At 41.5% G+C, this 72089-nt stretch overlaps 1 protein-coding gene and 2 long non-coding RNA genes across 3 annotated transcripts; all 3 read left to right on the plus strand.

The window, feature by feature from the left end:
* Window positions 1-4339: 4339 nt before the first annotated feature.
* Window positions 4340-8536, plus strand: slitrk2 (SLIT and NTRK-like family, member 2). Its single transcript, XM_056439409.1, has one exon. The coding sequence runs from the start codon at window positions 4995-4997 to the stop codon at window positions 7653-7655; it is 2661 nt and encodes an 886-aa protein (XP_056295384.1). The 5' UTR covers window positions 4340-4994; the 3' UTR covers window positions 7656-8536.
* A 23429-nt stretch (window positions 8537-31965) lies between these two features.
* Window positions 31966-38624, plus strand: LOC130209483 (uncharacterized). The gene is made up of 4 exons (XR_008834622.1): window positions 31966-32020; window positions 37959-37983; window positions 38226-38388; window positions 38517-38624. It is a non-coding gene; the product is annotated as an uncharacterized LOC130209483 (long non-coding RNA).
* Window positions 38625-61071: 22447 nt separating this feature from the next.
* Window positions 61072-63515, plus strand: LOC130209486 (uncharacterized). Its single transcript, XR_008834628.1, has 3 exons — window positions 61072-61159; window positions 61815-61886; window positions 63406-63515. It is a non-coding gene; the product is annotated as an uncharacterized LOC130209486 (long non-coding RNA).
* Window positions 63516-72089: the final 8574 nt, after the last annotated feature.

The following is a 72089-nucleotide window of genomic DNA, read 5'->3' on the forward strand; positions in this document are numbered from 1 at the left end:
ATCACGCTCCACTCCCTGGTTCACACATGAGCTGAGGGTGTCCTTAAACAACGCAGCAGAAATTCTGGGCTCACTGTCCATAAACTGGACTCCTGTGAGCATCAAAGGGCCTACTCCAACTCCCGTAAAGATGCTCGCTTACAGTTCTATTCTAGCCTAATCAATAAAAACTCTGGAAACTCTAAGCAGCTTTTTTCCTCCATGAACCATTTTCTGAAGCCACAACCATCCTGCTTAACATAGGCTACAGAGGAGCAATGCAACAGCTTCATTGACTTTTTCAGATCCAAGGTCAACAACATTCGCTCTCTGATGCCCAGCTTCCCATCTCTGCTTCTCTCTGAACCCAATGACCCCAACACCTTATCTGCGAGTGTGCTGTCTCTTCTACATCTTGCTGAGGTTCAGGAGAGTCATGTTGAGGAAATCCTCAAAAATGAAATCCTGTACCTGTACCTCGGACCCCATTCCCACTGCACTGCTCGAGTCACATATCACCACTCTCAGTCCTCTTATTACCAAAATTGATAACCTTTCCGTTTAGTCTGGCTATGTCCCACCTGCTCTCAAGGTTGCTGCCCTTCTCAAAAAGCACAACCTGGACCCGGAGGTTCTAGCCAATGACAGGCCTATCTCCAACCTTGCCTTCCTGTCCAAGGTGTTAGAAAGTAGTTGCTTCTCAACTTCAGGACCAACTCAAACACAACAATGTTTTGAATGTAAAGTGCTTTACAAACAAAATACATTACTTATTGTTATTATTATTTTTCTAGCAAAAGATTGCGTCTGTTTTTGTATACATTTATAATGCTGGTGTTGTAAAATAATGTGCTGTAATCTGTAGACATCCCATGAAATTATTTGTAATGTTATCCACGTAATTATGAAAGGGGAAGTATAAATACCGCTGAAGTACACACAAAGCGGGTGGGAGGCGTGAAGGATGGATAATGAATAGAGGCTGCAGAGTCATCTAATGCTCCCCTGTCCAATGTAGAGTTATGTTTAAAAAGAAAAAGTGCTCCCACTGTGAACTGTTTTATACCATATAGCCTAAACTATTTTTATAATTGCCAAAGCAGCGAGTAATGAAAAGTACCGGTACATGTATTAAGCAGTGGCGGGCCGTGCATTTTCTATCTAGGCCTTCAATGCCGTCTTACTACAGCTGAACAACCTAATGTAAGATATGAGTTCACCAGTGTTCCGGTGCGGGGCTTTTATTGTGAAGGAGCAGACGGAAAAAGATAAAGTTGTCGTGTTTCTTGTGTTATTAAGTAACGTAAAACCCTCAGTTACACTGAGAATTCAGAGAATCGTATCGTACATGTATATGTATATTTATATCGATGTATGTGTGTGTATTTATACACACACATACATCGATATAAATATGATGAAGATGAAAGTTCCTGTTTACCCAAACACATGACACAATTAATGAGTCTTTTCAATATGTCCCTCTTGTTCTTCACCTGTTCATTGTGCAGCTCCGTTGCCGCTTGTTCGTTGATCTGTAGATCCGCTCCGTGTCCCCAAAAGTTGTCAAAGCACCGATGCTTGTAGGTGCCGAGTCGTACTCTAGTGTCTCGTTGCTGCCTCGGTTAGACAACTCAAGTTTGCAAAGCCAGTGTGGCTCCCAACACCAAATCGATCACTTGCAACAGGCATCCCCAGCAGTCCGGTGTGCAGAGCTTCTCGGAGCCTGTGAGCCATCGGTAGCGCTCGTAGTTGGAACTTTGAAAGTGGCGAACGAACCCCTGTCCCGCCTGAGACAGGCTTTGTAGCGTCGGCGTCGGTCTTAAAGTTCGTTGAGAATGGCCTTATAATTATATCCTCGACCAAATCGATATCTTCTCCTCCTTCCGCCATTGTGGGTTGAACAAACAGCTTAGTAGTACGCGAATTATTTCGTTTATCAAATTCAGTTTCCTAGTTCTGAGGTTCTGCATCTACCTGCCCATAGACCCCGCCTCTCAATATTGGTAATCCAATCAAAAGACGTGCAGCACTCCGCCTGCTCGCTGCTCCTGTGCCGGTTCCGGGGCCTTCTGCCTGGCCTAGAGGAGCCAACTCTAAAGCTGATTGGTTGACACAACATTGTCATTCCCATTCACTTGAAGCTACCAGCGCCCGCAATGTTGATTCTGAAGGCCTAAGGGCAGATGTTAGCCCCCTGGCAACACACGATGGCTGAATATGATTGGATAAAAGATCTAAGATAAAGACCAGCCCTCCAAATCTCAACCTGGCGCTGGCAGCAGCGCAACCAAGAGGAACGCTATGAAATTAAGAGAAAAACTCTTACTCTGGGAAATAAGTGAATACATATTTGTGGGCAAATATATTTAGAAAAAAATATATATTCTGATGATGTTTAGGCCAGCAGAGAAGGCCTTGCTGGCCCTGACGGCCCGCCACTGGTATTAAGCAATAGCTGCTGCAGTCGCTATGGATGCGGTGCAAAGCGAGGTCGCAGTGAGACATCTGTTGTCGAAGATTTCTATGTTTTTGGGAGAAGAGTTTAAATATTCAATCAATATGGAAAAAAAACAGAGTTCTGGACGGAAATCAAATTTGTCTTTGTTTTTATTAGCTTGCAAGCTGCAAGAAAGTTCCTCAATCACGTATCTGAGTAAGCTGGGGAAGGATCTTCAAAATACAATGTGCCACACTGCAAGGACGGCCTTGAGTCGTGGCCCACAAATGACCTCAGTGATGTGTGTATCTGCATTCACTTCAAGGAAAAGAAACATAGACACAAGTCGCCGCTACGCTATGGACGATAACAGAGAACAATACTCCCTCTGTCTCTCTCTCTCCCCACATTGCCGTGCCTCTGTTCCTTAAATCAATTCACAGACGCAAAAATATTTTTACCATTACACATCACAGCGTCATGAAATACTAAAACTGGAGGACTTCGAAGCAGATATAGAGACGGGATTGTGCGATTTTTCATGAGTTCTTTTGTTGTCGGAGTTGGACAGAGTGCGGCGAAACTCTATTCCACGGGATATTAGTTTTTAAAATTTATATTGTGTGATTAAATGTGTAATTGCTTTCTATTCAAATGAAACTAAATACTATTTTATTTAAACCGCTTTACGTTTTTATTTTTGTTGACGGATTCCTCGTGGGGCCTCGGCTCAGTCGTGTGTCCTGAAGAGACTCTCTTCAAGGACAAAGAAAGTGGTAGTGCAACCTGAATCCGTGAAATGGCCAAGGCCTCTTAACAAAAGCATGAACGCATCATCTCACTCTTCCAGTAAACTATTGCACCTCTTCCGGTTGCCAGCTTAGCAGCTAACGATGGCTTCCTCCACTCCCCCTCCTGCTCCCTCTTGCTCAGTGTGTCTCATGTATAATTATTCCTCTGCCTCCCTTAATGATAACGATACATGCAACAAGTTAATTTTCTTGGTTGGAGGCAGGTCTAAGTGGGTAAGATGCACGGCTCCGCGCCATCGAGCTCAGACAGCTACGTTAATTAACCCGCCCTCTTTCGTCACTGGTGCAAAGCTAATAGAAGTAACTTCTGCTAGCTGTTCCCCGGCAGAGCCCGAGTAGCTGGGTAACTGTTCGCAGGATTAGTAAATCTATACAGAAGCCCGCTGTACACTAACAACTTCACGTTTCGAACCGGTTTTCCCTGCTCAGCGACTCACCCGCTGAGAAATACACTCTGATTATCGGGAGCTCTATCGTCAGGAACGAGAAGATGCCTTTCCTGCCTCCTAGTGGCGTCTTTGGTAACAACAAGACAACAGGAAAGCTCCTGATGACAGCAATACGATTAATATATGAATCCACATCTGTAGCATGTCCGTGATGAAAATAGAGTATTTCCCATCGTAATTTTATGTCTAAGGAGATGTCATTTGTATTCAGATCAGTTCCCATTTTACACTGATGTATTGTACACTGGTACCAAGGAATGCTTTAAAATTATCTGAGTAACACCATTTTCTTCTGACAATTGCAATAAAAACTATTATTATTCACTGCGTTTGAGTAAAAAATGTATATGGATCGCTTCTTCAAAGACCCTGAGTGTGTGCGCACGTATTTGTGTGTGTGTGTGTGTTTATGTGGAGTGTGTCGGTGACGTAAATGCCCCTTGTTTTCTCTCTCTCCCTCTCCCTCCCCCCCTCTCTCTGCCTCTCTCTCTGCTTGCCTCTCTCTCTCTCACACACACACACACACACACACACACACAAACGCAGTGAGGCAGCAGCAGCAGACGCTCAGTGCTGCTGTCAGTGTTAGGAGCGGAGGAGGAGGACGGACGGCATGCCTTAGCTCCGGGAATATATATTTCCCCATAATTTGTCTTTTTCAAGCGCTCTGCTTTGTTCTCCTCTTTTCATGCATTGAGGTCACACCTGTGTCTTTTCTTTCGGGGGAGGCGTTAAGGAAAGCCCGCCGTGCGTCGTGGTGCGTCTTTGCGCATTATTTCTGGATCTTTAAAAAAAGTGATTTATTTTGCCGGACTAATATGAAGTGTTTTTGGCGTGTGGAGGAGAAGAGAGGCAGCATTTCGCAGCCCTGGTCTCTCTGTGAAAAAATCAGCTGCTGGTGATCTGCGTGAAGCCACTGAATGAATCTGTGCTGTCTGAAAGAGAAAAAAGGGTTTTCTCCCCCTGATTCTCCTCCGTCGATGACAATGTGTCAAGTCCATCCACCACACAGGATCCCATTGATTTGCAATGGTTTTTCTTTTTTTCTTTTCCAGGATTGATTTTTTTTTGGGGGGGGGATTCACAGTGAAGGTCAATGGATATATTTCACGGTCCCTTTTTAGCACCAAATAACGCCAGTGCGCCTGGCATGCTTGTGTGCTTGTTTGTGTGTGATTGAGTGTTTACTCCCTTTCCCCTTTCCCTGCTCTGAAAACTCATCCCCTGATTTTCCTTTCTTTTTTTTCATCCAAGGCTCACGCTGCAAAGTTAAATGCTGGATCTATATTCCAGCGACCATTTTTGGCTGTAAAAATGCTGAGCGGCGTCCTCTTACTGAGCTTCCTCACGGTCACCAGCCTTTCACCGTCTGAAACAGAGAGCCGCAAAACTTCAGCCTACAAAGAGATCTGCAAGACCCGCTGCGCCTGTGAGGAGCGGGAGAACATTTTGAACATCAACTGTGAGAATAAAGGATTTACAACAGTCAGCCAGTTCCAGGCACCCCCAAATAAATTCTCTCAGCTTTTTCTAAATGGAAACTTCCTGTCACGGATCAGCGCCAATGAGTTTGTTAATTATGGCAACGTCACCTCACTGCATCTGGGGAATAACGGCTTGCAGGAGATCCGAACCGGTGCTTTCAACGGGCTGCGCTTCCTGAAGCGGCTCCACTTGAACAACAACAACCTGGAGGTGATTAAAGAGGACACCTTTGCAGGACTGGAGAATTTGGAGTATTTACAGGTAGACTATAATTATATCAGCGCCATAGAGCAAGGTGCGTTTAGTAAGCTGAATAAGCTCAAAGTGTTGATCCTAAATGACAACCTGCTGTTGTCTTTGCCTCCCAACATTTTCCGCTTTGTGCTCCTCACCCACTTGGATTTACGCGGCAACCGGCTCAAGATATTGCCGTTTGCCGGGGTTTTAGAGCACATAGGCGGCATCATGGAGATTCAGCTGGAGGAGAATCCGTGGAATTGCACCTGTGATCTGATTTCGCTTAAATCCTGGTTGGATACTATTTCTGTCTTCGTGGGGGACATCGTGTGTGAGACGCCGTTCAGGCTGCATGGTAAAGACATCACGCAGCTCATAAAGCAGGATCTGTGCCCTCGCAGGAATGCTGGGGAGCGCGTTCACCCTGCCTCCGACTCTCACTTTCAAGGGGCCCTCCCTGCAACCTACCACCCTGGCTTGATCACCCCCACCCGTGCCCCCAAAGCTTCCCGCCCGCCCAAAATGCGCTACAGGACCACCCCACGCATAACAAAGGACAAACATGTCTTTGGGCCTATAATGGTTTACCAGACACGCTCCCCTGTGCCAATGATATGTCCCACTGTGTGCGTGTGCACGTCACAAAACCCTGACAGCGGATTGAACATCAATTGCCAAGAGCGAAAGTTGCACAACATCAGTGAGCTGAACCCCAAGCCCTCCTACCCAAAGAAACTGCACCTGACCGGTAACTACCTACAAGTGATTTACACAACTGATCTCACTGAGTACAGTTCACTGGAGCTGCTTCATTTAGGAAATAATAGGATAGCAGTCATTCAGGAAGGTGCATTCGAGGATCTAACCAACCTTAGACGGCTCTATTTGAATGGGAATTACATTGAATCACTTACTCAATCCCTCTTCGCTGGCCTGCAGTCACTCCATTATCTGTATTTGGAATATAACATCATTAAAGACATTTTACCGCAAACATTTAACTCTCTGCATAACCTTCAGCTGCTTTTTCTGAACAACAACCTGTTAAGATCGCTCCCTGACAATGTTTTCGGGGGAACCATGCTAACGCGACTTAACTTGAGGAATAACCATTTCTCCTACCTTGCCGTTCGAGGGGTCCTAGACCAGCTTTCAGCATTTATCCAGATCGACCTGCAGGAGAACCCCTGGGACTGCACCTGTGATATTGTTGCACTCAAGAACTGGATGGAGATGTCCAGTACCAGCGTAGTGGTTAACGAAATCACGTGTGATTCGCCCTCTAAACATGCAGGTCGCCTGCTGCGCTCACTTCGCAATGAGGCCATCTGCCCTGATCCCAGTGAGGTGCCCCCGCCACAACTTGCACCCCCTACGAAAGCCCCCACCTTAATAAGCCCTGGCACCGAAGCCACCACACCTTCCTCTTCTTCGCTTAGCTCAGTTAGCCCCACTGAATCCCGAATCCACACTCCCGAGTTACACCCTGAGGTCCCACTTTCGGTCCTGATTCTTGGACTTCTCGTTGTTTTCATCCTGTCGGTCTGCTTTGGTGCAGGCCTCTTTGTTTTTGTTCTGAAACGGCGCAAAGGAATGGAACATGTCCCCACAGGTGCTAACAACTTAGATCTAAACTCTTTCCAAGTGCAATATGGCTCCTACACTCCTGAACCAACCCAAGATAAAACCACTGAAAGTCACATTTATAACTATATCCCTCCACCTGTGGGCTCTATGTGCCCAAACCCTATTTACATGCAGAAGGATGGCGAACAGGTGGCGTATTATCGTAACTTGAAGGAGCTCAGTTTTGGGCTCCTCGACGCAAAGAAGGATGTCCTAAGCTGCAGCCCAGGAGCCTACACCATCAGCACAATGGATTTTATGGATACATCTCCAACATCATGTAGTTTAACCACCTCAGAACCTCCTGAGATGTTGTATCAAAATCTAGGGGAGAGGCCCCACAAAGAGCTTCCCATGGCTGCAGGTGGCCCTTTCCATTACAACTTTTGCACTTTACCTAAGAGACCTTGCATCGTGCCCCCCTATGAGGCCGCTACAGCCCAGCGACACATTACCAACCAGGAAAGGTTGAACAAAACTGTACTGTACGGGACCCCCAGGAAATACTACGGGGTTGAACACCCTTCGAAAAACAATGAGCACCCGCTTCTGCTCCCTGGGAAGCTAAAAACAGAACCAGACTACCTGGAGGTTCTGGAGAAACAGACAGCAATGAGTCAACTGTAAGATTGTGCCCCCCCATCTACCGCCCGTCCCCTGCCCATCCCACCTCCCACAGGTTATGTGCAGCATTCATAATAATCATGCAGTTACTGTAATATTAGCCCTCTCTCTATATATATCTTATCTATGTGTTCAAACCTACATGATTAACTGGAGGTGAACCGAATCCTTCGGTGATCGTTTTTCTCTTTTCCTTTTCTTCTCGTTCTTTCTTATCAAGATGTATAAAAGGAGTATAAGAAGTATATTATTCTGCAGTTATATTTTTCTCCTGGAAGGTATACATTATTTCTTCTTTTTTTTAAAATGAGATTCTAAAAGACTTTGATTGAGACAGGTATAGAATAGGGAGGACTGTGTACAATTACAGCTTTGTGCTTTTCATGAATCTGTATTTAATTTTCCCTGTAAAAAACGAAAATGTATGAAATCACTATTCTTTGTATAAGAGTACATGCTACAGATTAACATTCCTGTACATACTTAGCATACACAGATAAATGATGAGTGTTTAACCATAAAAGAAACCTTTTCAAAATCCAACAAGCGGCTAAATCTAACCATACCTACTCCAGAAAGTGCCTTTGCACTCAACTATTTTATCAATACTGCTCCCTGCAAAATAGAAAATGCTCTTTTTTTGGAAAGTGCTGTATTTTAAAGAATCAAATCTTTATGTAAAATATTTTAAAAAGAGAAAAAAAGAACTTGACTGCATCTAAAATGATATTTGATTTCTTGATGGGGAGAATCATGTTATTTTGCTTGGAATATTAAGTGTCTTTTGAGATGTACAATTTATCGATAATATTGTATGCTATAGGGAAGCAATCCAGCGCGTTGAAATTGCGCCATTAAACTTTCACTGAAGCACTTTGTCAACATCCTGAGCTTGAGGTACATTTTGTTTACAGCGTGCTTGATTATGTTGGATGCTGTGGACTGCTCTCGAGTGTGTCTGCTTCTGTGTGTTGGGAGCCAGAGAAAATGAAAATAGTGCTTGCCTGCAGCTCCTCATCTAATGATTGACGAGGTGGGTTTTTGGGGCTCCTTCTGAGTTGAATGATAGCCATTGTTTCCCTCTTTCTTCCTTCACACAATATTTCAAGGTTTTCTCCAAACTCTCTCTCCTCCTCCTGAAATATCCACTCCTTCTATCTGATGGTGCACAGACAACGCTAATGTTTGATGTGGAGGGTCAAAAGGTTTTTTCCAGTGAGGAAGAGGATGTGTCAAAACATCACAAAGTGCTGTAAAGTGAGTGAGATATGTAGTTACAAAAATTGATTATATTGCAGCTTCTCATTGTAGTCTTACAGGAGGGAATACTTGTCATTAGTATAGCAATTAACAGTAATGAATTGCACCTTGTGGATGAGCAGTAAAAGGACATTTTCTGTTGGAGAAGATGGAAGGGAGTCATCAGTCAAGAGTAGAATCCTGTCTCACAAAATGCAGCATTCCATTGCATTCTTCCATTAAAAAATGACAGTTATGTCGATGGAAAAAAAGTCCGCATTTTTTAACGGCTGCTGCTTCTCTGACATTGAGACCTTACAGGGGAGAATAATTGCAATTAGAATGATGAAAGTCGTTGATTATGGAGAAGCAGTAAAGGGAAATGTATTCTGCAGCATAAAGAGCAGACTGCTGGATATCATTTTTACGGGAATACAGCACTTCTCTGCAACCTGCCGTTCAAAAAACAGTTGCAAGTTTGTGCACGTGTGTGTATTATCAACCTTTGTGTATTCAAAGGCCTGTCCTCTCCTCCCCAGCCCTGTGACATGAATGAACTGTGCTAACCGCTCTAATGCTAATTCTGTTTTCTGTCCCTCAAGTCAAGTTGACATTGGCTCTTTTATATCCTCTGTGAATGGCCTCCCAGTGGCCAAATCCCCCCTCCCCCATCTCCCTTTTGTACGCCCAACGTCCTCCTCCTCCACCTCCTCCTTTGTCTTTTGTCCTTTTGTACCCCCGATGCTGGATCGCTGCTTGCTATTGTGTAGCTGTCCAAGGTGCTGAAACATTCCCGGCAACAGGGCAACATTCCTGACGGCTGGGACCGGGGAGCCCTGTGTGGAGGGTTAGGTTCCAAAGTGGTGTTATTCGTGGTCGTCTGTGGGTAAAAGATCCTTTTCCCAAAGAATAGTCTCAGCTCGTGGGCATTGTAGGAGTCCCTATTGCTGTTTGTATCTGCTGGTCTTAATCTTTGTGTTGGCCACAATATGGGTCTGCTGAAGGAATACAGTACATTGGAAAGAAGTAAACCTAAACCCTTAGTGGCTTTCTCTGGAACTCTCAACCATCTGTTCTTCCTTCACTTCTACCAGTCTTCCTTTGTTCCCTTTGAAAAATGGTCATCTGAAAACTGTGAATGCAGTTCAAACTCCCAGGATGTATTGGCAGATACAGTTTGGGGGATTTCAATTGTGAGCATTTGCTTTCTAACTGATCCTTGTAAGCTAAATGTTGCTATACACTACTCTCAGGTGTGCAGTGTTCTATGAGTTAATAGTTAAAGGCTATTATGGTGTATTACGAAATTAGCCTTATTTTCCTAATGTTACCTTTTATCCGTTATGGTTATGACTTCATTGTACTCACTAATCTGATCACTGTAATATGGGACATGATGTTGCTTTAAGAAACATGAGCAGATAAATAAATTAGGCCAGATTATATAAACACGGCATTACAATTGGAGCAGAAAGCCACCACCATTAAACTTCTCCAGTTTATTAATTACATTAATACAATTGTATATCGGATTACAAGTTGTATGTTTAAAGACCGAAATGTGGCCAATATGTGCAAATCTGCCCACATCTTTATTACAGAAATATGGAAGTCAGGTTCAACATTTTTGTTGAGTCAAAGGTATTTACAGATGGTATTATAGAAATATCTTTGTATCACTAATCTGACATTTTTCGTGAACATTCTTAATATAAATCAGGTTATGAATGATATATGACACAGCCCTCTGTACAAACCTTCACAATATAGAAATGAATGAAACTGGAAGTTTGGTGAAGTGGTTTTAAACGGCCTTGACGATTCGTAACATTCTAATTAGTTACAATGTGATGACCCTACACGTATAGGCTACAAAATGAATATGTACCAACATGAAACTATCCCAGTTGATTACTTATATAAAAAAAGATTATTATTTTTATTATAAGATTTCTGAAATTCTTTGTTTGAATATGTAAATGAGGCATTATTTATAGTAACTTCTGGTGACTACAGTAGAAATCAACAGATAAAAATAGACAAAAAAGTAAATTAAACAATTTCATGTATATTTTTCCTCTCGTCTAAAAAAAACTCTCCTTTGTTTGAAGTTAAAGCAAATGACACAATGTCGATAATGTCTCATTGGTATTATCTAATGAAACGTCACAGAATTAGTCAGTGATGACATTCACTCATGTCAATTAAACAGCAAATTCCGATTTCTTCAACAAGTCTTACTATGTTCAAGGCATTGTGGTTAGGTAATACATTCAAGAATATCTCCTTTATTTGAGTATACTGCATTTTGTCATTTCATCTATTTGAACATACTACATACTTAAAATCTGCCCTTTATTCATGGGTTTAATTAACTGCTAGACAACCAGGTCAAACATATGTCTGTTAGTTGCAACACTGAAGTTAACAACAAACAGTTTGGGTTGGAATTCCATTGTTTGCTTTAGTTTTGCTGTCAAACAAGATGCAATGTTACTGTATTCCCTGATCCAAGCAATGTTATTATTACATTATGTTGTTTTTTTATCAAATCTGCCGTCCCAGAGTCCTTGCAGAAGTACCATTCTTCCATGGTGTTTCAATAAACTAGTATTACAAAGCAGGAACATCAGTTTCTCTCAGTGACCAGAGTTTTGGATAATATTGTTTGCACCACGATTGTGTTCTAGAGCCAGGGAGCTGCAGCTCTGAACACCTCAACATTCTCCTTTAATGTTGTTTTGCTGTTACTTCTGCATAAAACACCTCATCTACCGCAAATCCGGATATTTTCTCAACCTGTTCCCTTTTTATGATTTTCCCTTCATGCATTTCCTTTTGGCCCCTCGGTGCCTTAACTTCTTTTAGAAGCTGAGTCGAGTAGCTTTCATACATGGCGTCTGGTGCAAAGGCACACAGCGAACAGGGGAGATGCTGCGGTATCAGAGCTGTGAATGCTGTCATGTGGGCTTCCTTTTTAACAAGCTTTACCATTTCAGCTGCTGTATGAATGGAAGGGAAAAGAAAGAGAGTGAGAGTTGGGGAGAGAGAGAGAGAACGAAAGAGAGTGAGAGATGAACGGAAAGAGAGGGAGAGAGAGAGAACCGTTCATTCCTCTCCTTTTCTGAAAATTCCTTCCTTGGGCACAATAGGTCCTCTGTGTCTTTTTAGTCAAGGAAAGAGAGGGAGAGCTTGCACAGAGACACATACACACCACACACACATACACACACACACACACACACACACACACACACACACACAGGGGATATATGGGAGGGTTAGAACATGTGCAGTCTTGCACACCAATGAGGAAGCTTTCTCCCCAGAACACTCTCCTCTCTTATCTTGCAGCCCTGGGACTCAGACATGTGTGTGAGAGTGTGAGAGAGTGAGTGAATGAATGAGTGAGTAAGTGAATGACAGAAGGACTGAGTAACTGTCTGAGTCAGTGAATATATATTCATATACTGTGTGGATCTCAGAAAATCTCTGTTCTTTTTTTTTCTCTCTTCAATGATTGAAATGTAGAAATGGTTATTTTGTGGATAAAGGTCTTCCTCTCTTTCACTCTGTCTACCTCTCTCGGCCATCCCTCTCCTCGCCTCCCTTCTTTCTGTCCCTCTTTTACAACAATATGATAGAGGACTATAATTTAGTATTCCTATCGGGTGGCTCAATATGTGGATAAGTGATTCAGAGATGACTTTGAAGCATAAGGGCTGTTGCTTTGAGTTGATTTATAATAGCAGTTCCCAGGGCATTTTCGGTATGTGGTGTATATGCATGTGTGTGTGTGTGCGTGTGTGTGTAATATGTGTTAGCATTTTCCGACTTTACGTTGTGTGTGACAGTGGCTTGCATACATACAATTGAAATCATTTTTCAACAGATTGATCCAATCTATTGTCCATTTTTCGCTACTGTGTGTGTGTTTGCTTCATTACGTGTGTATCCTTATTTCATTAGTCAATTTAGCCATTCACTTCAATTATGTTGAATTTTGATTTTATTAAATGTAGCCTCTGTGCACATTGCTACTGTATTGAGGCTATTGTTTCATCCAGTTTTGCTTCTGGAACTTGGGTACCATTGTGTAGCAGAGGTGGATGCTGGCGCGTGATTTATTTTACTTCCTGTTTTACCATAAATTAAAATTACATTATTGTTCTATAGTTTCAGAACATTTAAAGCACCGAGAAGACCCAGCTTTGCGCTGTCTCAGTTGTCACAGGTAGGTACAGAGAGGACTCAAATGTCAACAATGGCGCAAAGTAACTGTATTCCTATCAAAAAAGAAGGAGCTCATAAAAGAAAAGGCCTACATAGACATAGGGTTGAAAAACAAAGCCTCCAGAAAACATGGGATATCAACCGGGATCTAGATAGAGATATAAACAAAGATCTAAACAGGGATATCAACTGGGATCTAGATAGAGATATAAACAAAGATGTAAACAGGGATATCAACTGGGATCTAGATCGAGATAAAAGATAAAAGACAAGGCCTACATAGACATGGGGTTGAAAAACAAAGCCTCCAGAAAACATGGGATATCATAAAACAGGAAGCTAGAAACAAAACCGTGAGAGTTGTCTCTGCAAATGATAGGTAGACTGACAGACGGAGATTACTGTTTCTCTGCCTTTCCTTACGAGGTTGTGGAACATCTGTCTCTGTTTGTGGTTTGTGATCGATTAAGAGTACTTTGTGTAGGGTTGTATTTCAGTCTATTTACGTTGTTGAATGTTTATGTTTTTCTTTAGCCTGTACACAGGGTCGGGTTAACCTCCTTTGTTTGTTGAGCACCCTCAAATACAAGTTTAATTTATTGGATCATTGTCTTTTCTGCTTTCGAAAGAAAACTGTTCATACTTTTTCTTTTTTTTACATTGATAAAGTTAGAACTGGGTTCACACATAATACATGTAGGGGAGCAGAGGGTGTTGAATAGGGCCCAACCAAACAAATAGTGTTGGCCATGCCTTAACATACACTACCGTTCAAAAGTTTGGGGTCACTTAGAAATGTCTTTATTTTTCAAAGAAAAGCACTGTTTTTTCATTAAAGATAACATTAAATTAATCAAAAATACACTCTATACATTGTTAATGTGGTAAATTAATATTCAAGGTGGAAGTGTCTGGTTTCTAATGAAATATCTCCATAGGTGTAGAGGCCCATTTACAGCAACGATCACTCCAGTGTTCTAATGGTACATTGTGTTTGCTAATCACCTAAGAAGACTAATGTCTGATTAGAAAACCCGTGCAATTATGCTAGCACAGCTGAAAACAGTTATGCTGGTGATATAAACTATAACTGGCCTTCCTTTGAGCTTGAAGTTTGTAGAACAAAATTAATACTTCAAATATTAATCATTATTTCTAAACTTGTCAATGTCTTGACTATATGTTCTATGAAATGTTCAATTCATTTGATAAATAAAAGTGTGAGTTTTCATGGAAGACACAAAATTGTCTGGGTGACCCCCAAACTTTTGAACGGTAGTGTATATGGTCAGTGACCATGTTAACATGTAACCTGGTAATCGTGAATAGCTGCTACTGATTGAAAATTCAGTGGAAGGACCTAGGTGACTCTTTTAAAACTCTACCATCTGGTGTGTATGAAATGTACAGGTATGTGTCACACTTATGTGATATGATCAGCTATCTACACAAACTATCAGACTGAAATTATCTCAGCGAGCAATGTGGCATATCTGTTGATGGTTTATTGTCTGAAAGAGAAATGGTTCTAAGTATCTCCAACAGACAGTCAATGGCACATGGACTGTGTCAAGTATTCCTCCTGCCCTCAGTCGACTGTGGAGCTGTCAATCAATAAAGCAGAGAGAGACCTCTGTGCTCTGGTTGCAAGGCATACCCCAGTGAGGTGGTTACATTTAATTCAAATACAGTTAACTAATTTGCATACAACTAGCTTCCTCGTTAAATATTAATGTTGCTGTGATTGATAGAATTATTGTTTAGTTTAGTTACTATATTGTTTTACATAGCTTCTTAGCCTGTTGTAATTCATGGTATTTCAACAAACTCAGAACGCTGTGATACACCAACTGTATGCTTTTTGCTGAATACTGAACAGCAAACAGACAAAGTTAGTGACTTTCTGCGACCATCATGGAACATTTAGCAGCTTATGAAAGAGATATCTCCTGCAGAAGTTGGAGGAGACCAACATAGGGATAAACAGAGACACAATCCTACAATGTTTTAGGTGGACATCTCCTCTTACATCTTGCGATGTCACAAGATCACTGTGACTTAGGTGTGTGCAAGACAACACAGAGAAGCAACCGTTCAAAATAACAATGGCAGCTACTGAAAAAGTGAGCATAAATGCTGCAATAACATCCGGAATGTTCGAACTAGAGAGCATATCTTCATTGAAAGATATATATACATATATAGATACCAGTGGCGGCTGGTGATTTTTTTTTGGGGGGGGGCGCAGTTGGGCGACGCGGTTTAAATAGTAATCAACAATGAGAAGAAAAGAGGTTTTGAGTAGAATATTGTTAAAAACAAAGCTTTATTTCAAGAAAACACCGTTCTCAACACTGTCCAATAACAACTATCAACACACTGTAACTTTGGGCATGAGAGGTTCAGAGCAGCTTTAAGGAACATTGGGTTGGGTTTCAGAGGTTTACAGAATAAAAGAGGTTCACCCTCACATGAAAGAGGTTCAGAGCAGAATAGAGTCAGAAAGAGATCACATGTTACATTGGGTGTTTGACAGAGTAGACCCACTACTTAAAATAAAAAGTAGCCCTCCTCTCTTTAAAGTTGGCAAACTTCTCAATAACTCTCTGGTTAAAGTCAATCATGTCTGTGACAAGCCTGTTTCTATTATTCTTGAGGGAATGTGTCTGTTTTTCCGAACTTCTTCGTTGTGTTTTCGATGCCAGTTCGGTTTCCTTCTGCTGCTCTGCTATACTCTTCCAAACAGTGTTAGCTTCATGCTGTTAGCTAGTTAGCTTCATGCTGTTAGCTAGATAACTGTGGCAAGATTCGTGCTTTACACTTGTCTGAAGCTCTTTAGATCCCTGATCCCTGTTGTAGTCCAGAGAGTTTTAGTCCCAGGACTTTGGAACAACAGACAGGGGAAACTAAACAGCGCATTACTCACTGAGCCTCCAGCTAACAGCTCCGGTTAGCAACCTGCCCGCGTAGCTCCGTGGAGCTCTCTGGCTGAGGGAACGATACCGGTCTCTGATTGGCCGAATAGTCCAATCACGTGAAATAAGAAATGATGTCATTGGCCAGGGCGCAAATTTTTGCGCCCCAAGATTCACGTTTCATCCGCCAATGAGAAGCCGTCTTTGCCGAAACGACCATGAAATGTTTTCTCGCTGCCGCACACACACGTTTGGCCGGCTCGCCGAAAAGGGGAGGGGCTTCTCTCAGTGATGATGCATTGCGATATATTATTTATGTCACATTTAACTTAAGTGGTTGTTGACAGGGGCTTACGGTCTCCCACGCACATTTAGCGCGTCAACACGCTATATTTGATATTTAAATGATTTGGTATATAATGTTTTTTGACAGTATATATTATATTTTTTTCATTTTTTTTTTTTCATCTCAAAATTATAAGAGGGGCGGTGCCCTAGCGCCCTCTATGGACGCACCGCCACTGATAGATACATATACAGGTATACTGTATATATATGGGTATATTATTTAAACCCAGGTGGATGGATTTGTAGCAGCAGCAGGCATTTTATAATACTGTTTATACAATGCAATAAAATAAACTAGTAGGGCATATTACATTAAAAAATGTAAATAATAAAGAAAATGAACATTTTAAAAAATAATGCAAAGTGGATATTAAGATCCACATAAGGTGAAGCGATGCAAAGGTTATTGATGTTGTTCAATTTGAGAAGGATCTGGCCAGAGGTGATTACTTGTACCGTCTTATTGCAGTGGGCTTGAATGTTCTCCTGTATAAGGAATGTTCTCCTGTGTCAGGAATGTTCTCCTGTATCAGGAATGTTCTCCTGTATCTGGAATGTTCTCCTGTATCTTTCCTTGTGACAGCAGAGCTGAAGCAGTCTGTTGGAGAACGTGCTTCGCTGTCCCTGCATTAGGTGGTGGAGAGGGTGGTCAGTGTTATCCAATATGCACAATAATTCCTTCAGTGTCCTCCTTTCCACCACCTGTTCCAGATAGTCCTGTTTGCAGCCAATGATGGAGCAGGCCTTCCTCACCAGTTTAGTGAGTCGGTTGGTGTCTCCGGCTCCAATGCTGCTCCCCCAGAAGCATACGGAGAAGTACAGAGCACTGGTACAACAGACTGGTAAAACATAAATATTTTGCTTCACAGATCAAGGGATCCAAGTTTCCTCAAGAAAAAGAGTCGACTCATCCCCTTCTTGAACACAGCATTGATGTTGGCCTTCCAGTTCAATCTGTTGTCGATGGAGACATGCAGGAACTTGTACTCCTCCACCATATCCACATCCTCTCCCAGAACTCTCAGCGGTGTTGTGGAGCCGTCGTCTTCCTCCTGAAGTCCACCACCATCTCTCTGATCATGGCCACTGTGGTAGCTGGGGCGTGGTTAGGCTCAGCTGCGGCGAGGAGTGGGGGAGTGGCTTAGGCAACAGGTGACGGAATCCTAATTGGCCTCAGATGTAGGGGATCAGGGGTTGTGCGTCTCTCCCCTATATTAGGTGCAATAGAGATGGAGGACTGGAGAGCAGCTAGAAAGAATAAAGAATAATTCCAATATGATAAACCGAATTGTGCTCATTCCTTGGGGATAGTGACGGGAGCATGTTACAGTAGAGCCCAACATAGGGATCCCTTGATTAAAAACATCAGGCCGCGGGGGTGCGTTCATGGCAAACAGGGTCATGCAGTATGTGCGCTGTGCTCAGCGATGATGCAAGGTTGTCCAACACTGCAGACAGAGAAGTCAGTGGTGTACAAGGCGACCAGGAAGGGAGACAGAACATTCCCTGTGGGGCTCCAATATCATTAACCATCGTCCAAGACAAGTGATCTAGGAGACGGTGGAAGAATCGACCTCCACCACACGCAGCTTCTCACTCAGCAGCAATGTTGGTGATGGTGTTGAATGTACTGGAGAAGTCAAAGAAAGTGATTCTGACGGAGCCACCTGTTCCATCCAGGTACGACTAAGCTCGCTGCATCAGTTGGACGATGGCGTCGTCCACTCCCAAACAAGGCTGGTAAGCAAGCTGCAGAGGGTCCAGTGATGATTTCTCCTCAGGTCGAAGGTGAGCGAAGTCCAGCCTCTCCACTACCTTCATCACATGGGATGTTTCCAATGATGTCTTTAAGGATGGTTTTGTTCAAAAAAACATCTGGCGGGACTGCATCATGACTCAATGAATAATATTGCTCTGTATCTCTGCTAAACACGAATGTGGGTTAGGGTTAGGGGGCTAACCCTAACCCTACCCGTAATTTGTCAATGTGTTTCCAGGTTGTCGCACTGCCCCTTCGTGGCCAACCAGGCAGCTGTAAAAAAGAAAACAGTCCAACATTCATTCCAATTTGAGCACAATCCTTTTTATATCATGACGAATGCTGGAATGATTGAAGACATAGACACTATTAATTATCATTATTTAAGTAATTTATCAAGTAAGAATGCATTCTATTTTCAGGTTCCAAATTCTACAATTTTAAAATTTCTCGTATCTATGTCAGTGTGAATTGAATATCTTGAATTTCCAATGGTTTTTTTTCCATTGGGAGAAAAGTCACCTTAAACTTTGGTAGAAACGTATGTATGTTCACAATCAGTATTTCCTGATAAAACGCATTGCATTTCTTCTTGCGACTTAACACACATCTTGTATGCAATTTTTCTCTCATAAAACTTTTAAAAATACTTATAAAAGCACGTTGCTACGTTTCTTGGCATATCACAAACTGTCAAACAGTGCAAAAGCCTGAAACTTACTCCACTATTGTGTATTGAGTCTTTGCATTTACTACTTGTTGCAGCCCTATATTTGACGATACAGTATTTAACATCAATGTATTGGTAGAAAGTTTAATTGTTGTGTTTTGTTGGCATTGATCCAAACTGAACACAGACTCAGAGACCCACACACATGAGGTCAAAATATATTACACAGTTGTACTGTATTTGGCAGTTAGAGTTGATTTTTGTTCCGGATATCACGTAGTGATGTTGTGTATCTGACACTGACTTCAGCAGCTAATTTACAGAGTGTTAAGGAAGGTTCAGCTCATCTGTCTAAAGGGTTGAATGTCACAGGTGTTTGAAGCAGTCAGGCAGATTATGTTGCGCAGCAGTCTCGGCTAACTAATTATATTCTGATGTCATCTTTCAGAAAAAGCACATCTCTAATTTGACTTTTAATGTTCTGTATCTTCGAGCCCAAACTGTATGGGGCAGTTAATTTATCATGCAACATTAGTTGTTAAAAAAATTAATTTCTGATACAATCTGCCAGTCTGCCAATGATTCAATGACTCTTTTGCCTTTTGGAGATCAAAAGGTTTCGTCAGGGTTCAAACTAATTTGGTTTCAAGTCATTCTAGCTCTTATATGCTGCTTTACGCTGATCAAGGTTATTGTCCTTTCCCCTATCAGTCTACAGTATTGGATATCAGAGATGTTCAACCTAGTTATATATCTTTCAGGGCTAGATTCCATCCAACACTCTAGATCGTAGAACCCGACCCGTCCTCCAGCCACGTCTATGGAACGCGTGACCCAAAGTTCTTTGGTGTTGGGTGTAAGCCGTTGTCTTGCAAGTTGTATATGACTTAATCTGCAGTGTTCACACTGACTTGCATACATTAGGGTCTTAAAACGTGTGTGTTTCATTTATAAAAAATGGGAGTTTTTCTTTAATACAACTGAACACAATATTGTTAGTCGGACATTTTTATCTTTTTTATCTAGAACACATCTGAAACTTACTTGAGTTGTGTAATTCCTTCAAAGAATCCCTTTTGGATTGATTTTCATGAAGTAAATAATAACTGGGAATCAATGAATGGCAGGAAGAATAAACACACTGATAAATAAAAAACTGTCAAGCATTCATGATTGTAGCTGAGAAGTTGAAAAAACCACTACAACTGTCAAACACTGGTAATATCTGCGTCATTATTCTATTGGTTTTTATAAGCCTGTTTCTGGTAAAATGGCAAATAAGAACTTAAATGGGAAAGAATACACAAGCAAACAGATGAGCAGGTCCTCCCTAAATGTTACTGATCCTTAAGACAAGTGAATGTGGTCCATCTACATGACTAGTAAGACATAAGGTGACTGTGGGTCACCCTATGTAGAGCTGGGTCAGCCTTCAGTAAATGGATCGTCCGTTCAATCCCCACCACTGCTAGTCCATGTTGAGTTGGCTGAGAGTTGTCTCTATCTTCAATCTTGGGTTTGTGTTGAGGTTGAATGAGGCAATTTCTGCAATTCTAGAGAGAGGAGAATCAATTACAGAGAGAGAGATGGTGGGAGAGACCACCGTGTGTGTGTGTGTTTGTGTGTGAGTGTGTGTGTGTGTGTTGGTGTGTGTCTGTGTTTTTTTTTTTTTAGGGTTTCACTAACGTTAGCAATAGGCTGCTAGCGTTTATTGTAAGGGTAAGTCTGTCAATGTAATGTACACATAAGTCATTAAAACACAACTCTGTATGTATGTATAAATATGTGTATATATATATATATTAGGGCTGTCAGCGTTAACGCGTTAATCTATGCGATTAATTTGGCCGCGTTAACGCACTAAAATATTTTAACGCAATTAACGCAACTTTGTTGACTTCCGGTGTGCGTTGGAGTTGTTGCACTCCTGTGAGTGTCAAGCACGCAGTCCGCCTCCTTCCTCCCGTCTGCTCCTCGATATTCACAGAGAAACAGAGGGCGACGTGTCGGTGACGCGGGGCGGAAGGTGCAGGGGATTTTTTTTTTCTTCTCCGCACCGATGCGCGCGCAGAAGCGCCGGCATGGAGCTCTGCGGCGCGCGAGACGGAGAGCCGAGAAGAGTGACCGACACGTGGAGACAGAATGACATGCTGCTGTAGAGACGACCAACAACAGACGTTTAGTTTAATAAAAGAACAAAGACGTCTTTAAGAAAATAACCGTACATTACTTCTGCTGTAATCTGGCGCGATAGAGAACATGACAGGGGGGCGGGGCCTCACCCTGATAGAATGGTGGGGGAAACACTGGGATGTGTCACATGCAAAAGCCTTTAAAAGGTGAATTTACATGTTTTTGTAAAATCGAGAAAATGAGCCCAGACTCCAGAGGGTTAACATTACATATTTGTCAGTTTACCAAGGCCACTGGTTCTGCTGCTGTTCAGTGTTAAAGATGACAGGACCAATCTCTAATACACCTTTTCTTACTAATCTGAATGTTTCACTGAAGAAACAATTTATCATCCACAATATTAAATACCTCACTGACACTTTATAGGTAGGAGCCTCTTTGAAAACACAGCTCTGTGTGAAGTTTTGTCTTTAAAAAAGAATACAATTAAACAAGTGTCTAAAATACACGCTGTCTGGAGGGATTATTCGTTCATTTAGAAGATTTAGTCTTTCGAAGAAAAAAAACCTTTTAATCGCGATTAATTAATCGCAATTTCAAAATGTGCGATTAATTAGTTAATTTTTTTTAATCGATTGACAGTCCTAATATATATATATATATATATACATATTAGTGTGTGTTGTTTACAAGACTGCACCAAGACTGTTTTCTTGAAATGGTCACTGTTGCTTCAAAGCAAAATAAACAAAGATTCAATGAAAAAGAAAGAGGAGGGCATAAAACTAAAGATAGCCCACCTTGAGGCCTGTTCAGTCATTCAGAATTAACTTCCTCTAATGGAGCTGCCTCACTTTAAATTACAGCGAAATCAATGGACATCTTCGCTAAGTCTTGTTGTGGAGTGGCTGATGACTGAAACTGGATTTACATCCATTCTCATCTGCATCCATTAAAGTTGATTATATTCTTAGTCCGGGGTCGGGTCGCAGGGGCACCAGACCCAGCAGGCTGACCCAGACTTCCTCTCACCTGCAACATTTTCCAGCTCATTCTGGGGGATCCTGAGGTGTTCCCTTGCCAGCTGGAAGATATAATACCTCCAGCGTGTCCTGGGTCTTCCCCGGGGTCTCCTCCCAGTTGGACGTGCCTGGAAAACTTCTAAAGGGAGGCATTCAGGAGGCATCCAAATCAGATGCCCGAACCATCTCAGCTGACTCCTTTCGACGCGAAGGAGTAGCGACTCGACTCCAAGCTCCCTCCTGATGTCCGAGCTCCCTACCCTATCTCTAAGGCTGAGCCCAGCTCCCATACGGAGGAAACTAATTTCTGATGCTTGTATTCACAACCTTGTTCTTTCGGTCACGACCCAAAGTTTGTGAACATATGTGAGGGTTGTAACGTAGACCGACCAGTAAATTGAGAGCTTTGCCTTTCGGCTCAGCTCCCTCTCCCGCTCCACCAAGACGGTCCGGTGCAGCGCCTGTTTTACTGCTGCAGCCGCACCGATCAACCATCTTACCCTCACTCGTGAACAAGACCCCAATATACTTGAACTCCTTCGCTTGGAGTAGGCACTCTGTCCCCACCTGGAGGGAGCAATCCACCGGTTTCCGGCAGAGCACCATGGCCTCAGATTTGACTCTCATCCCCGCCGCTTTACAATCGGCTGCAAAACGCTGCAGTGAATGCCAGAGTTCATGGTCCGAGGATACTAACAGGACCACATCATCGGCAAACAGCAGAGAAGCGATCGCGAGATTCCCAAACCAGACCTGCTCTACCCCCAGGCTGTGCCTAGATATAATGTCCATGACAATTACAAACAGGTCCGGTGATAAAGGGCAGCCCTGGCAGAGGCCAACACGTGTCTAACTTAATGCCAAGAACGCAAACACAGCTCTTACTGCAGGCGTACAGAGACCGGATAGCTCATAGCAACGAGACCAGAACCCCATAATCCCACAGCACCCCCCACAATAATCCCAGATGGACCGGGTCGAAAGCCTTCTCCAAGGCCACAAGGCACATGTAGATTGGTTGGGCAAACTCCCAGGACCCCTCGAGTATTCTTGCGAGGGTAAAGAGCTGATCCACAGTTCCACGACCGGGATGGAATCCGCACTGCTCCTTTCCAGCACCCTGGCATACAATTTCCCCGGGAGGCTGAGTAGTGTGATGCCACGGTTCGAGCACACTCTCCAGTCCCCCTTTTTGAAAATGGGAACCACCACCCTGGTCTGCCAGCCCAAGGGCACTGTTCCTGACCCCCACGCAACTGGAGGGGACATGTTGGCCGGATTTAAGAATCCTCAAAGTGCTCTTTCCACCGTCCGGCGATGTACCCCCCCCCCCCCTGGTCCCCCCCCCCCCTGCTGAGAACAGCCTGGGGTAGGCCCTGCTTTCCCTTGCTGAGCCATCGGATGGTTTGCCAGAATCTCCTTGAGGCCAACCGAAAGCCCTTCCCCATGGCCTCGCCGAACTCCTCCCATACCCAAGTTTTTGCATCCGCGACCACTGCAGCTGCAGTCCTTCTGGCCTGCCGGTACCTGTCAGCTGCTTCAGGAGACCCCCGGGCCAACCAGGCCCAGAAGGCCTCTTTCTTCAGCTTTACGGCTTCCCTTAACCTCGGTGTCCACCACTGGATTCTCGGGTTGCCGCCACGACAGGCATCGATGACCTTCCGACCACAGCTCCTATCGGCCGCATCCAAAATAGAGGCTTTGAACATGGACCACGGATTCTATGTCCCCAACCTCCCTTGGGATGTGGGAAAAGTTCGTCCAGAGGTGGGAGTTGAAGACCTCCCGGACAGGGTCCTCGGGAGGTCTTTGGTTCCCAGTTCACCCGCACTACACATTTGGACTTGCCAGGTCTTTCTAGCCGACTCCCCCGCCATCTGATCCAACTCACCATATACACAGCCATACGGCCGCAGATCAGATGATACGATTAGAATGTCGATCATTGATCTCCGGCCTAAGGTGTTCTAGTACCAAGTAGACTTATGAGCCACCTTATGTTTGAACATGGTGTTTGTTGTGGACAAAACATGGTTAGCACAGAAGTCCAATAACAGAACGCCACTCGGGTTCTGATTGGGTAAGCCGTTCCTCGCAATCAGCCCCCCCCCCCCCCCCCAGCTAGGTTTCTCCAGGTGAGTGTTGAAGTCTCCCAGGAGAACTATGGAGCCGGGAAGCGGCGCCCTTTCTATGACCCCTCCTACCAACTATAAGAAGGCCGGATACTCTGAACTGCGCTTTGGTGCATGAGCACAAACCACAATCAGAGCCTTACTCTCCGCAACCCATAGGCGCAGGGAGGTGACCCTTTCGTTCTCCAGGGAAAACTCCAACACAGCAGCGCTCAGCCGGGGGCTTGTGAGTATCCCCACTTCCGTCCAGCACCTATCACCCTGGGCAACCCCAGAAAAGAACAGAGTCCAACCCTTCTCCAGGAGCTTGGTTCCAGAGCCAGTGATATGCGTGGAGGTGAGCCCAACTATATCTTGCTGGAGAAGGTACCTTCAATGCATGGGCTGCTATTCATTTGCACACAATTCAAAAAGTACATATCTTGCTAGTTTTACAATTGTTTTGTGCATTATTGTGGACCAACGTTATTTAATTCTGTACATGATACTTCTCTCCAATCCATCAAACCCGTATGGAGAGATGCCTTCCTATCCAAGGGTTGCTTTCTATAAGACTGTAGCTGAGTGGAGAGCAGGGTTCTCCTTCAATCAGAGGATCGGCTGTTTGATCATGCCCATGTCGATTTGTCCTTGGGCAAGAAACTTAAACCCAAAATGCTTGAGTAAATGTGCCTATGTTATATGAATGTGTGTGGGAATGTTAGTTATTCCAGTTAAGCAGACTTGATGGTAGCTCATGGTAGCTCCTCCCATCAGTGTAAGAATAGGTGAATGATGACATTTAGTGTTGGAGAGCTTTGAGTAGTTGAAGGACCAGAAAAGATCTGTACAGGTCCAGATAACATAATTTGTGGTGATTCCATTAAGCATATATTTATTTAGGATTAATTACTATGAATATCTCCTGAAAACATTCGGGGAGAAAAAATTGATTTAGACACAGGGCCTCTTTTTTTAAATCAAAGTCTCAAGATTAAAAAAGTGTAAGCCTAAAGGCTCTTTCGTGGTGCTCATTCCCGCATTTAATGACAATCAAGTGAGCCATAAGGCCTCCTGCCTCAAAGGCCTGGCCTCATTAGTCCACCCTCCTCCGCGATGCCTCTTGCCTGCTGATGCCCTCCCCCCTCCCTCTCATCCTCCTGTTTCATGGATTGTGGAGGTCTGGATCATGGTCCATGCCAACTAATTATTAATATATTTCTGTCATTTTCATTGAATGTGTTGTAACTCTGTAATGCTGTTCATACTGTACACATGACATATATTGCTTCTGTTCATCTGGGGGCAGGGATCCTCGTCTTTTGCTCTGCTAAAAGTTTCTTCCCTTTTTTTCCCTTTGAAAGTTTTACTTCTGTTTTTCTGGGAGTTTTTCCAGATCCTATGTGAGGTCCTGGGACAGGGATGCTGCCTATGAGGCAAATTTGTAATTTGTGATTGTGGGATATACAAAATTAACTGAATTAAATTGAATTAAAGCTGCAAGCAGCGATGAACAGGTCCTCGCTCCACCTTCGCACGTCGGGGGGGCCGGCCGGACGCCAGCTCAGGCGGGCCGAGAACGTCTGCCACCGTCGGAGTAAGCGTCACTAAGTTAGACGTCTTATTCCTGCATGGAGCAATGCAGGAAATCGTTTTTTGCAAATGTGGCAGAGGGTAGCCTCACTCTGGGCGTCAGCACAACTAATTTGGGGGAGCCAATCACGGTGCGCGGGGCCCGGTAAAAGTGACGGGGAAGTGTTTGGTTCCCCCATGACATCAAGCACGGCTTCCGCCACGTTTGCGGACGCGTTGGGCTCCCCTCCTCCTGTACGGAGGTTCATCTCTGGTGCGCACTGGTGAGTTCAGTTCCACTCCAGCTGTTATGATCTCACTGTGACGTGTCCCTAACTCGTTCCGGTTTTTATATAGCCGGCAGCTTGCCTCCTCCCACCTTCCAAGTGGAATGCTTGGAATGCCCGACTGATCGGTAGGTGACTTCCGGGTACTGGATCCCGTAGCTTGGGAGGTATAACTATGTTTTGACGGGCTTTCGTCCTTTTATTTTAGGAGACTGTTGGCCGGGTCAGCGGAACGCTGCCACTCCACATGGGCCACTGCTGTTTTGCCTAGGATTGTTTTAACCATTGCCGTGGCAATGTTGAGCGTCCAACGCTATTTACGCCAACGCAACTGCGCCGGCTGGCTGCATCGCGGCACGACTGGGCACAGGGCGAGCCAACACTGCCTCTGCGGCGTGTGGCCAGTTAGCTCCCCTCGAGTCGGAGCCGTTTACTGTGATTTATTACGTTGTCTTGTGTTTATCTGTTTTTGGTTTCTCATTTGTCTCCTGCTTATTATTTGTCTTTTGTTTGATTTTGCCACGTGTGGTTTCCCATTCATGAGTTAGTCTTTTGTGTTTGTAGGTGCTCGCAGACCAAGGTGGCGGGAGTGGCGCTTCCGGGATTTGGGGTCTCCCTTTGTGTGTTGTGTTTTTAAGTTAAATCCAGTGCCGACCCTCACGTGTGTTTGTGAGTGTGTTGAGGGCGTGCACGAGTGATTGGGGTGCTTACTTTGCTTTTGGGACCCCACCCGCGCTGGTCTACCTCACCTGCCACCGGTCAGTCCCCGCCCTACACCTTTATTTTCAGTAACGGCTCTTTTTATTATTATCTTTCATTTTATACCTTGTGTGATTGAATAAATATTGTAAATGGATTGGAACCTCGTCTCTCGCTACTTGTCTGTATAAGGAACCAGCGTGTCCTCCCAGTCTGAGGACTGGGTTCACTACTACAGTCACCACACAAACAGTGCAGCACTTGCTGTATGGCATGAGACAACCTTATAAAACCCATTTGTCAGTTCCAAAAAAGGTAAGATTTAATATATTAATAGTGACACATTGTCTATCCTCACACGATCAAAAAGTGTTTGGTCCTGCCAGTCTAGTGACCTCTGGCCATTGCTCTTGGCATCTGTCCTAATTGACTGAGCCCCCTAGTGGTGGGAAACGAACAAAACAAAAACAAACCAAATGGCTCTTACAAATTCAATTAAATATTTCTTTACTGTTCACTATAATGATTACTATTAAGGAGACATGTATATATTATCTATTTAAATTAAATGTATTATTATTATAGTGCGAGGTCACACAAACACAACACAAATATCTAAAAACCAATACAATAATGGTTGACTTCCGGTACAGTTTAGAGCATGGTCCCAAGAGACTTTCGTTTTAGTCTACATGTTATACATATGGTGACAAAGTTTCATATATGTAGGTCAAACGTAGTACTAGGGCTGCTTAAATTAATATTTGTAGGGGGCGCTATGGAGAGGAATTGTGATTTTGAAGCATTACAATCATATCAGGTAACCACATCTTAGACTGTTAATGTGTGTGCTAAGTCTAGTTACGTTTCGAGCATATAGATAGATGTATACTTTATTGATCCCGCAAGCGGGAAATTACAGGCAGATCCAGGAAGATTACAGCATAACACGAGGGAAGAGAGGAGAAAATAAAAAACAACCCCCAGAATATGCCCCTAGAGGGGTACAGTGTGGGAGCAGAAAAACACCTCAGCACAAAAGCACATACATCTAAACAAGACATGCAACGTGAGGAAGGGGGGAGGGGAGGTAAACCAAAGACTGGGTGGTCAAGCTCAGCCGTAGGGGGGCAGAGGGTAACCAGCGTAGACAGGCAGCCAGCCATCTGGCAGCCCGTTAGCGCCAGTAGACCACACTGGGGCATAAAGCAGGCGGCGTGGGATAGGGGTGAGGGTAGTGAATGCATATCAGTGTGTGTAGAGTGTGTGTGTGTGTAGAGTTCGTGAGTGATTGGGCCCGGTAAGTCCTCCCCCAGGCCACAACAGACAGAGTTCTCAGTCCATAAGATGGTCGTTGCCATGGAGATAGCCTTGAAATGTCCTGGGATACAACAACCACAGGTGTCTGTGGATAGGGGAGGAATGAGAGGTTCTCACTTCAGCGATCTTCAGGAGTTGTTGTTCCAGTAACGGCCTTGGCCAAGGCCCGTTCTGGTTGAGGGAGCCAGCAGATAAGATTGGGATTGTTTGGTCTTCCAGCAGCTACATCCAATTTGCGCACCGACTATTCCACCACTTTCCTCCCATTTCCCAATAGGATTTCAAATCGATCCAATTTCGTCGGGCAGCCTTAGGGGCTTTTAACGGCTGTCACCGTTTCCTTAATTTTCCGATAAACCAGGGCAGCCAAATCCAAACAGCAGAAATCCTGTAATCATAGTTCCGAATAGGTAGATGTCATCGTCCTCCACGGAAAGGGCTGCTAGGCACACGACACGTCCATCGTAACCAGCTGCAACGTCCGGCAGGACGGGCAGGTTCCCCCGAACCCAAGCTTCTCGTCGAGAAGACGGTGTCAATTTCGTTGAGAGACCAGTTGATCAGATGACCAGTTGATCGGTCCATAGTTTTAGTTCGAAGAGCAATGAGGAGAGAGTCTCTCAAGTATATGACAGACAAGACACGGACGAGAGAAGCCAAGCAGGGAAGGGAAGGTCATGGGGAGGAGAGGGAGAGAAAATGCGACCGCCTTCGTCGAGAGCCATATTACATTGGTCTACTCGTTCAGAGAGGAAACAAATAAAAGAATGCAGATATTGATAAATGTATTGTAGCACCCCCTGATGGTCAAATATTCTGAAGAAATTAAGGTACGTTAAATGACATCCTGTGGACATAGGTTAGCAATTTGGTGAGGACAGGCCAAGGTATTCCGAAGTTAATTGTCTTTACATATTAGGCCACACCCTTGAGGTGTTAATTGGCCCATATCCTCTAAACGCAATGGGCTATCAACAATCTTTTATAGATTCGTGATGGCCTTGAACCAATAATGAACCACAACAAGTTGTGTATAAATCATACCCATTGTTTAGGAGAAGTTGAAAAGAATGTGTTTTTTACAAAATTCAAAATGGCGGAAAATCTAAGTGGGCGGAGCTTATGGTCATAATATATATATTTTTTAGAGAAGGTCTAAATGGACATGTATGATGAATTTCAAGGTATGCATTAACTACTCGGTATCGGCCTAAATGCCAAGTTAGCCTGAGTATTGGAATTGATTTCCGTGATTTCAAGCTTAACTGCACAATTTTAGGTGAAAAAGGGGGTCCTAAAGTGTAGCTCAGAGCTAACTGACTGACCCCATGGCATTATCACATGTATCTGTACAACATACAGACAGACAGAGAATGTCATCAGCATGGTTCTTATGTTCCTGGAAGATTGACACTCACAGTCAGTGTTGCCAGGTCCGCGGTTTTCCCGCGGAATTGGGCTACTTTTGAAGTGTTGCCGCGGGTTGAATTTTTTGTCCTTGGTTCGGGTAGACCTATTTTGCATGCAAATTACATGAATATCTTTAAATAAAAATCCATATTTTAAATGAAATAATTTATTTCTATCCAAATCCTACCAAACTGACTCCAGATCAGCACGTACACATGGACATGGGACACGCCCACATACACACACGCACCTAAAGCTCTCGCCGCTCTCAGTCTCCCGCGACCCGCTCGATCCCAACTCTGGTCTGGTAGTTAGTGTAGCTAGCTACACTGGAGAAACATGCCACCCGGTAAGTGGGCTAAATACGGGAAGAAATATACGAAAGAATGGGAAAGTGAAAACGGAATTAAAGAATGGATAGAACGTGTGGCTGGGGATGATACCAAAGCTTTTTGTCGGTACTGCAAAACCGAGATTCGTCGCACACAGTGATCTCCAAAACCACAGCAAAACGGGAAACACATTCGAAATGCTGCTCCGTTCTCCAGTTGTCGAGTGCGTACATTGTTTGAACTATAAGTATATGATAAAAATATAGTGAAGCAACATAAGGTGTTTCAGTTGAAATAAGGTATTGCATTAACTACAGTAAATGCATATGAAGTAAAAACAGTACATTCATGTTGTCCAGGCAGGGAGGAAAAGAGAAAAGGGAAGAGAAAGCCTCAAGACAAAGCAACAGGTTAGTTTGTCCGTCAGTGAATTGGTCTACACCTTCACAGAGCTATATTTTATTTATGATAATATACTGTATCTAATTACACAAGGCCATTTTAGGACCTAGGTGAAATAACTGTTTCGGGAAAACTGCTTTTAATGCTGGCATACTAACCATTTGTTGTTACTTTGTAGATATTACAATACATTTGGAAATGATAGCAATGTTGTTGGACTTTAAAAGCAGTGTATATGGTTTGGCACAGGCATATTTTGAGTTTTGATATTGGGCTTGTTTTTTGGGCTTGTTTTATTGGCCATTGGGCTGGTTTGGGCTGGTTTTGATTGGCCATTGGGCTGGTTTTGTCACACAGACCTGGCAACCCTGCTCACAGTAACCAAACGTCTAGCAAAACCCCTTACAGGAAAGGAAAAGTGATAAAATGCTAAAGCAATCTTCTGCACACCTCCAGCATACAGAACTGCACCAGTTCATAACATCAGAGCATCTTTAGTTCTTTAATGATGAGGCTGTGTGTAAATGAGTGGATACTATTGGTGCTTCTCTGCATAGCTCAGCGCAATGTGTACACTCCTCTCTTCAACACTCACTTGCACTTTTCCCACTCAAGGTTACACACAGGTCTGCTGGTTGGCAGGGGAGTTGCTATCATTCACTGATTATTTGCGTCGGCTGTAGCTCATGAGGAGAGGAGAATGGTTGTCCTGTAACCACAAAGTAGTCTGTTCGATCCCCGCTCTCCCTATAGTTGCATGTTGAAATGTCCATGAGCAACATACTGAACCGCCAGTTGCTATACATAGCGCTAGGCCATCAGTATCTGATTTAATATAAAATATATAAAATGTTGTTTTTGAGCATTGATTAAATAACAATTTTTAAAGGATTTATTCCGCCCAAATAAACTAAGAGAGGGAACAAGGAAAGAAGAGAAAAGAGAAAAATCCCTAATTATTTATATGTTCCTCAGCTGAACTCTATTTGTATTCCATCATTGAATCGCTCCATTTTATTTCCTTCCTAATTAGCTGTCTTTCACTCCCGGAGAGTGTGCTGTCAGCTACCCAGTGTAGCTACTGCAGTGTGTTGACATGCCAGCACTGTGAGAGAGCTGTGGAGAGGGCCAGTCAGTGCTGAAGTGTGTGTAGGTGTGTGTGTAGGTGTGTGTGTAGGTGTGTGTGTTCTTGTTGGTGAGAAACTAAATCAATAGCCATTCATCAGATAGGGATGGTTAAGGGCCTTTCTCTCCAAGGAGGGAAGCGTTAAGGCCTCTTGGACAAATGATCATAGTAAGATTCATGATTATTCACAAGCACACACACGCACACACCAAGACACACAAACACACAGACACACATACGCCCACACACACACAGTATGAGTGTACAGCCATTAGTCTGCCTGTTCAGCTGAACGAGCACACCTGTATGCAGTCCTATTCTTGTATGACTGTTAACAGCGAGCCTCTTGGACAGCGTGATGCTGTGTTTGTGTGTGCTGAAGGGTGTGACATTTAACACTTCTGATAATAAGTCTGGGGAAGCTGCAGGAATATTTTAATACAACACCCACAATCCCCCACAGCCAAAGACAGGAAGTACACTGTAAAATGTAATAGTAAAGTTTACTTTAAAAAATTAGTGAGCTTTACTCATTTCTGCTTACTTTGTTGACAAATACTTTAAGAAACTTAGTAAAGAACACTTTTTGGTGAGTAAAGTTATTAAACTTATTATCTCAAGTAAGCTTTACTTTTAAAAAAAAGGAGTGAGGCGGACTCGGAAGAAACTCGGGTGCACTCGGCAGCACTCGGCTCGAATACGCATGCGCAGTCGACCACTGAAGACGTTCTTTGCCCGAGACGGATTGGCGGCAGCGAGAAGGCAGTGCAGGTGTGCGAGTTACTTTCAGGTAAGTTTCAGCGTCTCAATAACGTTTTGCTGTTCATGTCCTAAGTAAACATCGTCGTATCTTCGCCATATTGTTCATATGTATATTGGTAGTTGAATGTTAACTTTACGAAGCGTTTAATGTAAGCTAGCTAGACCGTCAAAACAAACGAGTCACAACATCGTCGTGGCTGTCTCACTCGTGTGCATTAACGCAGCACGACGGGAGTCACACAACCAGTGGCGGCTGGTGAAATTTTTTTGGGGGGGGGCGCAGTTGGGCGACGTGGTTTAAATATCACTCAACAATGAGAAGAAGAGAGGTTGTGAGTAGAATATTGTAAAAAACAAAGCTTTATTTCAAGAACACAGCGTGCTCAACACTGTCCAACAACAACTATCAACACACTGTAACTTTGGGCATGATAGGTTCAGAGCAGCTTTAAGGAACATTGGGTTGGGTTTCAGAAGTTAAAAAAATAAAAGTTCCCCACCTCACATGAAAGAAAGAGCAGAGTTTGTAACTGATGTGGAGCGGGCATGGAAGAAGTCAGATGGTGGATTTCCCAGCACTTATTTATTCTGCAGAAGACAACAGAACACACACATTTGCCTTCCGATTTGTCTCTGCACTTCCACTTCCCTCAGCAATAAAAAAACATTGTCCATGGAAGACAGGACCACATTAAATCTAAATAATAACAATTCTCATCAAAAACCATGACATGTAACATACAAGGGGAAAACAGAGACCCCTAATGGACAAAATAAATAACTACGGTACATGAGCTAGAAAGCGGCTCAATGAAACCGCCACCAAACGTATATTTTGACAGTCTAAATGACACGACAGCTGGACGGGATCGTATTAACATTCCATTACTGTATGTAACATAAACGGTTAAGTTTTATTGAAGAATATAGCCAAAATAGTTTTTCACTCAACTCACCCTCGGCAATATAAAACCATTGTGACGGAAAGACGGACTCAGGAGCAGGAAGTGCAACAGATGGAAAGCAATTTCCGCAGGAAACAGATTTTTAAAAATAACGCTAAATAAAAATAGCTCATTAAAATAAAATTCACAAACACTCAATAATATCGTTGAACAACAAACAAAAATTCAATACATTGAAAACAAGAAATGACAGAGTGCATTTCTAACTGTTTGACAGAGTAGACCCACTATATGTAAAGAAAAGTAGCCTCCTCTCTTTAAAGTGGTCAAACTTCTCAATAACTCTGGTTAAAGTCAATCATGTCTGTAACCAGCCTGTTTCCATTATTCTGGAGGGAATGTGTCTGTTTTTCAGAACTTCTTCGTTGTGTTTTCGATGCCAGTTCGGTCTGCAAACAGGGTTAGCTTCATGCTGTTAGCGAGTTAGCTCCATGTTCTTAGCTAGATAACTGCGGCAAGATTCGTGCTTTACACTTGTCTGAAGCTCTGTAGATCCCTCACCCGTTGTAGTCCAGAGAGTTTCCGTCCCAGGACTTTGGAAAACAGACAGGGAAACAAAAAACGAATCACCCATGGAGCATTCAGCTAACCAGCTCGGGTTAGCATATAGGCTTGAGGAGAACCTCCGGGTGTACGTCCTCTCGTGGTCAGCGCTTTGCTGCAGAATTTTAAATCCGGCTGTTCGGGTCCCAACTCTTTCAGCCTCTTCTTGTCACTATCTGACCGCCGGTTGCAAGGTGATTGGTGCAGAGCTACCAGAGTTTTCAGTCACGACGCCATACTAACATAAAGCTTCTGCTAGCTATGTTGCTCGCGTACCTCCGTGGAGCTCTGGGCAGCAGGGTTGCCAGGTCTGTGTGACACAACCAGCCCAAAAACCAGCCCAATATCAGAACTCAAAATATGCCCGTGCCAAACCATATACACTGCTTTTAAAGTCCAACAGCATTGCTATCATTGCCAAATGTATTGTAATATCTACAAAGTAACAACATATGTTTAGTTTGCCAGCATTAAAAGCAGTTTTCCCTCAAGTTATTTCACCTAGGTCCTAAAATGGCCTTGTGTAATTAGATACAGTATATTATCATAAATAAAATGTGTGTACGTGCTGATCTGGAGTCAGTTTGGTAGGATTTGGGTATGAATAAATTATTTCATTTAAAATATGGATTTTTATTTAAAGATATTCATGTAATTTACATGCAAAATAGGTCTACCCGAACCAAGGACAAAAAATTCAACCCGCAACACTTCAAAAGTGGCCTGATTCGCAGGAAAACCGGACCTGGCAACACTGCTCTATGGGCTGAGGGAACATACGGGTCTCTGATCTGCGAATAATCCAATCAGCGCACATTTGCGCCCCAAGATTCAGTTTCATCCGCCAATGTGAAGCTGGTCATTGCCAAAACGACTGAAATGTTGTATCGATGCCGTACACACGTTAGACCAGCGCCTCGAAAAGGGAGGGCTTCTCTCCGTGATAATGGCGATATATTATATTTTTCACATTAACTTAAGTGGTTGTTGACAGGGCTTCTGGTCTCCACACACATTTAGCGCGTAACACGGTATATTTACTATTTAAATGATTTGGCATATAATGTTTTTTGACAGAATTTTTTTTTTCTTCTTCTTCTTTTTTTTTCATCGCCAAATTTTAAGAGGGGCGGCGCCCTAGCGCCCCCTATGGACGAACCGCCACTGCACACAACCCCCAGAATCAGAATCAGAATCAGAAACAGGTTTATTGCCAAAGAATGAATGTTTTCACAAACAAACGAGGAATTTTTTTTGGTGGAAGGTGCAACATTTGGACATGACAAACAACAATCAACGCAAGGAGGAGGAGGAGTGGGAGGAAGAGAGAGGAGGAGGAAGGGAAGGAGGGAAGAAGGAGGAGAGAGGAAGGTGGAAGAAGAGGTGGTAGTCCTGGGGTGACAGTCAGTCAGTCCGGGGTCCATGATGAGCCCGACCGCCGTCGGGAAAAAGCTATTGGTGTGGCGGGAGGTCGTGGCCATGATGGACACAGCCTCCTCCCGAGGGAGGGACTCGAACAGGAGTGTCCAGGGTGGGAGGCGTCGGCGACAATCTTTCTGGCCCGCTTCAGTGACCTGGAAGTGAACAGGACCTGGAGGAAGGCAGATTGCAGCCGATAACCCTCTCGGCCGAGCGGATGATGCTCTGCAGCCTCGCTTGTCTTTGGCTGTGGCTGCAGGGTGCCAGGCGGTGATGGAGGAGCAGATGATGGACTCAACGATGGCCGTGTAGAACTGTACCATCATCTTCCCTGGCAGGTTGAATTTCCTCAGCTGCCTCAGGAAGAACATCCTCTGCTGGGCCTTCTTGGAGATGGAGCCGATGTTCAGCTCCCACTTGAGGTCCTGGGAGATGATGGAGCCCAGGAAGCGGTAGGACTCCACAGCGTCGACGGGGGAGTCACACAGGATGAGAGGCGGGTGGGGCTGCATTCCTCCTGAAATCCACAACCATCTCCACTGTCTTCAGAGCGTTGAGCTCCAGGTTGTTCTGGCTGCACTAGGTCACCAGGGGGTCAGTCTCCCACCTGTGGCGGTCTCGTCCCGCCAGAGATGAGTCCAATGAGGGTGGTGTCATCCATGAACTTTAGGAGCTTGACGGACTGGTGACTGGAGGTGCAGCTGTTGGTGTACAGGGAGAACAGCAGAGGAGAGAACACAGCCTTGGGGAACCCGTGCTGGTGGTCCGGGAGCCTGAGGCGTGTTTCCCCAGCCTCACGTGCTGCTTCCTGTCGGTCAGGAAGTCTGTGATCCACCTGCAGGTGGAGTCGGGCACGTGCAGCTGGGAGAGCTTGTCCTGCAACAGGGACGGATGATGGAATTGAAGGCAGAGCTGAAGTCCACAAACAGGATCCTGGCGTGGGTTCCTCGGGAGTCCAGATGCTGGAGGATGTAGTGAAGGGCCATGTTGACTGCATCGTCTGCAGACCTGTTGGCTCTGTAGGCGAACTGCAGGGGTCAGGAGTGGGTCGGTGATGGTCTTGAGGTGTGACAGGACCAAGCGTTCAAAGGACTTCATGACCACAGAGGTCAGGCGACGGGCCTGTAGTCATTGAGTCCTGTGATCTTGGGTTTTTTTGGGACGGGGATGATGGTGGAGGCCTTGAAGCAGGCTGGAACGTGGCATGTCTCCAGGGAGGTGTTGAAGATGACGGTGAACACGGAGACAGCTGGTCCGCACAGTGCTTCAGGGTGGAGGGAGGCGGAGTCCGGGCCGCTGCTTTGCGGGGGTTCTGCTTTTAAACAGCCTGTTGACTGCTCTCTCCAGGATGACGAGGGGCGTCGCTGAGTTGATGGAGGGTGCTCCAGAGGTGTGAGCCCCTGATGGGCTGGGGGAGGGTGGGCTGATGGTCTGTGGCTTGTTGGTGGGGCTGTGGGGGATGGTCTCAGGACTGCTCCATTGTCTTTCAAAGCGGCAGTAGAACTCATTTAGCTCGCTACTGTCACTGAGTTAACCCTTGTGTTGCCTTAGGGTCATTTTGACCCGAATCAATATTACACCCTCCCCCCGCCTCTGGGTCATTTTGACCCGATTCAATGTTTCACCCTCCTGTTACCTTTATATTTACTAACATATTTTACCCTTTGGGTTCAATTTGACGCCAGCAATTAAAACCTCCAGAAAATTATTAGAATTAATATTGTTTTCCAAGTTTAAGTGTGAGGCACTTTATGTTTGTTTGTTGACTACCGAAAGAACACCGACATTAAACATTGAATGGGGTCAAATTAATCCTAAGGCGGGGAGGTGTAGTATTGATTCGGGTCAAAAACCAGGCAAAATAGGGTTAAGAGGAATGCAATTAGCAATGTTAGGTTGAATGAGGAATAATTCAACCACAACCGTATGATGGAGAACTTCTCAACCTGGCGAATGTGGTACAACGTTTTTATTTACTTACCTTTTTCGCACTGTCAATGAATGGTCTATTTTCGATCTTTTTCATATATAAAGCGCACCGACTATAAAGGCGCGCATTAGCGGAAAAAACAGTCAGATAAGTCAGTCGATCAAACTTTATTAAACGCGTTCACAATAATTCTCAACATTATTCAAACGTTAATGAGCGTATTCACAATAACTACCAACCTTATTCAGTTGTATTTTGGGATCCTTTTACACACACTGTAATATTATGGTGAAGCACAGTATTGTAACGGACTGAGGAAATGTTATGTCCGGATGTAAGTGAACGTCTCACGAGCTGGTAGCTGTGAGGCGGGTCTGTGATTGGACAGCGAGTGATGTTGTTGTGTGTGTGTTGTTGTGTTCCGCGGGTTCGGATCGGAGCTATGACCGGAGCAGACGTGAAGCTGGTTTTGAGGTTTCACGGCGGTTTGTTGTCGTTTGGCGTGAGGCTACGCCAACAGTAGCTTGTTCTATGTTCCTTGAATAAACACCCTATAAGCCATCTACGTACCGTAGCGTTCCTGACGCAGGGTCGCTACAGTATGTATTACTCATGACGTTCCTGGCTACGGTAGCCGTAATGCTGCAAAGCGGTGCGGCTTTGTAGTTTACCAAAGTCGTACCCTAAAACATTTTGACTTAGCCGTGAGCGCCTTGTACCACACTAAATCGCTTAGAGGTCAGTAAGCAAAACCAGAATTAATCCATATATACGGCGCTTCGGATTATAAGGCGCACTGTCGTTTTTTGAGAATTAATTTTAAATTTAACCCTATAGTGCAAAAAATACGGTATACATCATTTCTTATTTTGTGATATTTACTGGAAATGACATCCATTATAACCAATAGCAAGTTTGAAACTAAGCTCCCTGCCAACCTCCCTACAGACAATTTATGACTTCAATCTATCTATATCTAGGATAAGCATTTCTAATCATATTTGTCTGTGAAATCTTCCATTAAACTGATGGCTTTTTAGCCATAAAAATGCATTTTGACGAGGAGTTATTTGCAGTTTGACTAATTGCTTTTGTTGTTTCTTTTGTAGGCTTTGAAAAACCTGGCAATGAATTGTAAGTATTGCTTATTTTCTTCTACACACTACTGCATAACACATGGAAGCGTTGCCAGATTGAGTCCATGTCTTCACACAGAGTGTCTCCTGTGATGACCATGAAGGGCCGATGAGGGCAGCTGATGAAATCTGTTCAATCTAGAAGCCACTAGTTTTCTGCCCAGTGTGATGTAGTATGTTGTAATGTGTTTACTGTAGGTCTAATATGACTACATCTTCATTTATTTCTCTTTCCGTTAGATTCTGGCTGAGTTCTGTCGCTTATCAAGCAAAAATCTGAGTTGCAATCAGAGTTCTTCAAAGATCTCGACATATATACTCCTCGCTTCCTGGAGAAGTTCAAAACCCAGAGGGGGAAAGTGTCGGACAGAAACTTGAATATCTGCAACAAGTCACACCTGGGGTAAGTTTATCAAGCAGTCATTTTTCTTTATGTGGTTAATAAAGTAGTGTCACAGCATTGCATGCAGAGCTGGCAAATGATTGTCCTTTAACACTTGTGAATTGTGTGTGTTTAAAATATTTTTTTAGAGTACAGATGTGACTGGGAGGTGAACAGCAGTCCTCTGTGGCTCTCCCATCATCCTTGGAGATGACAACGCAGACTTCTTCAAGAATTTGTAAGTAGACTTTAGTCAAAATTATTTAATTCCACACTACAGGATGCCCAATCTATCTCATGTGTTCTGCCTGTTCATCTTTTGGTATTGGCTACTTCTCTTCCAATCAGTGCTTCTATACCTTTTGATTCACTTATCCCTGATTGGGGCCCTTTTAGTGGGATCTCCCGTCTTTCCAGTCGGGTCCAGTTGCAGCTCTCTAGTCGCCCCATTCAAAACCCAAAGGCCTTCAAAAGAAAAAATTACAAATCATATCACACCTAAATGGGCATCTGTACACCTTCACATGTCTGCATGATGGTAGAGGGGTTCTACTAATATCTCCTGTTACCAAAAAAGGGTTTTCACTGGTAACATTATCGCTATTTCTTTGTTGCTTTTGGGCAATATGCTCGCTCTACTGCCACAGGAAGTTCAGGAGCAGCCAATATGATGCAGGTGTGACCGCTGAAGATGGTAGGTACCTGTTCAGCCTCCTGTGGTAGGAGCACATTTCCCAGAAGCAGCAGTGACAAAGAAATGTGGATGTTTACCACGAATATGGTTGGTTGCCCACGTATTAAACGTTGGTCTTTCTTTATTGAATGTGTGAGTTTAGGATGGCGTGAAGCTTCGACTTGACCCTATGGAAACACAGCAGATGCCACCAAAGGGTCCTGATCGGGGCGTGTTGTGATGCAACTGCATCGACCTGTTCTCAGGCCCTTCTACATTCTGTTGTTTACATTTGCTCTATTATTGTTGTTCCATTCAAATATCCCTATTTGTAAATATGATAATTCATATTCTTTATTATTAGCTTTTGCAATCATTCAGTGGATCACATGATCAATGAATTAATCATCGCACTCACTCCTGAGCATCTTTCACTTGATTATCTAATAATATCAGAATCCAGGTAACCATTGTGTGTTCTACCATAGAAATGCAACGTGAAATTTGACATGTAATTGTGTTTTTTATGCTGCTCTTGTTATTAGGACTCTGATGACCTGGACGTGTCCCACACCTCCATTGGGACCCCGACGGTGCTGAAGACATCGTGGCCTCCTCACTCGCTGAACCTGGAGTCTACAACTACTGCCATCGTTTTGGGAGGAACAGTCGTGATAATCTTCCCCGTGCCGTGTGGCTACTCTTCGGACTTATTTACCCCTGAATTTGGAGTATCCTCAACGAGTGAGGAACACCTTCTGAATTCATTCATAGAGTGCTTCTCACTTGGACCAAAAACCCTAAAATACAATCACTCAAAAATCTACTGATGCCATAAGGGACTGTGTTCATGATGTGCAGTCAGGCCCGAGAACTTCACCCTTCTATCTCCAATAGAACTCTTGTATATAAAATGTCTGTTTTTGTTGTTTTTCTGTAGTGAAATTTTGCAAATGCCGAAAACGCTGTGTTCATCATATTTCTGCGTTACAAAACCTAATCTGGCAACATGTTCAGCATTTTAAGCACGTTGTTTGAGTTTTAAAACATGTGTTTTTCTTCTAAATAAACTTTGTCTTCCATTGTAACTGTTCTCCTTCTTTTGTTTCAACAACTTACAGTTTTTAGTTCAGCTTACTTGATCATTTTAAGGCAATCAAACCGATAAGTAATGGGATCTCATTGACTAGTAAAGTTAACTAGTTCTTATTAGTACTGTTTACTTAATATAACTTGGATCTATTAAGTTGTCTTTTTTAAGTTAACCTAACTAATAATTGTTAAGTTAACTATATTAATGTTTACTGCAATTACATGAGTTGCCTAAACGTAGTTTCTTTTAGCTTGAAGAACTTAAAATTATTGAGCTACTTTACTTAGAAATGTTGAGGCAATCGGTTTCCTCACCTTTTTCAAGTAAAGTCAACTTATTACATACTTAAAGATTTTTAAGTTACCTTCACTCGTATCTTTTAAGTTGTCTGAACTGACATATTATGAGTTGACTTAACTTATGTTTACTCCAATTACATCAGTTGCCGAAACTCATTTATTTTTAGTTTTAAGAACTTAAAATTTTTAAACCCCCAATTTTTTCCCTTTCCCCAATTCGTTTATTTGAAAATTTTTCCCCTTTTAAAATTTTGGGGGTCTCCGGATTTTTCCCTTTCTCGGGTCCTCCCCATCCCCCAAAACCCCCCAAAATTTTGGCCAAAAAACTCCCAAATCCCCTTAGGGGAAAAAGGAAGGAAACCTAACCAAGGGACCCTTTCCCCAATTTTGGAAACTTTTAAATTAATTTTTAAGGGGGTTTAAAAAGGAAAAGATTTGGTTAAAAACTTCCAAGTTATCAGAGTTTAAATTTCATTGTAGGCTTACCCCAAAATGGGAAACCCCCCCCGACCATCACAAGGGGGGGAAAGGAATCCCCCGGAAAGCCCAAATTTTTGGTTTTAACCCAGGCCTTTTGGCTAGTCGGGCCCCCAAAGGAATTCCCAGCCCAAACGATTCCTTTTGGGGCAGGGTTTTTCCTATGCCATATCCGAGGGGCCCTTTAAAAGCGGAATTTCAAAAGGACTCCCGGGGAAAAAGAGATTTATAATTAAATTTAAAGGTTTAAAATTAAACCTTTGGGGGAAAAAAAATGGGCCCCCTTCCATGCTTTCCAAAAATTTCCCCCGATTTTTAAGGCAACCAGCAATAAAAGGGCCCCGGAAATAACCTTTTTACCAAAAAAGGGTTCTTTTCAAAAAAGGTTCTTAATCTATTTAAATTGGGGAACCCCCACTTAAAGGGGGTTTGCGGTCAGGGTTGAAAAATTTTCCCAGTTTAAAGATTTTTTTTTCCGGAAACTTTTAAGCTAACGCGAAGTTTGACTTTTTTCCCCCTTCCGTTCCCTTTTTTTTTTGCAAAATTTTGGCTCTTTATTAGTTTTCCCTGGCCTCCCTTTTTAAAAAAATAACCATGAAAAGTTTTAAGTTTTATTTTTTTAATTTGGGAAAGGAAAATTTAAAGGGGGGGGTTAAATGACCCTTCCCCTTTTTACTCAACACTTTTTCATTTAAGGTTGTGGTGGTGGGGGCCTAAGGGGCGTTGTTTTCCCGGGCGGAATTTAAAACCCGGAGGGTTTTGGGAAAGTTGGGGATTAGAAATTTTAAAGGAACCGGTTTCCCAAACCCTTTTTCGAAAGTTTTTTACAACAGTGAAAACAAAGGGAAAATGGGGGGTTTTGTCGGAGGGTGAAAAACGGCCCGGCCAAAAACGTGTTGGGGAGGGGGGGGGGAATTTTTTTTAATCTTAAGGTTTAAGGGTTTTTCTTTCCGGGCTTTTCGGTCCCCCGGGGGGTCGGATTAAAGGGGGGATTTTCCAACAAATATTAAAATTATTTTATTATCCCTTTCCCTTAAATTTGGGGGACCCCTTTTTTTGTCTTTTGAAAACTAATTTTTAATTTATCAAATGTTTTGAAAATGAATTGAAAATTATTTTCAAGCTTTAAAATTAAAATTTTTGAAAATTTTTAAAAATTTAAATTTTTTTCCTTAAAATTTTTCAAGTAAAGGGAACCATTTAAAAATTTTTAAAATTACCCATTAAATTTTTAAGTTTTTGCTAACATAATTTGACAAATTTTTTTCCCCTTAATCGGGAAATTTTTATTTTTGGGGTTTTAAAACAAATTTAAATTAAAACATTTTATTGAAAGTTGAGGAAATGGGCCCCCCTTTTAAGAAAATTTTAATGAAAAATTTTAAGGTTATTATTACGGGTTGTCTAAAAAATTGAATTTTTAAAAAAGTTTTTTAATTTTTTAAATCCAATTAAAAACCAAAATTCTTTTATTTTTTTTTAAAATTAAAATTTAATTGAAAATTAAAGGGTTTAAAATTTTTTAAATTTGTAATCCCAACGGGTTAAGAAAATAAAAATCCTAATTAAATAAAATTTTAAAAATTTTTCCCAACCAATAAAAAAGTTTTTTTTTAACCGGGGCTTGGTGTTTTTTCCAAGGTCGGGAAACCCTTTGGGGCCAGGGTTTTATTTAATTAGAAATTTTTCAATGGTTTTTTTTAAAAAATTAACTTTTTACTTTTCATGATAAAAAAATTTTTTTAAGAAAAGGTTTTTTTGGGTTTTGGGATGAAAAAAGTGGGGTTGCGGGGAAGGGGATGTTAATAAAAAATTTTTTGATTTTTTGGTTTTTTTCCTTCCATTTTTCCCACTTTTTGTTTTTGAAAAAAAATTAATTATTTTAAATAAAAATTTGGGATCCAAAAATTTCCTAAAAAAATTTTTTAAAATAATTAAAATTTTTAATAAAAATAAGGGGAAAGGAATTAAAATTAAAAAAAGGGGGGGCATCACGGTTCTTCAAAAAACTAAATTTGAAGGACAAATTTTGGCTTTTTTGGTTTGGGGCAAGAAATCAAAAAATCTTCCTCTAAAATTTTAAATTTTTCAAAAAAAAAGATTTATAAAGTATTTTTTAAAGGTTTTAAGGAAACCCTTTCCCAGGTGTTTCGGGTTAATTGGCAAAAAGTTTTTTTAAATAAAAACCTGGGGTTTTTCTTATTTTTCCTTTTTGAAAAGAAAGGTTCTCGGGTTTTTAGGAAAAGGGCCTTTCCTTAAAAATTTTTTTAAACAATTTTCCCAAATAAGGGGCGGGGAATTTTTTCCAAAATTTAGGTTGGGGGCCATAGCTTTCAACCCCTTTTGAGGCTTTTTTTCGGCCTGGGTTTAAAGGGGCAAACCCCCTTTTGCCTCAATGTTGTCTTTTTTAAAGGGGCTTTTTCGGGGCCCATGGTACTCGGTGACCCTTGGCCTTTCGGCAAGTGTTAAATCCTGGGGGATTTTTTAAAGTTGGGCCCGGGGGGGTTTTTTTTTCCCCCAAAGTAATTTTTTTGATCGGATTACGGCTATTGGATTGGATCAAATCTTGAAAATTGTTTTTTCAAAAGGAAAAAAGGATTCGGAAATTGGATTGGATCATGTAATCCAATCTTGTTCTTGATCCGGATCAAACCTTAAGTTTGGGTTTTTCAAAAAAGTTTGGAAGGATTGTGATCTTTTTTATCCCAAAAATCAGGATTAAACTGAGCCCAGCAGGAGGGTGGATTCATGGTGGATATCAGTAATAAAAACTGCAAACCAACAAAATTAATTTCCAGTAAATAATACAACATTTATATCATGCATTTTACAGTATTTATATTTATTCATTAATTTCACTTGAATTGTTCCACAGGAAGTACATGAAGTAGGTAGGCTATGTTGGCTAGCAACCTTTCAATACAGTAAATTATAAATTATAAATATTTTGGCCCCATAAATTATTCCCCCAAACTGTCTTTGTTCATTAAACATTAATCACAATGACACAATCATCAGTCATAAACTTATCAAAAATAGTGTCTAACAATTGCGTCTCTTATTGGTTGTCCAGTCGGGCCCTCATTCTGACAAAATGCCTGATACATCATCATATATTTGTGAGTAAAGTATGTATTTATTTATTTGTTGTATGAGCGGACTGCCTGTTTTCAAGAAATGGACAATGGAGGGGGATGTTTATATTGTTTGTTTGGTGTTCCGTTCAGTCCTATTTTCTGTTCAAATAAAGCATATTGGAGTGACCCCACACTATTCTACCTGTTGTTCTTTACATAGCTACATTGTGATCCCATTTAGACCACAGGTAATCCAGATTTGGTAATCCTGAACACCTTGAATCCGGAGAAGAGTAATCCAATCCCACATTGCTTTAAAAAAACAGCATAAAAATAAGATGGATTACGTGATCCTCAAATAGCAAGAAGAAATTTCAAATCTGGACTGAAGTTTGATCCAGATTAAAACTTTTGAAAAACCGGCCCGAGGAGTGCTCTGTTATATTGAGACGTGGTATTGAATCAAATGCAGAAGGAATCACTTCTTTAAATTTAGCTACAGCACTGTCAATGCCACATTAGACAATCTCTGGTGTAGAAACTTTTTTGACTAACGGTGTACACTCCGGTAGTATAAACTCAAAAGTTATGAGGTTGTGGTCTGACAGAAGAGGATTCTGTGGGAATACCTTCAAATGCTCAATGTCAATGCCACATGTAAGAACAAGGTAATCTGTGTCACTGTCTCATTCTATAAGTTTCAACCTTTAAACATAGATAGATGACAAAACAACATTAATCTCTCAGGCATCCTTGTTTCTGCCCAGTTCGGTTTTCTCAAACTCAAACAGAGCAGCCCATAAACACAAGCAACTACCTGGGGATTTCTGAACGTCGAAGTCAGTAAAAGTGAGGAGGAAGGTTGGCCTCAGGAGAAGTATTCTGCCATCACGATAATGACAAAAAAACATCCATGTGTGTGAAAGTTGCCCTGTAGGAGATATCCTCTCCTGGCTGCCGACATCATATATATTATATTGATGCACAGCTGGCTAAGTCCGCTTCTAAGTCCTGGAAATCTAACTGAACTATAGCTCCTGTAATGTGACGGGAGCGAAACCGACACTGAGGTCATGCTGTGAGGAGAAGCTAATGAAAGTAAAAAGCCTCCATATAGCAGTGAAGTTCACTAATGGCCATAGATATGAGCGGATTGTGATTGGCTGCAGTGCCCTCCAATGTATGGACGGACCAAGCTGCCGGTTAATCATTGTAATAAGCCTTGCTGCGGGACTGTCTGTCACTGATATTCATTTAATTATCCAACCCTCAAACTGAAGTCATTTTCTTCTGAATAATTACTTTTACTGCTCCTCAAATATGCAGCAGGGGTATTTTTCTCGGGAGACATGATTTAAGCACACACAAGGTCAGGGTCACCTCATAGACATGAGATCAAGGCCTTTTATGCCTCCTATCTCTCTCTCTCTTTCTCTCTCTCTCTATATATATATATATATATATATATATATACTGGATACAAGCCTGTTTGGTATGGATGACTTAAAATGACTTAAGTATAAATAAATAAATGCATGAATAAATACAAGAATAAATGAATAAATGCTTAAATAAAGGTATAAATAAATACAGGAATAAATAAATAAATGCTTTAAAAAATGTATAAATGAATAAATAAATGATTAAATAAATTTATAAATAAATACAGGAATGAATAAATATAAGTTATAACTCAACAGGACATCATTAAATAAATATATTTCTACATTTCTGTATTTCTTCATTTATTTATATCGCTATTTATGTGTCCACGTATTTCTTCATTTATTTATGTTTGACATTTATGTGTCCTTGTATGCAAATGAGCTGGGGCGGTCCGAACCTCATTGTTAAACGGGATTGGTCAAGTAAGGGAGCAAGACAGAAGCAATCGATCCCTAGCACTTGGACCTGTAGACGAACAGCGTTTATTATGCGTTCTTGTCTGTACATTCTAAATACTACTGTTGTTGAGTCACGGAATGTAATTTAAGGATGTTTTCAGCCGAGAAGTTAGTAGTTTAAGCAACTGTGGTCGGTTTATCGAGATTCAGCCTATTAAGGATATGCGCCGTAGAGTTGAGGTTATGCTTGCTCACTGAGCTCCCCGGCGCCGGGCGGTCAGCGCACTTTGTGGCCGCCGAGAGCAGCCTGATCTCGGCAGGACTTTTTTAAATGCTCCGCTGGCTCTGACGTCTCCGTACCGGCTAAACATGAGATATAATTAGGTTTTGGAGGAACGAACGAGCACAAAGAGTTCATTATTTATTAAAAGATAACGTTGTCAGTTTGACTGAGGGTTAAGATTTAAAAGTTCATATTGTAGCGACCCTGGGTCAGGAACGCTACGAGACGTTTATAGTTATTACCGTTTATTCGTAGCCTACGCCAAACAACAGTGAACACCGCAACACATTCTACTCCACTGTAAAGTATTTTACAGTGAATAATTGGAGTAAATTCATGAGCAAGAACAGTTGATGTGGTGATGTCACAAGACCAGAAAGACCGTCCTGCGTCCTCGAGAGTCTGGACTCCCGAGACCAGGTTCTGGTCCAGGCTCTGATCATTTCACGCCTTGACTACTGCAACTCCCTCCTGGCTGGTCTACCCGCTAAGGCCATCCGACCTCTGCAGCTCATCCAGAATGCAGCAGCTCGACTGGTCTTCAGCCTCCCGAAGTTCACCCACACCACTCCGCTCCTCCGCTCTCTTCACTGGTTACCGGTGGCTGCCCGCATCCGCTTCAAAACACTGGTTCTGGCGTACCGTGCTCTGAACGGATCGGGCCCCGTCTACATCCGGGATATGGTCACACCGTATGCCGCACGCTCACTCCGGCAACAGCCAACCGACTGTGACTCCTGCACCTCGAGCTAATCACTCGAAATCCAGACTGTTTGCTGTCCTGGCTCCTCAGTGGTAGAACAAGCTCCCCACTGACATCAGGACAGCAGAAAGTCTCTACATCTTCCGCCGGAGACTGAAAACACACCTTTTCCGACTACATCTGGATTAAAACACAGATTTGCACTTCAGTGGCACTGGGATAGCACTTATTATGGTACTTTTGTAGTTCGACTGAGTTGAGGAAATGTTACTTCCTGTATTCTTGTTGTTCTTAGTTTATACTCTAGGTTGAAATGCACTTATTGTAAGTCGCTTTGGATAAAAGCGTCTGCTAAATAACATGTAATGTACCGTATTTTTTGCACTATAGGGCGCACTAGATTATAAGGCGCACTGTCAATGAATGGTCTATTTTCGATCTTTTTTCATATATAAAGCGCACCGGACTATAAAGCGCATTAAGCGGAAAAAAACAGTCAGATAAGTCAGTCGATCAAACTTTATTAAACGCGTTCACAATAATTCTCAACATTATTCAAACGTTAATGAGCGTATTCACAATAACTACCAACCTTATTCAGTTGTAACACGTAAAATACAACACAATACACTCACTTTTTCAGTTTATTCCTCGTCCACAAATCCTTCAAATTCTTCATCTTCAGTGTCCGAGTTTAACAGTTGGGCGATTACGGCATCCAACATGCCCAAATTCCCCTCGTCATTATCCGAGTCAGTGTCGTTGCTGTTAGCTGGCAGTTCAGTGATGATTCCGGCCTTTGTGAAAGCTCGGACCACAGTTGAGACTGATACTTTAGGCCAGGCATCCACGATCCATTGGCATATAGTGGCGTAAATCGCCCGGCGCTGTCTCCCTGTCTTGGTGAATGTGTGTTCGCCTTCTGTCATCCACTGCTCCCACGCAGCTCGCAGTTTAACTTTGAACGCCCTGTTGACACCAATATCTAGCGTGCTGTGGTGAAGCACAGTATGTATTACTCCGCGACGCTCCTGGCTACGGTAGCCGTAATGCTGCAAGCGGTGCGGCTTTGTAGTTTACCAAAGTCGTACTAAAACATTTTGACTTAGCGCCATGAGCGCCTTGTACCACACAAAATCACTTAGAGGTCAGTAAGCAAAACCAGAATTAATCCATATATACGGCGCTTCGGATTATAAAGCGCACTGTTGTTTTTTGAGAAAATTAAAGGCTTTTAAGTGCGCCCTATAGTGCAAAAAATACGGTAATGTAAAAGACCAGACTCCCAAGACCAGACTCCAAGAAAACACGAGTCTGTACTCAGTGTACTTGGAGTTGATAAACTCAGGGCTCTCATTTCGGTCTTATCTCACGCACTCCCGCCACACATCGAATTCCTCACGCTGAAAAAACCTCTCGGCTATTTAATGCTTGAATACAGTGGTGCTCAATACGCCGATCGATTGTTCCGCTGCAGAGCTATCTGCGCGCATTGGGATGGTGCAAAAAAATAGTCACTAGCACCCCCCCCCGTCAACAACTCTTTTCGACTCGATGCCGGCGCGCGCAACGGTCAGCTGTATCGGGTGCTGATGGAAATCTCACGCTTGCCTGTCTTCAAAACTTGAGAGCCCTGTAAACCGCTAAAGTCAAAAAGCTGTCTAGGCTAACTTCTGCTAACGGTTAGCTGAGCGAGCCAACTTCAACAACATGTGCAAGGCAAAAGTAGTAGAGCGTAACACACCAGGTGCATTACACTCCTGTGACCAATCATGCTTTAGACAGAGCATTGGACCACCCCAGCTCATTTGCATATAAGGACATGTTACGTCCCGTGACTTAGACAGCCCTCTTTCAGGAAGAGGGTGGAGCAATCTCTTTCAGGTCTGGTACGCCTGGAGCAACACCACCTGAGAGGGATCAGCTAATCAGTGGGCGGGACATATGTACACCCAGACTAATGGTGTGTTCACACCGGACGCGTCGAAAAAATTCTCGACGAGTCTGACGCAGCAGTCTCGACGCGCGTCGAAAAAAAGTGTGTTCAGATCAGCCGCGTCCCGACGCGTCGGGGGCGGAGGAATAAATGGGTCGAGGAACGACAGGACCGCAGAGTACTTCCACATTTTAGTGGACTGAGCTGTATGGAGGACTCAAAATGACTTAAGTATAAATAAATGAATGCATGAATAAATATAGGAATAAATAAATAAATGCTTAAATAAATGTATAAATAAATAAATAAATGTATAAATAAATAAATAAATATAGGAATTAATAAATATAAGTTATAAATCAACAGGACATCATTAAATAAATCTCTACATTTCTGTATTTCTTCATTTATTTATTTCTCTATTTACGTGTCCAAACGTATTTATTCATTTATTTATGTGTGACATTTACGTGTCCGTATATTCAAATGAGCTGGGCGGTCCGAACCTCTGTCTGAAGCATGATTGGTCACAGGAGTGTGATGCACCTGGTGTGTTGTGCTCTACTACTTCTGCCTGGCACATGAAGCTGAAGTTGGCTCGCTCAGCTAACCGTTAGCAGAAGTTAGCCTAGACAGCTTTTTGACTTCAGCCGTTTATCATTTCCAAGTACACTGAGTACAGACTCGTGTTTTCTTGGAGTCTGGTCTTGTGAGTCTGGTCTTGGGAGTCCAGACTCAAGGACGCAGGACGGTCTTTCTGGTCTTGTGACGTCACCACATCAACTCTTCTTGCTCATGAATTTACTCCAATTATTCACTGTAAAATACTTTACAGTGGAGTAGATTGTGTTGCGGTGTTCACTGTTGTTTGGCGTAGGCTACGAATAAACGGTAATAACTATACAACGTCTCGTAGCTTTCCTGACCCAGGGTCGCTACAATATGAAGTTATGAATCTTAACCCTCAGTCAAATTGACGTAATGTTATCTTTTAATAAATAATAAACTCTTTGTGCTCTTAGATCCTCCAAAACCTAATTATATCTCATGTTTAGCCGCTACGGAGCGTCCAGAGCGGAGACATTTCAAAAAGTCCTGCGAGATCAGGCTGCTCTGCGGCCACACAGCAGCTGCTGAGCGCCCGAGGCGCTCACTCACTGGTCCTGAGCAGGACCTCAAATCTCCGTCGCATATCCTTATTAGGCTGAATCTCGATAAACCCGACCACAGATTTGATGCTTAAACTACTAACTTCTCGGCTGAAATATCCTTAAATTACATTCCGTGACTCAACAACAGTAGTATTTAGAATGTACAGACAAGAATGCATAATAAACACTGTTCATCTACAGGTCCAAGTGCTAGGGATCGATTGCTTCTGTCTTGCTCCCGATTTGACCAATCCTGTTCAACAATGAGGTTCGGACCATGGCTCATTTGAATATACGGACACATAAATGTCACACATAAATAAATGAAGAAATACGTGTGGACACATAAATAGAGATATAAATAAATGAAGAAATACAGAAATGTAGAAATACAGAAATGTACAGATGTCCTGTTGAGTTATAACTTATATTTATTAATTTCTGGATTTATTTCTGTATTTATACATTTATTCTTGTATTTATTTATATTTATTTAAGCATTTATTTATTTATTCCTGTATTTATTTATACATTTCTTTAAGCATTTATTTATTTATTCTTGTATTTATTCATGCATTCATTTATTTATTTATACTTAAGTCATTTTAAGTCCTCCATAGAGCTGCACTGTAAGAAAAAAAAACGTAAAAAGAAGGTCAAATGATGCGGCTATCACTGCCAAACAAACAGCTCGTAAATTTAAGGTAAAATACCTTACTTCAAATAAACATACCTGCAAACTCAGGGGGTGAAAAAAGGTGACAAGAAGTGCAGGTGATTTTTTTTTTTTTGTCACCACATCCACGTTGTTTGAAGCTTCAAAGCTTTTAAAACCACAACTACAGTCATTTTATTGTTCTGACCACAAATCTAAATAATGATAATAAACAGTTTAAGAACAAAAGGTTCTCCGCTCTGACTCAGCCCTATAATGATAGTAATAACAAATATACATTGTCATTATATATAATATGGTTAAAGTCATTCATGAACCAACTTCCTTTTTTTTTGCCTGAACAGTCCTCATGGACTTCTCCCTGAATCTGTTCTGTCTCTACCTGTTTGTCACGATACTCATATTATAACTTCTATACATATTACATACCTGCCATAAATATCATGATACCCGATGGTAAATTCAATACACCATACAAACAATATGGTACCGCAATTACGAGACTGGTATATTTATCTATAATAGTAATAAATAAAACATCTGTATGGTTCACTTTTTACCAACTTTTCAACACTTAACAAATGACAGTAATATGAGGAAATTCCTTACAGCCAGATATGAATGAAACTACATGGTTCAGTGGCGGGCTAACATTCAAACTAACCTGAACCTAAGCGGACATCTGAATGCTGATTGGCGAGACGAGATCGCCACACGTCCCCATCAAAGATGTTTTGTGCGAAGAGCAACACTTACACTTTTCTCCGTGTCACTGCAATCTCAACGACGTAGCGGCCAGGTGACCCCCCAAAACAAAACTCTTCGGATCTCCACGATTCACGTGGATGACCTATTTTGAGTTCAAAACGGTGAATTTCACCGAAAGGTGACAAGTTTGCAGGTATGAATAAAGGACGAAAACCATAAATTTACAGTAATTTTCATTAAAGATTTTGCAGTGAAATACTGTTTTTTTACAGATTTTTCCTGTAATATTACAATCAAACACCTTAATTAAAGTGATATTTCTATAGGTTCTGCAGTGAAATACTGTTATTTTACAGATTTTTCCTTTATTATTACAGTCAAATACCTTCAATAAAGTGATATTTCTAAAGCTTCTGCAGTGAAATACTGTAATTTTACAGATTTTGCCTATATTATTACAGTCAAACACCTTCAATAAAGTCATATTTCTAAAGGCTTCTGCAGTGAAATACTGTAATTTTACAGATTTTGTATATGTATTATTACAATCAAACACCTTCAATAAAGTGATATTTCTAAAGGTTCTGCAGTGAAATACTGTAATTCTAGAATTTTTCCTATATTACAGTCAAAGCGCCTTCAATAAAGTGATATTTCTAAAGGTTCTGCAGTAAATACTGTGATTTTACAGATTTTGTATGTATTATTACAATCAAATACCTTCAATAAGTGATATTTCTAAAGGTTCTGCAGTGAAATACTGTGATTTTACAGATTTTTCCTATATTATTACAATCAAACACCTCCAATAAAAGTGATATTTCTAAAGGTTCTGCAGTGAAATACTGTGATTTACAGATTTTTCCTATATTATTATTACAATCAAACACCTTCAATAAAGTGATATTTCTAAAGGTTCTGCAGTGAAATACTGTGATTTTACAGATTTTTCTATATTATTACAATCAAAACACCTTCAATAAAATGATATTTATAAAGGTTTTTGCAGTGAAATACTGTGATTTTACAGATTTCTCCTGTACTATTACAAGTGTTCAATTATTATGAAATATAAGCTTTTGAGATTACTGTGAGAAAAATCTAAATACATTGAAACATCTACAAAACATTCAATGTTTCAATTAAAAGTAGGGTTAGAAACTGAATTACATATAAAGTACACACCAATATTGATTTTAAAACATTTTATTTAATGTACATTTCAAAATCAACCAATTATTCACTATCAGTTGATAAGTAGAAAGCAAAACATACCGCATAAAGGTCCATAATTGTGGGGGGCTGTAGCTCAGTGGGAGTAAGAGGGCCGTCCTGCAACCCCAAGGTTGTCGATTCGATCCCGCTCTCCCCATTAGTTGCAAGTCAGAAGTGTCCTTGAGGCAAAAGGCACTGAACCTCCAGTTGCTTCCTGACGAACATTGTTTCACTCCAGCCTGCTCATAATAACTAAGGGGATGGGTTAAATGCAGAGAACTAATTTCCCCTTGGGGATTAATAAAGTTATTTCTTCTTCATAATGCCTTACCATAAGTGACAGTGCAGATAAAGAACAATCTTTAAATTTCCAGTAATCAGCCAGATCCTCAGTGCATCTGGGGGAAGAAGGACAAACAATTCACTGGAAAGTCCTGAGAAAGTTGGCTTTCATTTCTTACCATTCCTTTAAACAAACTTAAACTAACTATTTTGAAATTGTCTGTACCAAATGACATTCTGTCCAAATCTGAACAGTCAGCTTTGAGAATGATAGTAATTAAATAGGCAGTTACCTATTTAAAGCACGCAGAATTAGCATGTCTTAGGCTACTTCCATCAGAAAACATGTGAATCACGAAAGAAGAAAGATCGTGGATTCACAACAATGGAGCACGTTTCACAACAGATGTATCATAGCTGTAAGGTAAACACACTTGTAGCTAAACAAAAAAAAAGCTAATTGATACATCTAGATCAAACCAACCACCGGGATAATTATATTGTGACATGTCTGAGGTCTTTTCCTCAATGCCCCTTTAGAAATAAAAAAAGGGTAGATGATGATAATGATGACGACATGTCTTTGAAAAAGTATGTTAACTCTACGGTGGCCTGAGAGAGATCAACACACTGCCACTTAAGAAAACACATGCAAAAAGACAAAACTTACAGGAAAGTTGAGTTAAACTTTGTAATTTGACAACACATGTCCAGCATTTAGAAAACATACACGCCAAATACAGGAAAAAACAGCAGTGTTTCCAAGGACAATGGTGCTGGAGCACGGTTTGAACATGTTTGTTGTACTGCCTAGTTTGAGACTCATTGAAGTTATTGAAGTGACGTCCGCTCCATTATACCATCTGTTTATGTTGGGAACTGACTTTTGCTGCTGCTTTACTCTACACGTAATGAAGTGACCGCTGCTACGCCAACTCCATAGGGACTTTGCAGGCTTGAAAAGCAGAATTCAATCATAATGACCTCATCTTCAAAATTGAAAAAGTTACGTTAACTGTAGCTTGCATAATAACCACATATAAGCAATAACTTTATGGTGGTGATAGTAGTACGAGGTATGTTCATTTCCAGGTAAGGTAATAGTGGTCTGTTTGGGGATTTTTCAAGGAAAGAAGTCTCATGGGAATGCTTGGCTTACTGTAGACTATCACGATCTGTATATTTTTTGTCTAATAATGGCTACATGAATATGATGCAGGCTACAGGCTGTCTGTCCACACTGTTAAACCGGATGAGTACAGTTTAAAATTTGTCAGGCTCTCCTCAGAAATAATTAGAATGACTGATATAATTCAGCTTTTCCGCTCTACAAGGTCCTGCGAGGTGCATGCAGCTCACTTTCCGTGAGTAGAGCAGTAGCATATTGTAGGTCCACAACGTAAAACAGATGATACAATACCCGATTTCAATAACTGGCACTTGGTCACAAACCACTTAGCAACAGCGCCAGTAGCCTGTCAGCTGTGTTCCATCACGATTTAGTGTCCTCTTGAAAACACTTTTTCTTAATTTGCAAGCACTTTTCTGCACTGCGGTTGTGTCGCCTGAATTGTGTGCTTTTTCTAAATGCTGCACATGCTGTCAATTTGATGAAGTTGTTTTCTTAATTTGCTTGTGTTTTGTCGATTAGCATGTTTTATTAGCTGTGCCCTGACCCTCTCTCAGGGCCACCGACAACCCAAGCAAAGGGAAGGTCAAGAAAAGCTCTCAGTTTTTTTTTATACAGTGAAGAACTGTCTTTAAAAAGTGCTTTGCTCAGATCATTAAAGCATTGAGAAATCATATCTATTAATCACAATGTAAGGTTTGCAATAGTGGGTTCAAATGGACTAATATCTTTTTATATATGCTGCAGTGGATACTTACGCAGTGATGGACTTTGGGTGTTTCCGTCAATGTTGTTCCAATCCTTATTGAGCTGAAAATATAAGAAAGTTTCGTAATGAATATTATCAGTGTTGAAAAGGGTAATGAAATGAATCAGAAAAAACTGCCACCACATATTTCGCGTATGCAGAAAGTATTCAAACTTTTTCACTTTTTTTTCCATTTTGTTATGTTGCAACCTTATGATAGAATCATTCATCACTTTTTACCTCTCATCACCACTCTCAACAATTTCCAGTAATGTGCAGAAAACTGAATTATCACATTGCCAAGTTTGAATAGTAAATTTCTTCAGAATAATTGGGTGGTCAAAGAACATAAAAACCCGTTTTCCCTTTTCGGTTTAAAAACCCGAACTTTTTTCAAATCCCGGGACCTTTTTCTTGCCCAGTTTTCTTGGTTTGCCCCAATTTAAATTTTCAAAGAAAGTGGAAAGAATGCAATGGGTTTTTGCGTGGCTTTGAAAAGGGACGTTTTAAAAAAACGGGAAAATTTCTTTTTTGGATTTTAGGCGGAATTTATTAATCTTTAAAAAATTTTAAAAACAATGAATTTTGGTGGTAAAATAAAAATTTTAGAAAAGGATGACTTTTTTTAAGTTGAAATTTTTATTTGGTGATTTGGTGGAATTTATATTTTTTCATTTTAAAAAAGGGAAATTTTGGGAAAATAATAGAAAAAACACACATAGCACAGGATTAATTTATTTTCCCATTGTATGAAAGAATTTCATTAATTTTTTACTTACATCTACATCAAAGAATAAAAGAAATGAACCCACATTGACATAGAATTAGATTTTATTTGTATTATTAAATTTTATTTCCCGGTTAGCCTCCCAAAACCACAAGTAACCCGGTTTGTGGTTCTTTTTAAAAAAAATAAGCCCCAAATATTTAAAAAGTTTTAGTCCACCCTCACAAAACCCAAATGAATGATGACCATTAAGGAACAATAAACAATAATCACTGCATTATTGCTTATCGCGGGATTGATATCATGGTGACATTCTTTTACATTCAATGGCCCATAGTATGATTTGCTTTTAACAATCCCTGAATTTTTTGAACACAAATGCCAACTTGCAAACATGACAATGTCTTTCCTAACTGTTTGAGTGTTATGGCAGTTGGTTTGGTTCACCCTTTCCCAGCAACACTCATTTGCCACATGGCCCATTATCCCATACAGTTGCAACATTTTTTCAAACTTTAAGCATTAGCAAGTCAATCCATTGCACCATTTCCCCTCTTCTTGTTTTATTCTTCTGCATAGCTCAAATCAGCAATCCAAGGTGTTGCCAAAGTAGTTTACAATTAGCCCACCTTTAAAAGGGACAATTACATTTTAATTGTTAACTGTACTTAACAGTGAATGTCTTTAAAGTATTTTATTTCTAAAAAAGTAATCAACAGTAATTGTGTTTGAAAATGCTAAAGCATATTCCTAAATTGGGCTGAGTATAATTCTGGGATTTGCAATTTCGCAAAACGATGAAAATGATTTCCCCGAAATACCATACATTTTGGGAGGACATTCAAGATAATTGATTTGCTCCACAAAAGGTTGAATTAAAGGAGCCAACAAGCTTTTCTCGGATAAAGAAATCTGTCCTAAATTGCTAAATAAATCTTGGTAATAATCCCAAGAACAGCAGCACTGCAGAACACAAGGCCTACTTTTTAGGGTAAACTCCCTCTTTCACGTTGTGTGGATGCCCAAGACTCATGCACTAAGCCAGCATTGGGCTAATCACATGGGCAAAGGTACTGTTCTTGCCGCTAAAGGACGCCAAAAGTAGCAAGCAACTATGGCAGAATCGGGCCTCCGTCTTAGGCAAACCAGTTATTTAACCGGCCTGGAATTTCCATGTGGCATAAATTTATAATACAGGCCAAACCCCCTCATTTTATTACAATTGAATGTGGAATAATGTTTTTAATAGCATTGTCTTTTTCAATTTTTAAAAAGAAAAGTATTCATTTCAAGTAACAAATTATATCACAGATCAATGACTCCTCGATGGTCTACTCCGGAAGTGGTAGATTAAGCCTTGCACCATATTCATTAAATTTGGTCCTTCCATAAAGCAGCCATTTGGGCCCGGTTTAAATTCTTTAATAAGACATATATTTAATATCCCTTTCAGGGGAAAAAAAATGCATCGGAAATTTAATAACAAAACAGTTTATTAAAAACTCAAATTATTCTTGTACATGTTTTGAATCATAATTTATTTATAATTAGTTGAGACATATATACACACTACATTAGTTTTTAAAAACTTACTCACTTAGAACACAAAGCCAATTTAATACAACCATAAATACCGAACACCTACCCAAAACACAATTTCCAAATAGGTCGATTTCCTCAAGTGAAGGGTTTTCCAACTAAACTGGTTGTGGATATAATATATTAAATGTATATTTTTTTTTTATTCTTTCTGTACTACAAACCAGAGTACCGGTTTGGCCCCAGGTTGGAACCACCAATTGGCATGCTTTAGAACTGTTCATCAGGGGATGCTGTGTGCATAAATCTTTCACGGAATCTGTAATCACACAAGCAGATCATGGAAATCCTCCATTTTGCAACATAGACGAAATGCAGTTAAAAATCATACTTTGGCACTTAAGACTTGCTAGCTATTTTAAAGAGCCAAAACAAGTTTTATGGTAAGATTGGTCATCAACATTTCTAATTTAAGAATAAATTCAATTCAAACATTTTAATTTAGCACTGAAAAGATTAAGAGATGGAATTTTCGATAACACTATCAAGATTCTGGGTGATCTTTTGTTCTTAATTAAATGATAACATTCGAGGCCAAGTTATGCATTTAACAAATTTATCCTTTCCCTTGAAATGTCCATGGGACATTTTGGATGGGGATGGAATCAATGACATTAATATTGATACTAAGATTACAATTTCATCTGGTATTTCTAGTTACATTAACTACTGATTTTCAAAGTTGTCCTTAAAACAAAACTCCCCCTTCAAAATTTTGACGGAATCTTTAGTTTTCAAAAGGTCCATTCCTTCAAACAGCAAACTGGAAGGTCTCCCTCTAATTGCTAGCTTTCCTGGTTTTGATTTGAAAGCTTTTAAAAACCATTGAAAAAAACGATAGTTTTAACATAAATGGGAAATTCATTTTCAATTTAATTAATGAATCAAATATCTAATTGTTTCTGATTGTGCAGGATCAATAACTAAGACATTATTAATTGGATTCAAGACATGTATGAGGCTTTTACCCACTTTTGGGCAATGGTTACTGTCCTTAAACGCCCAGTGGGCTTCTTGGCTGTCGCCCCCTGGATGGGCAATACAAGAATTTTAACCCCTTCCATGGGGGTAACTGTTAAAATGTATTCTATTTTTTACTTGCACAACTTGGAATGTGGAAATCAAATGTTTTTTAATAACATTGCGACATCATTTTCAATATTTTGAACAGTAGGAAGCCTATTCAGTTCAGTAACACAATTAATACAGATAGCAAACTGACTCCCTCCCGGATACGTCAGGCTCGGATCAGTGGCTAGATGTGCAGCCGTATTTTGAACAGTAAAGGCCTATTCCAGTTCATGTAACACAATTAATATCTGGATAGCAAACTGGCTCCTCGGATCGTCATAGGCTCGAATCAGGTAGCTAGATGTACAGCACTGTCATAGTATTCATTCAATTTGGATCCTTCCGCCAAAGCAAGCAGCTCATTTGCCCAATTACTCAATTGCTACATACCGACATATATTTAATATGCATCAATGGGAAGAATAAGATACAATGCGAAATAATATCAAAACAGTTTGAGTAGTTTATTAAAGGACATCCGTTATTTCTTGTACATGTATGAATCATATTTATTTCCCTAATTAGTTCAAGACAATATATACACACATGCATATAGGTAAAACTATAGCTCACATTAGAACACAAGAGCTTCTGCTTCAATACAACCATAGAAATACCGACCCCACTAACCCAAGGACATCAAATTATTTCTTGTACATGTATGAATCATATTTATTTCTAATTAGTTCTGAGAACAATATATACACACCTTGTATAGAGTGAAAACTATAGCTCACATTAGAACACAAGGCTACAATAATAGCCATAAATACCAAACCACCCTATTGATACAATTCTCCCAGAGAATGAAGTCGCAGTGATGGCCTCAAGTGAATGGTGGAACTTCCAACTGAGAACTGGTGTGTGTGTATATATATATATATATATATATATATATTGTATATAAAAATATACTTAAAATATAAATATATATTTTTAATTCTGTTCAGTGTGGGGGATGTCGACAGTAGCACGCCTCCTGGAGCTACCCCGGTTTGCTGCCAGGTTGAACCACCTAATGGCATGCTTTAGAATCTGTTCATCAGTGGATGCATGTGTGGCATGATTCTTTCTGACGGCATCTGTAATCACACAAGCAGATACAAAATCTCATGAATCCTCAGTGCAACATAGAGCAGAAATGCAGTCTAAAATCTAGTAGCTGTCTGGCACTTAAGGTGTGCTATGCTATATTTAGAGCCAATATATCATATAACTATTATGTAAAGATATAGTCGAGTAACATTTATCCAAGTAGAGCATAAAGTTGCAATTCAAACATTTTATTTAGCACTGTTAAAAAAAGATCTGGGAAAGATGGTTATTCGTAAGTTTGAACACTACTCAAGACCTCTGGGTGAATCCAAATTGTTTTCATTAAATATGAGTTACTTACGCAGGAGCAAAGTCTTAGATGTCATTTGACTGAATAGTTTTTTTTCCATTCGTTCGAGGATGTTCCACGTTTGGCATCATGTCGTCCGATCGTTGCCAGGGAGGAAATCGAAAATGGATCGAAAAAGTACGATTAATATTTGATACTTTACAGAATGTTTGAAAAAACATTTCCATCAAACATGGTATTGTCTAGTGTTAATTACATACAATAGATTTTAATCAGCTTTGCGTGAGATTCTTAAAACAAAAAAACTCACCACTCATTAGAATGTTGACGGGATCTTTGAGCCGTTGCTCAAAAAGGTCCACTTCCTCCATTGTGGTACACGGAAACGGAACCGGGTCTCTCACCTCTGTAATTGTCTCCAGCATGCCTTGGATTTGAACAGGAACAGCTATATAAAGAAACCATTAGAAAAACAGTTAAAAATTTTTACAGCAGGGAAACAGGAAACGAGACAGGGACTTCAACATAAAACAGGAAACACACAGATCCTAACAAACACTACGCTATTAAGATAGTATTTTAATGAATTAATACAAATCTGGTCATTATAAAGTTAAACAGGTTATACGGTTCCCTCTCAAATGTGTTTTTAAGTTGCTGTGAAAACATTTCCTTCCAAAGAATGTGTGCTTACCTGAATTGTAGAGATGGCGATCAACAGTGTTGTCACTTCTGTACAACTGTGAGGATGACATTGCAAATTCTAAGTTACGTGTTGAGAACTCAATACATGCAGAATTAAATTATAACAGGTCTGTACTGGCGCTCGCTATTAGCTCGCGAGCTAGCGCTATTAGCTCGCGAGCTAGCGCCGTTATTAGCTCGCGGGCTAGCGGTTAGCTCGCTCAGCTTCCATCGCGCACCCTTGGGTTTGAGCTTAAGTAACCTAACCACTGACAATTCAGCGCTCGCTGCAGAAGATAGCTCCATGAGAACCACACATGGTAGTTAGCTGGACCAGCCCTGGCAGAGGGGACACGTGCAGTAGCAACATCAGCTTATACACCATCACCAACTGTGTGTGATTAAATAAGATTTTTTCTTTTAAAACCGGGATGTTACGGTAATAAATTATTTACGTTGAAGTCTAACAATACCTCAAACTTCACAAAGCAATGTTAGCGGCAGCCAAAAGAAGAGGGAACTCTTACGAAAACGAGCCATAATTCGACAGTAGCAACACAATTCAACACTTACCTAACTCGTACTTCTGGCGCAAAGAGCTGCAGTTTTGAAAATACCAGTTTGAAAAGTCGAAGGGCAACAACTTGGAGCATCCACCGCAGTTACAACGTTGTCTGATGGTGCGCGGATCCGGTGCGCATGACCAAACCGAGTGCGACAGGAGGGCGGATAGGATCAACTGCTCTCTGGGATGCTTCGCACTCCGCTCGTGGTGGTCATTGCCTAACTTTGCTCACGCTAGTCTCAAACACAACAACAACCCTCCCCCTTCTCGCTCTCCAATCACAGGCACGTCCACGCGTATCACACACCCCCATATGCAGCTCCGATGCCTGACGAGCCAATAGGAATTGAATTTGGATTTGCTTGCTGCGCTGTTTTCTCCTGTTCTCCGCTGGCACCACGGAGAGAGGACACGTTTTTACTCCAACTGTCTAAAAACTGCCTAAAAACTGCCTAAACTGTTTCGCTATTTACATTTCTTTTGTTACTTTCGCAAGTGGAAAATAAGGTAAGAAAAAACGTCAGATCTAACTACAGTGCTGATAAGACAAGACACTTTTTATCGACGGTAGCTTCATAAAGCTCGTTAGCTTAGTAGCTAACGCTAGCTACTGCTTAAGTGACCATGTGCCCCGAGTGGTGTCTTAGATGTTGTGCACCAAGTGTTAGTAGTTGTAAGTAATGTCAAACGTCTTATATGATGGTTTGTTTACGTTTCTTTCACGTAATATTTAGGCAATTCTAGTTGTGTCAAGTTAACATGTACTTTGACCATTTGACCATGTGCACCAAGTGGTCTAGTTTAAAGTAACATTAAACATCTTAGACTATGAATTATCAATTATTCTGTTTATGTAGTATTTAGGCCTTTTCTTGTTGTGCCGAGTTTGCGGCATTTCAAGGCGATACAGATGTCTGAAATGGCACGTGCTCTTTTTTACACACTGGCTACAGTTAGCCCGTTAGCTAAGTACCGCTTATTTGACCATGTGCACCAAGTGGTATAGTTTAAAGTAACATTAAACATATTATACTATGATTCATCAATTATTCTGCTAACATAATATTTAGGCATTTTTTTGTTTTGCCGAGTTTCTTGCTGCATTTCAAGGTTATGCAGATCTCTAAAACAGCATGTGCTTTATTTTTCCCTCTGGCTACAGGTGACATTGAACCACAGGCCACTCTCGGGCTTGCCTTCAACGACCAAGACAGTTATTCCACCACAGCCATTGGTATGTCACATCTTACATGCAACCTCAGCTTGAGGCTGTTGGCAGGTGTGTGCACCGTGGGTCTGTGAAGAGTCAACATTTCCAACAGTCGGCTAGAATGGCATATGTTATGCCAAAGCTTATGTGGTATGTTACTGAAAAGTATCAAAACCTATGTTGATCATCAGATTCTGCATAGACATGAGGCAAATAGTTACTATCCATGTTGCTTTTCAGACTGCAAACAAAAATTCACTAAGTACAATGCCTTAAAAGCTCATGTCTATCGTTCCCACAACAGCCCTGTTTCACAGTTGGATGACACACAACGGTCATTTGTGTGTGATGCTGTTAATTGTAAAAAGCAATGCATTGATCTGAGAGATCTTCTTACACACCTCAAAGTACATTTGAGTAAGGATGAGGTAATACATTGCCCATTTAGCAATTGTAACAAGACATTCCAAGTGAAGTCATCATTTACATCCCATGTTTCAAGAACACATAAACATGACACTGATGTAAATACTAGAGTCACATACTCTGAGCCATCTGTATCCTCTCAGATTGAGCCCAATGAAACTGGAATGGTCCAAAGTGAAAATCTCTCTCAGGTCACGGAAGATATTGATATTAGGTCTTTGTACGTGAGAAATCTGTCCTTGTTTTACATGCAACTCCAGGCAAAGTATCTTGTTCCATCTTCAACTATTCAAATGATTGTTGAAGAGATCAATGGTTTAAATGACATTTGCCATCAGAACACAAACGACAAGATTAAAGAGACACTTAAAGTTAATACGAACATGTCAGATACTGAGATAGATTCAGTTTTTCAGAGTCTTTGGATAATTTTCATTCTTCATTCTAGGGATATGAGCTGAATATAATATATCTTTGAGTTTCAAACGGTATTTCCTACTTATTTTTCCTTCTTGAAAGATATTTCTTCATTTTCACCCATGATTCTCATTTATTTAATGTATCCTTTTTTCAATTTAAGTGTCACAATATGGGATATGAAATAAATTTTACTTTAAGTAATTAAGTCATGGCATTTCGAAGTCTGATTAAGGATTATACAGCAACAATGCTGTTGTCAAAGTGTGCAAAGTTTTCACTTGTTGAATTCCAAAACATGTATTCCTTAAAGCCACATAAAACAATATTAAATGCATTTTATCACAGTAAAATGACCCCTTGCAATGTGAATCATCCCTGTGGGTCTTCGTTCAACCAAACAATTGCTAAATATCTGTATCGGCCCAAACAAGCTCCTCCTCTGCCCTCCTCATCCCTTTGACGCTTCAACTTCAGTCAAAGCGCCTCTGAAACGTCACATTCTGCAGTCAAACCTTTACAAATTTCAGATCCATGGCGCGAGTGCCTCAAGAGAAAAGGTTAATTCAAAGCAGTTTGCCAAAAACTAATTGTTAACTTTGCAGCTAAATGTTATTTCACTAACTTTGTCATGCCAGAATTACTTATCTAATTACTCTGAATATCGTATGTTACAATTTTCTTTCTTTTTTTCCAACAGATGCATCTTCAAAATAAACCCAGATCAAGGGACCAAAGTTGCACGGAAAGGAAAGGGACGTCAGTATGCTGTCAACCCAAGGGTGCTGAGCCTCATTTCGGTTATCGCAAATTTTGACAATAAATCAACAGACAATAAATATATCCATTGTTCAGTCCAAACCAGCTCCTGTGTTAGTTTTGGAAACAAGAGCAAACCAAGGTGCAGCATTGATTTCTGGTTCTTGTTTGTTTGTTGATTCGTTTTGTCCTGTTGTGATGGTTTGCTTAGCGCTGTGATCAGTGTCTTAACAGGCTATTAAAATGCAGTAAAACTTTCTATGAAGCCCATGTCTATAATGCATTATAAAGATACTATTGCATTATAAAGATACTTGTAATGCCTTATCTGCTTCATAGCTACAATTATAGTTCTAAGCACTCAAGCACAAAAATATTTATAAAACCACATTACAAAACGTTTATAATGACTTATCAAGTATCACAATACTTCATAATTGCTGCTACTCACTGACATTCTTTTGCAAGGATCATTGTTGTATTATTATGATCATTGTTGTAATATGTTATAATTTTATAATACATTGCAATCACTGTTATAATGCAATGTAAGCTGATTTAACACATTACAAGCTGGTAATAAGTCATTATAAGTGGTCATCTTTTGCTTTAATTAAAGTGAAAACTAAATGTTAATTTACTTGTTTAACATGTCTAACAGAAATTGAGTTCAATACAAAAGTCAGCAGTCTTACCTCTAAAGTAATCTACAAATAAGCACTACTGTCTCTGTCATCTGCTGTCAAAACCACCATTCCTCTCCGGTGTCAGGCTCCTCCTTATTCACTTGCATTCAATTTGAGAACCAAGTTTAAATAGAATATACTTCTGAATTATAAACAAAAACCACAGCAATATTAATCTATTTTTTTTTTGTTGCTAATATTGCTATTTTCTAATTATGAGTGTTTAAACTCTCTCACTTGAGGTGTAGTATACGGTCAACTTCTCACAGAATGTTTAGGATCTTTCCTCCAGCAATTCAATTCAATTCAATTCAGTTTATTTGTATAGCCCAATTTCACAAATTATAAATTTGTCTCTTTTACAATTTACACAATATACATATTATCACTGCCCAGAAGCCTCACCAGACAGGAAAAACTCCCAAATAACTTCAGGGGGGAAAAAAAAAAAAAAACCAACAGGAGCAACAGAGGGACAGGAGGACAGATAGGAGATGTAATGTAGATGTAAGATGTACAGAAGGACAGATAGAGTTAAATACATTCAATGAATCATGAAGAGTGTATGTATAGTAGAATAGTTCATATATTCCCGACCACGATGGAGACCGATCCATCAGGCAGATGGAGGTGGAGGTGGGGAGGGAGGAGGTGACATCAACAGGACAGGACAGCGGAGTCAGTCACAGGCAGGAATTCCCAGGACATGTATCAGGCAGATGGTGATGGGCGTCTCATGGGTCCGATCAGGAGGAAGAGGCGTAAAAAGCAGAAAAGGAGTTCGGGGAGAAAAAGAGAGAGTAAACGTGTGTGAAAGAGAGAAATTTCGTAGAAGGAGAAGAAAGAGAGGAAATGGGTACTCAATCTAAGCCTAAAATCGTCCCCCAGCAGCTATAGCAGCTATACAGCATATCAGACCAGGGACAGGGCAGGAAGGTCTCCTAACTACTAAGCACTCAAGAAGAAGAGGTCTGGTCTGTACTCTTAACAGGGTGACTATGTGTCTCCCTGACTGAAATTGGAAGCTGGTTCCATAAAAAGGCTTGATAACTAAAGGCTCTCTAGAACATTTTCTTTTTCTTTATCTAGTTATTTACAAGTAGTAGTAATTTGATGATAGTGGCCTAGTGAGCTCTGCCTGAAATTACGACAAGCAAGGCAAGATATGATGGAGAATCATAAAAGCATCATTGTGTTTTAAGGTTGAGATTTTTTTAAAGTTTAGTGCAGGAGTGCTCTCAGTGCAGTGCACAGTTGCAGTGCCAGAGTGCAGTTCTCCCACCAACAGTGCTACCTCAGTCACCAGTCAAAACCACTCCCACCTAAAGTTCATGACACCACCCTCATTGACAGCATGACTGGTGGGAGACCCGAGACGCCTGGTGACCTGGACTGACCACCTGGACCTGGTGTGCAGCCAGAAACACCTCTCAAGCTTGAAGACAGTGGAGATGGTTGTGGTTGTGGAGAATGCAGCCCCTGCGATCCTCCAGCCTCTCATCTGGTGTGACTCCTGGTCGGTCCCCATCGCTCCCAGCTCCATGTCAGGACCTCAAGTACCTCGTGAACAACAGACTCAGAAGAAGAAAGGCCCAGCAGAGAGAGAGGATGAAATTCCTGAGGAGAATTCAACCTGCCAGGTGGGCCGATGTACACATCTACATCATCTACCACGAGTCCATCATCATCTCCCATCCGTCTCCTCCATCACGCGGCCCACAGCCAGCAGCCCAGCTTTCCAGAGTTCATCCCGCTCGGCGAGCATCGGCGCGGCTGCAATCTGCTTCACTCTGCAATCTCCCTTCCTCCACGTCACCCACAGCGGCAGAAGCTGGTCGCCGACCCTCCCACCACCGCCACCCTCCCAGCCTCAGACCTCCTCGTTGAGTCCTCCCATCAGGAGGCCACGACCACCACCCACACCACGACCATTTCCCACACCAATATGTCGGCTCTCCATCGGGTACCCTGCTCTCCCCTGACTGACTACCTCCTTCTTTTCCACCTTCTTCCTCCTCTCCTTCCTTCTTCTCTCCTTCTCCTTCCTCCCTCTCCCTCCTCCTCCTCCCCTCTCCTCTCTTCCCTCTCTTCCACCCCACCCTCACACTTCTTCCCTAAAACACACACTTCACTAAGCACACACCACTTCGACACACCACATTCACACTGTCACACACTCTCGTTCGTTGTTTGTTGTTTGTTGCTTGTCCAAATTGATTGTTGTTTTGTTCTTTGGCAAAAAAATGTGAACCTTTCTGGAAAAAATTTCCTCGTTTGTTTGCACTTCCTGGATTTGATGAGTGTTCTGACTTTCTGGTTAGTTTGAGCTCTGATGTGATGCAGCATCTTGGTTGAGTGAGAACCACGATGAGCACAGCATTCTGGATCAACTGGACAGTAATAATTCTATAAATGCAGCCTGCTAATAAGGAGTTGCCAGTTTTTTTGTCTCTTTTTAATGACGTGAAACCTTGATTTTGACGTAGATGAGAGATATGTGCTTGAGGATTGAGAGATAGCATTTAGATGACAGTTGCAAGGACAAGTCCCCATCATAGATAACGCCAAGAGGACCTACAGTGTGGATAGATAAGGCCAAGATTGCACTAAGAAGTTCCGTTGATCTTTAGTCTCTGAGGTGCTCAAGAATCCACATCACCATTTTGCTGTTTTGTGAGGTGCTCAGGGCAGCCAAAATTGCTTGGTTTTGTCTTTAGTTTAACATCAAGTTGCAGGTTGGTTCTTTGGAGTCTGTTAAGTTCGATAAATAAATAACAGAGTGTCAGTGTTGCATAATGAAAGTAAATTATCGAGTTTATGGACAATTGTATCTGCATGGAGCTAGTTATGGAAGGTAAAAAAATAAACAAACCCAAAGGAAGCATGTATAAAATTAAATGGTGGTGATTACCAAGATCAGAACCTTGTGGAAAACTGAGATCGATCGATAAATAGGATTTAACCAAACTAGTGCCGTCAGAAAAATGCCAATGATCTGATACAATCTACTGTAACACATGGTGCCGTGCCTATAATGCCTGCGACAGCACCAAGGTCTAACAGGACCACAGAGATCAGGTCTGTGTGCTGTACCTTTTCAGGTCTAACAAGACCAGGACAGAGAGAATCTCCTTGATCTGCTGTTTGTAAGATTGATTTGTATTTTCTAAGATCTTTCTCATGAAGGTTGGTGTTTTCTAAACTCTGATTGAAATTTCTCTGGGAAACTATGGTGAGAGAGGGAGTCTAGAGATTGGTACCACTTTCTCCAAGGATGGATCCAGGGGGGCAATAGCAGAGAGTCTGTAGTTAGCCAGCTGAACTGGATCCAGGTGGGCTTAAAGATCTTAATTTAATAACAGCCACTTTGCAGGGTCCATTGTGCAGCTAGACTAAGTCTGGGTTGATAATACAGGTTGGGAGTTCCACGAAGATGGAAAACATCTTTAAGCAGCACGGTCAGGATTAAGAAGAGCCAGATAACTCGTGTTCCAGAAAGTAGAAACCGGGCACAGATATTGGTCGCGGTTGATGCACTGCTTACCACTCAAAGATACCAGGGGCAGAATAAAGTTTGTAAAATTCATTTTGTAGGATGTTAAAAGTTTCATAAGCAGAACCTTAATCTGTCTAATGGTTAAATCACAGTGCTAAAGAAGTCTCCTGGGTCCAGAGCTGTATTATCGAATGAAACCTGGGAGTTGTCTTTGTGACTCTCTGTCAGGGATATTGTTTAAATAAAAGAAACCAAACTAAGCGGAATTTTTCTAAAAAGCCTGAGGCCATATGTGCTCTGGATTCTCGAGACGCCATGCGCTATGTTTTGAGGACTGTTTTAACCAGCCGGGTTCGGGTTTGTGGGTCAGCATATGCTTTCAACCTCCAGTTAACGTTTGCTCAGGGTTTGCGAGCCCTGAGGGTTGTCAAGGCAAACTCAGAGAGCCTCTGTCGTCTTCAACTTCCAGATCAATCAGGGGAACCACTCAGAGACCAGGCAGTAGGTAACCATGGTAACCACTCCCCAACATTATCTCAACCTCTGGTTCTGGAAAAGTGAAGCCAATGCAGAAGTGCCTTAAAACTGCCAGCAGGGGGCAAATCTACTACTTTAAAAAATAAGTCTGATTGTATAGAAGTCTATGAAAAAATTACCCAATGTCTCACTTGATTTATTACATTTTCCAAATTAGTTTATGATCTCAATCACTAGTTTCAAGTCTTTAATGCGACATGGCATTCATTCATAAATGATGTTCTCGTTTGGAATAAAACAAAAAATAAAGCAGGTTATGCTTTAATTTAAAGCGATGTACACATGAGATTTTAATAAAATGCAACCAAGTGTGACGACCCTCCTCCCATACCTTAGGTGTCACTGTTTTGATTCTTTGTTACAGGTGCTGATTAGATTGTCGTCAACCTGCTTGATCCACACCTGTGGCGTGGCCTTGAAGACCTGCATTTGGCATCCTGGTCTCTCTGGGTGTGGGAGATCCTTTGTGTTGCTGGCGTTGCCACTTTAGTTTGTATATGTTTCTTTGCACGTATATGTTTCTTTATACATACTGCCACACATCCATACATGCACTTCACTATTGATAACTGATACCTCTACTTTGTTCAAAATAAATCAATTTTGTTTGCAGCCCGCTCGTTTGTCTACCTGTTTGTTGCAGCCTTTTTAGCTGGGTTGTGACGGTCTTATTTCTAGTTGACACTAAATCATATATGGCAAGTTTCTGCTGCACTGCTCTCTTGAGGTTGAAACTTTCAAGCATGTTACATGCATTTAGCTGGCGCTTTTATCCAAAAGCGAGTTACAGTTAGAAGTTAGATGTCTCGCTCCGGGACACCGACACTGAACAAATACTCACGGTCGCCCTATAATGCTCCTATAAAGAACAAGTATCAAAACCTATTATTTCTTCTACTTTGTACTCTTAAAAAAAATGCTATATGTTTAATGTAATGACAAAAGTTAGCTACATTTAGATTCAGATTTACAGAGTTTGAATGTAAAAGTACACATTAATATAAATATAATATGATCTACCTTAAAATTACAAAGAAAATTGTTAAATTGTTAGTATGGACATAAACCTTCATATAAGGAGCTCCACATTTAATTACAGGTAATAATTGTTGTTTTACATGAATTTGTATGTCATTTAAGAAAACGGTAAAAAGACTATTAATAATACAGTCATTTTTCTTTACAAAAATGGGAAAAAAATGTTATTTTGTATTATGAGCATAAAACTTAAATTAACAGTTGGGTTGTTAATTTAAAGATAATGTCTGTAATTTCACAGTTTTGTATGTAATAAAAAAAAAAAATACTGTAAATATTTAGTTATTTTCCGTAAAATTAGGATCTTTTTTTACAGTGTGCACTCTCACTGCGCTTCTCGCTGCTCTCTCTCTTCTTCTCTCTTTGATACGTGTCTCTGAGACTTTTCCACCTACGGCGGCAGATCTCCTCTGCCATGAAACACATATGCCGGCGGTTGGTTCAAAGTAAAGTACAACAAATAGCTAGAATAAAAGCAAATACATACATTCAAAACTTACCAGGTAGTCCCACGGCTTCTCCGACCTTCTTCCACGCTTCATCTTTATAGCTACGGTTTCGGTAAGTAAAAAGAGTCGTGTCATAAAGTTCGTGCCCAAACGGCGACAATAATCTTTTCCTCCATTTTTAAACCGGCAGGACGATGACGACGGAGCTGCTCAACGCTGATTGGCTGACGCAACTATGACTCACGCGTTTTGCTGCGGAGTTGGGAAATTTCAACTCGGCCGACGAGCTGCGTCTGTTCGCCCCGCGGCAAACGCTCTGTTCTGCTGCTTCAAACGCGTCTGACGCGCTGCTCGCTGGAAAATACGCAGCTTCTACGCAGCTTCTACGCAGCTGTGCATTGACTTTGCATGTAATCTCGATGAGCGTCGAAATTTCGACGCGTCCGGTGTGAACACACCATAAGTGTTTCTCTCTCTCTCTCGACCTCTGATTTCTTTGGTATGGTGCCGAAGTGTAGGCCACCATTTGTGTCTCTGCCGGTGAAGCTGGGTAGGGGTTCGCTGCCATTTTTGTTGTGTCCATTTTCTCCTGTTTTGTGGTCAGACAGAGAGCTCAGTATTGTTTTTTCTTTCTTCTATGGTAGGTCAGTGGGATCTTTTGTTTTCTAGTTAGCGTGGGGGTTTTGTTTGTTGTGTTGGCCTTGAGACGCTGACGCCTTTTTCTTTTGCTTCTGTGTTATTCTACCCTTTGTTAAACCCTAACTCTGTGAAATAAATACCCCTTATTTGCTTATGTATTTCACTTTATTTGTTGCCTCCTTTGCTTTCCCTCGTAGCTGTATCCCTTCATTGTATGTTGCGGCCAGTGCACCCTTAGACAACCGAGAGGTCGTAAGATAATTGGGGGCTCGTCCGGGATATGGCTTTTAGTATGGAGTATTTTGTGGAGAATCCTACCTTGGAGCAGGTTGACAGGTGTAGGAAAGATTATCTATTTGAAATTGCCGCGCACTATGGCATTCCTGTATCTAGGGCTTTACTTAAACAGGAGTTAAAGTCTGTTGTTATAACTGGAGCAATGATGGAGCAAGGTGTTTTTCACTTAGCAGGTTCAAAGCGGTCGACCCCGGCCGATGACTCCGAGGCAGCTGCTACAGGGACGGCATTTGTAGTAGGTGCCCCTCAGGATTTGTCGGGGGCCCAGGCTGCCGAGCTGCCGGAAAAAAAACTATCTCTGTCGATGCCACGGTTTCAGCCATTTTCAATCGACTCTACACCGGTGTCGAATGTGGGGGCTCGCTTAAAAGTACGCTTAGCTCGTCTGGAACTTGAGGCAAAAGAGAGGGCCCGTAGAGAGGAGCTAGAATTTCAATTAAGTTGCCGTAAGCTTGAGGCCGACACAGCGATACAAATTCGCCAGCTTGAGTTGCAGTCTCAAAAGGAGGCTATTAACCAACCTGGGTCTTCCCAGTCAGCTTCAAAATCGTTAGCGTTCGATGTCAGCAGAAATATTGCTCTAGTCCCTCCTTTCCGAGAAACTTCAGCGCATTTGAGCGTATTTCCACCGCCCTGCATTGGCTCAAGGAGGCCTGGCCTCTACTGCTACAAAGCAGGTTGGTTGGGAAGGCACAGGAGGTGTGTGTAGCGTTGTCTATTGAAGACAGTCTAAGGTATGACCAGGTAAAAAATGTGATACTTAGGACGTATGAGCTGGTGCCGTAAGCCTATAGACAACGTTTTCGTAGCCTGAGGAAATCTCCCCCTCAAACCTTTGTTGAGTTTGCGAGAGAAAAGGTGATGCTTTTTGACAGATGGTGCCTAGCCAGCAAAGTCACTGATTTTAGCTCACTCCGGGAATTGATTTTGTTGGAGGAGTTTAGGAACTGTGTTCCAGAGCGGATCATGGTGTACCTAAACGAACAGAAAGCCACAACTGTGCAGGAAGCTGCTGTCCTTGCGGAGGAGTTTGCATTCACCCACAAGAGCGTATTCGTGGGGAAGCGGGAAATGGCTACCCATGACAATAGCCCAAGAAATACTGACTCGCCTTTCCCAGCTTTCCCGCGTTCACAAGGGGCCTTCGCGAACCCAAAGTCAGAGAAGCAGTGCTTCTGTTGCCACAACAACACTGGTCACGTCATTGCTGAATGCCTTACACTCAAGCGCAAACAGCAGCCTCAACCAGTAATGCCAGCCAAGGGTATTGGGTTAATCAAAAGGATTACTCTTCCTGACTCCCCGGTAACAATTGGTACTACTGAAGAACCGAATGAATGTTTTAAACCATTTATTTTTACTGGATGTGTTTCATTGACAGGAGTGGAGGAAGACCAGCGACCGGTGAAGATCTTGAGAGACACTGGTGGTTCGCAGTCTTTCATTCTCGCTGACCTCCTGCCTTTCAGCACTGGGACCTCTT

Source organism: Pseudoliparis swirei, chromosome 19, assembly GCF_029220125.1.
Source record: "Pseudoliparis swirei isolate HS2019 ecotype Mariana Trench chromosome 19, NWPU_hadal_v1, whole genome shotgun sequence".
Classification (NCBI taxonomy): domain Eukaryota; kingdom Metazoa; phylum Chordata; class Actinopteri; order Perciformes; family Liparidae; genus Pseudoliparis; species Pseudoliparis swirei.

Bases quoted from the DNA above. Each gene is read 5' to 3' on its own strand.
- slitrk2 (XM_056439409.1), top strand. From the start codon at position 4,995: ATGCTGAGCGGCGTCCTCTTACTGAGCTTCCTCACGGTCACCAGCCTT.